This window comes from Chiloscyllium plagiosum, unplaced genomic scaffold (genome assembly GCF_037043375.1).
Source record: "Chiloscyllium plagiosum isolate Xiang-an unplaced genomic scaffold, Cpla_swu_hap1 HiC_scaffold_2, whole genome shotgun sequence".
NCBI lineage: Eukaryota > Metazoa > Chordata > Chondrichthyes > Orectolobiformes > Hemiscylliidae > Chiloscyllium > Chiloscyllium plagiosum.
This window is the reverse complement of record NW_028270140.1, coordinates 10,079,160-10,151,248: the sequence shown is the minus strand read 5'-3', so window position 1 is coordinate 10,151,248 and position 72,089 is coordinate 10,079,160. Positions and strand designations below refer to the sequence as shown.

The 72,089-nt window shown below is 43.8% G+C and overlaps 2 long non-coding RNA genes across 2 annotated transcripts; one reads left to right on the top strand and one right to left on the bottom strand.

Moving 5' to 3' along the window:
* Positions 1-16,475: 16,475 nt before the first annotated feature.
* On the bottom strand, positions 16,476-21,008 carry LOC148151818 (uncharacterized). Its single transcript, XR_015758949.1, has 3 exons — positions 20,801-21,008; positions 20,251-20,363; positions 16,476-17,678 (listed from the first exon to the last, which is right to left on the bottom strand). It is a non-coding gene; the product is annotated as an uncharacterized LOC148151818 (long non-coding RNA).
* A 2,074-nt stretch (positions 21,009-23,082) lies between these two features.
* Positions 23,083-43,322, top strand: LOC148151817 (uncharacterized). The gene is made up of 3 exons (XR_015758950.1): positions 23,083-23,165; positions 42,324-42,401; positions 43,029-43,322. It is a non-coding gene; the product is annotated as an uncharacterized LOC148151817 (long non-coding RNA).
* Positions 43,323-72,089: the final 28,767 nt, after the last annotated feature.

The following is a 72,089-nucleotide window of genomic DNA, read 5'->3' as shown; positions in this document are numbered from 1 at the left end:
TATTGAAAGTCGATTTATAAAGTAGACACAGGCAGCATCCGAGGAGCAGGAGAATCGATGTTTCGGGTATAAGCCCTTCCTGATGAAGGGCCTGTGCTGGAAACGTCGATTCTTCTGCTCGTCAGATGCTGCCTGACATGCTGCGCTTATCCAGCACCACACTCTCAACTCTGATCTCCAGCATCTGCAGTCCTCACTTTCTCCTTATAAAGTAGATACACCATGGCAATGTAATTCATGCTATGACAGCAACAGGAAACTTGTTGTAGGACTTGCATGCCCTTTTCACCTCAAGGCCATTGAATCCTGTGACTTGACAAAAACTGACACACGTTTCCATAACAACAACCACACTGAGTAATACCAGACTTCTCAAAGCCTTTACAGATTTTACAGCATTATCACTTCTAAGTATTAAAATTACACAGCACTGCAGACCAACAATAAAGCAGCTAAATGCTTTTGAACTGTCACCACATGGGGTCTGACTTTGATGAATTATATAAATACAACGGGTTTCACATTAGTATATTGACGGTGTCACAAACCACATGCTATAGTTTAGACTGTTGTTCAATTTTCTCTGTGCTCCCACCTCAAGAGAGTAATGGTACATTCTCTTCCAAATGCCCAGCCCCAAACCAATCCCAAACTCTATTCCATCTGCAGTGTCAGGTGACAGTAAGGCCTAGGAATGCAGGGACTGAGGTCATTTCTCTGGGTACATGGGTTTAAACCTCACCATGGCAACTTGTGAGATTTCAATTTAATTAATAAACCCTGGGCTTGAAAGTTAGTCTTGGTAATGGTGAGAAAGAAATTATCTTGAAAAACCCATCTGATGCCGTTTAGGGAAGGAAATCTGCTGTCCTTACCTGTTCTGGCCTGCGTGTGACTCTAGACCCACAGCAATGTGGTTTACAGGTAGTTCTCCTGTAATGCAATGGTTGCATTCTTGTGCAACCCCATGTTATAGAAAAATCGGGCTTTAGAAACAGTGCTTAAAGTGTTGGCGATGTAATTGTTTTACAGCCAACACACATTTTAAATGTTTATACTGTGTCCCCAATTCATCAATCGCATTATAGCAAACTCATATTAACGAAATGTGTGTAATGGCAGAGCAACCTGTGTACTACCCTTTGAAATGGCCTTACAAACTATCCAGTTGAAGTTTGAATTGGGCTGGGTAATGCGATCTAAGTTTGTAAAGTATTTTTATTATTTGGGAACTTGGGTTTGAAAGTGGAAGAAAAATGGATGTTATTTTTTAGTTCTGGACAGGTGACTTGATCAGAAAGTCATATTTGATCAGTGAGTTCAGCGTTGTTTTCAAGAAAGCATGCAAATTAGATTAAATTACTCAATGGCCTCGGGAGTTGATTGATGAAGTGTTTACAAATTTTTATGACATACAGGAAAATAAAGAGATGACCAGATACTAGTAGGATAAATTCAGAAGAAGAGAAGTTAGCCTAGTGGAAAGTTTTTTTTTATTTTGTAGAAATTTCCAGATTGTGATAGCTGTAGTAATCTCCAAACCTTTGGGATTAGAAAGAAGACTCTAAGCCATTGAAATTGGAAATAAGGGCTTCTGGCTATGGGAATTGGACTGAAGGATCTGTTTCTTTGCTGTAAGACTGTATAAGTATCCAAGCCTGGAAAAAAACCTGGTAGGAGGGACCCAAGCCAAGAAAAAGGAATCTAGATCTGGATAAAAGGATCCAAGCCATTGGAATTGGAAGGAAATCTCCAACCCTTCCAGCCATCAAAATTTGAAAAATGGTCTCAGACAGTTGGAATTGCAAAGAAGATTCCAGGCTTCCTAATTGGAAGGGATGAATACAGATTTCTCCAGCTTCCTCATTTCCCCTCCCCCCACCTTTTCTCAGTCCCAACCCTCAGACTCAGCACCACCTTCTTGACCTGCAATCTTCTTCCCGACCTCTCCGCCCCCACCCCCTCTCCGGCCTATCACCCTCACCTTAACCTCCTTCTACCTATCGCATTTCCAACGCCCCTCCCCCAAGTCCCTCCTCCCTACCTTTTATCTTAGCCTGCTTGGCACACCCTCCTCATGCCTGAAGAAGGGTTTATGCCCGAAACATCGATTTTCCTTCTCCTTTGATACTGTCTGACCTGCTGCGCTTTTCTAGCAACACATTTTTAAGCTCTGATCCCCAGCATCTGCAGTCCTCACTTTCTCCTTCCTAATTGGAAAGAAGTTTCCAGGCCTGGAAAACGGTTGCAGGGTCTGGAAGGAAGGCTTTAGACTGTTGAAAATTGCAAAGTAGATTCCACGTCTTTTGAATTGGAAAGAAGGTTTTAGGCTGAGGAAGATGTTCTCCAGGCCCAAGAGAAAGGGAAAGAGTCAGTTTTGTAAGAAATCCTAGTATAGAAGTGATACGTTCCTGGTGTTGAGTGAATGTAAAGATTATTGTTTGACAAAGGGTTCAACCTTCTTTTTTGTTGCTTGTTTTATGATTTTTCTAGGTTTGCTTTTCTTGATCTATCAAGTCAGGCTTCAGTCTGAGATGTGATTTGTTCCAGGTTAGCATCAGCTGGGATTATAACAGTAACAAAGATTAGCCTTGCCACAACCCATGAAAAAAAAACAAACCAAAGATATTGGCTCGTGGAAGAAAAATTATCTTTGAAAAATACATCTTTCGATTTATTATACATACAACAATTGAGTAATGTGCTAGTAGAATTTTCAAACGAAGGAAATTTGATCAGAAATATAAATTTGGTTATTTGACTTTGTACTTCCACCAAGAAGTGCCAACATTCAAGAACATGTTAGAAAATCCAGTTCATGCCTGAATTTCTCAGTCAATCAGGTTTTGCACCAAGATACTTGGAAATAGGTCCTAGGATATAAAATTGTTCACCATGGTAAGACTCACAGACTTTTCCTCCCAAGAATCCCAATAGATTCCCTGGTTTGGGTCAACTGTATTTTAGAATTAGATTACTTACAGTGTGGAAACAGGCCCTTCGGCCCAACATGTCCACACCGCCCCGCCGAAGCGCAACCCACCCATACCCCTACATGTACCCCTTACCTAACACTATGGGCAATTTAGCATGGCCAATTCACCTGACCTGCACATCTTTGGACTGTGGGAGGAAACCGGAGCACCCGGGGGAAACCCACGCAGACACGGGGAGAATGTGCAAACTCCACACAGTCAGTCGCCTGAGGCGGGAATTGAACCCGGGTCTCTGGCGCTGTGAGGCAGCAGTGCTAACCACTGTAGTTTGAAGTTGGATCATCCAATCTAGTTACTGTGCTGTACAACATACTACTTTGGAATTCTGGTGATTTTTGTTAATGTGTTTCCTGGTGTTATGCACAATGAATGATTACTGTGGACAATAAAAATGCTGGGGTAAAATTTTCACTCGGTTTCACTGGGGCTGTTGCTGTAATTTGCATGAAAGTGAGAGAAGATTGCAGAATTAAGTGCAATTACTCTCAGCTCAATTTGAGATTTGAGAATCTTTTGCCCTAGTTTGAAACAGCTGCCCTATTCACAAAACTGGCCACAACACTCGGAAACATTAAGCACAATTGTGAGTTTTACTTCAGTCCATACATTTATAGGCCTTTGAGGAGACGCATGAATTAAGCTGTGTGCAAGGACACTGGGCAGGCCTTAAAAGATTTTGAATTTTTTTAGACTTGAGTAACCATTGGACCCCAATCATAGCACCACAAAATGATTGCTGAACTGAAGGAGGCTATTTGACCTATTGAGCCAGAGCCAACTCTCTACAAGAGCAACTTATTGAATGTCATTTTCCTCTAACCCTGCATATCTTGCTTTGTCAGGTGATAATCTAACTCTCTTTTCAATGTCTTGATGGAACCTGACCCATCCATACTCACAGACAGTGAATTCCAGATCCTAAACATTTGTTGCATCAAAATATTTTTCCTCATATTAGTATTGTCGTTTTGGAGGAATCTGATTTTTATATTTTGATCTGTCCATCTAAGGGAACCACTTTATTTACTCTGTCGAGTTCTCTCATGATTTTGAATACCTCGTAAATCTCATCTCAATCTTTCCAAAGAGGACAGTTCTAACTTCTCCTACCTATAATTGTAGCTGAAGCTCCTCATACCTGGAATCATTCTTATGCCATTTCCTGTGTCTCCCCTAATGTCTTCATATTCTTCCAAAAACGTTGTGCCAGGGCCTGGACACAATACTCTAGCTCAGGTGAAGCCAGTGTTTTGTGCATATTTAAGATACCTTCCTTGTTTTTGTACCATGTGTACATTTTGAGGCCATTATGTACCTCTTTTGTACCATTTATAAAGCCCAGGATACATTTTGTTTTATTAATCAGGCTCTCAATATGTTCTGTCACCTTCAAAGATTTATGCCCTATATATATATCTAGGTCCCTCTGTTCCTGCAGTGTTTTAGAATTATACCCTTTAACTTATCTTCCTTTCTAAATTCTTCCTACTGAAGTGAATCATTTCACACTTCTATGTATTCAATTTAATCTGCTGCCTGACTGTGAATTCCATCGACTTGTTCTTATACAATTGGAGTTCTACAACTATCCTCTTCACAGTTCACAATAATTCCAAATTTAATGTTGTTCACACGTTTTTAAAATTGTGTACTGTGTGCCCACATCCAGGTCATCAATATATATCAGGAAGACCAGGGTTCCAAACACTGGTTCTGCGGGAACTCCACCTATAAATCCTCCTCCAGTATTTCAGAAACAACCATTCACCACCACCCACTGTTTCCTTTAATCAGGCAAGTTCATTTCCATGTTTCTATTGTTCTTCTTATTCAATGAGATCCAACTTTATTCAGTAGTTTGTTGTGCAGTTGTTTACCAAATACCTAATGGGACTTTGTGTGCACCACATCAACAGCATTAAGCTTTTGCAGCCATTTCTGTTTCTGATTCATGGCATCCACAGTTTTCTCAGTTTTTCATTTATCAATCTTTTCTGTTACTAATTCAAAACAAAACCGAAGCATGTTAGTTACATACTATTTGTCTTGGACACATCTGTGTGTGTTGGTTTCCCTTTACTAACAGAAATTATTGTTTCTGAAAGCAGCCTGGTCTCTACTTGCACCATCTTTTGAACAAAGTTGACACATTTGCAATTCTCCAGTTGGCTGGCACCACCACGAGTTGAAGGAAGAATGTAAAGTTACAACACTTTCCATTTTTGCTTCCTTCCTTGGGTGCGTCTCATTCAGTCATAGAGTCACAGAGATATACAGCACGGAAACAGACCCTTCGGTCCAACTTGTCCATTCTGATCAGATATCCTAAGCTAATTTAGTCCCATTTGCCAACATTTGGCCCATATCCCTCTAAACCCTTCCTATTCATATACCCATCCAGATGCCTTTTAAATGCTGTAATTGTACCAGCCTCCACCACTTCCTCTGGCAGCTCATTCCATACATGCACCACCCTCTGTGTGAAAAAGTTGCCTTTTAGGTCCCTTTTAAATTTTTCCCCTCTCACCCTAAACCTATACCATCTAGTTCTGGACTTCCCCACGCCAAGAAAAGACTTTGTCTATTTACCCTTTCCATGCATCTCATAATTTTATAAACCTCTATAAGTTCACCGGTCAGCCTCCAATGCTCCAGGGAAAACGGCCCCAGCCTCTTCAGCCTCGCTCTCCAACCCTGGCAACATCCTTGTAAGTATTTTCGGAACCCTTTCAGGTTTCACAACATCATTCCGATAGGACAGAGACCAGAACTGCACACAATATTCCACAAGTGGCCGAACCAATGTCCTGTACAGCCACAACATGACCTCCCAACTCTGGTACTTGATGGTCTGACCAATAAAGGAACCCTGGTGTGTGTTATCAATTTTAAGAATAGTCAACCTTTTCCAAGCCCCCTCATCATCAGTTTTTAACCCTCCTATGCTGTGAACTCACTCCTCCTTCACCACGAATGGGCGGCATCTTCTTTGATAAAACAGATGCAAGATATTCATTTAGTTTGTTCACCGTGCTTTCTGCCTCCATGTGCGTATCCCCTCACTGGTCCCTAACAGACCCCACTCCATCTTTGACAACTTTTAAAAAATTATTTCTATACATACAGAAAACATTTGGATTTCCCCTTCATATGGCTGCAAGTCTCTCATACTCTCTCTTTGTTTTCCTTTTATGCTTTCTCGAATTTCATTCTGAGTCCTACAGTTGAGAGGTGGGTCTAACTGGGTAGCTCTTTTGGGATCCTGTTATAGACCTGATGGGTTGAATGGCGTCCTATTGTACTATAAAGTCATAGAGTCACAAAGTGCAGGCCAGGCCCTTTGGGCCTATTCCTAGTGTCTGTAACTTTTATGATTCTGTGGATTATCTGCCGGATGTTATTCATAAAATGAAACCAGAAAATGTGTTCTTAATCTCCAGCTCTTTCATCATTCAGGAAGCGGGATTTGTTTGCCTTCCTGAGAGTACAAACTACTATATCCAAACTCTTTCCTCTTTAAAGGAAACCTATAGGTCAGTTCCAGTTTTATTGCCAGTCATTGATTGTTGTTTATTTGGGTGAGATCCATTCTTACCTCATTGAACTTGGCTTTTCCACTAGTTAATTACTTTTATTCTGGGTTGTTTCTTTTTTTTTAGCATAGCCAGTCTTCATCTTATAATTATTCCGATACTCTCAAAGGGCCCCCACCGATACTTGATCCACTTGGCAGGCCCGATATCTAAGAGTCTGGTCTAGTAGTGCTTCCTTTCTCATTAGCCAGGCATCATGTTGCTGTAGAAAATTATCCCAAACATTGACATAGAACTTCAGCCCACCTTTGCCCAACACTCCACTACTATCCCAGTCTACATTTTTTGCTTCGGTTTTCACTAAGGAAAGGGATCTTGTTGTAAATGAGAACTTTGAGGAGCTGGGAAATAGATCACATTGAACAGATCACATTGATGAAGTTAATGTGCTGGAAGGTTTGGCAAACATTAAGATTGATAAGTCCCCAGGACCAGACCAGATTTATCCTAGGTTGCTCTGGGAAGCGAGAAAGGAGGTTGCTGAGCCCCTGTGGAGGATATTTGCTTCCTTACTCTCCACAGGAGTCATACTGGAGGATTGGAGGGAGGCAAATATTGTTCCTCTTTTCAAGAAGGGTAATAGGGAAATCACTGGCAATTGCAGACCAGTCAGACTTGCGTCTGTGGTCAGCAAAGTTTCGGAAAGAATTCTGAGGGATAGGATTTGTAACTATTTGGAAAAGCATAGTGTGATTAAAGGCAGTCAGCATGGCTTTGTGAGGGGCAGGTCATGCCTCACAAATCTTATTAAGTTCTTTGAGGAGGTGTCAAGACAGGTCAATGAAGGTCGAGCAGTGGATGTGGTGTATATAGACTTCACCAAGACATTTGATAAGATTCCCCATGGTAGGCTACTTCATAAACTCAGGAGGTATGGGATACAAGGAGATTTGGCTATCTGGATTCAGAATTGGCTGGCTGACAGAAGGCAGAGAGTGGCTGTAGATGGAAAGTAATCTGCCTGGAGGTCAGTGGTGAGTGGGGTCCCGCAGGGCTCTGTTCTTGGGCTTCTGCTCTTTGTAGTTTTTATAAATAACTTGGATGTGGAGGTTGAGGGGTGGGTTAATAAATTTGCTGATGACACAAAGGGTGGAGGTGCCATTGATAGTATTGAGGGCTACTGCAGGCTGTAGCACAACATAGACAGGGCTGGGCTGAGAGATGGCAGATGGAGTTCAACCTGGATAGATGCGAAGTGATACATTTTGGAAGGTTGAACTTGAATGCTGAATATAGGATCAAAGACAGGATTCTTGGCAGTGTGGAGGAACAGACGGATCTCGGTGTTCAAGTGCATAGATCCCTCAAAGTTGCCACCCAAGTAGATAGGGTTGTTAAGAAAGCATATGGTGTTTTGGCTTTCATTAACAGGGGATCGAGTTTAAGAGCTGTGAGGTTTTGCTGCAGCTCTACAAAACCCTGGTGAGACCACACTTGGAATATTGTGAACAGTTCTGGTCGTCCCTATTATAGAAAAGATACAGAGGCTTTTGAGAGGGTGCAAAGAACTTTTACCAGGATGCTGCCTGGACTGGAGGGCTTGTCTTACGAAGAGAGGTTGACTAAGCTCGAACTTTCTTCTCTGAATAAAAGGAGGAAGAAAGGTGGCTTGATCGTGGTACACAAGGTAATGAGAGGCATGGATAGAGTCGAAAGCCAGCGACTTTTCCCCAGGGCAGGATTGACTGCCATGAGGGGTCATAGTTTTAAGATGTTAGGAGGAAGGCATAGAAGAGACATCAGAGGTATATTCTTTATGCAGAGAGTTGTGAATGCATGGAATATGTTGCCAGTGGTGATGGTGGATGCAGAGTCATTAGTGACATTTAAGCAACTGCTGGACATGCACTTGGACAGCAGTGAATTGAGGGGTGCGTAGGTTAGGTTATTTTATTTCAGTTCAGGACATCGTAGGCTGAAGAGCCTGTTCTGTGCTGTACTTTTCTATGTTCAATGGTCTATCCCTCTGGGACTACTCTGTCTCCAACAATATACTCCATCAATATATTAATCCCTCATTCTTTCCTTCCTTCCTTATCTTTCCTGAACATCGTCAGTGGAATCATATCTAATTAGTATCTAATTAAGTCATAATCTTGCCCTTCTTTGAGCCAAGTCTCTGTTATAATTGCATCATCATATTTCCAGTGGCTATCCATCTGTAACTGACTAATAGTCACAGAGTCATAGAGATGTACAGCATGGAAACAGACCCTTCGGTCCAACCCGTCCATGCCGACCAAATATCCCAACCCAATCTAGTCCCACCTGCCAGCACCTGGCCCATATCCCTCCAAACCCTTCCTATTCATATACCCATCCAAATGCCTTTTAAATATTGCAATTATACCAGTCTTCACCACATCCTCTGGCAGCTCATTCCACACACGTACCACCCTCTGCATGAAAATGTTGCCCCTTAGATCCCTTTTATATCTTGCCCCTCTCACCCTAAACCTATTCCCTCTAGTTCTGGACTCCCCAATCCCAGGGAAAATACTTTGTCTATTTATCCTATCCATGCCCCTCATAATTTTGTAAACGTCTATAAGGTCACCCCTCAGCCTCTGATGCTCCAGGGAAAACAGTCCCAGCCTGTTCAGCCTCTCCCCGTAGCTCAAATCCTCCAACCCGGGCAACATCCTTGTAAATCTTTTCTGAACCCTTTCAAGTTTCACAACATCTTTCCAATAGGAAGGAGACCAGAATTGTACACAATATTCCAACAGTGGCCCAACCAATGTCCTGTACAGCTGCAACATTACCTCCCAACTCCTGTACTCAATACTCTGACCAATAAAAGAAAGCATACCAAACGCCTTCTTCACTATCCTATCTACCTGCGACTCCACTTTCAAGGAACTATGAACCTGCACTCTAAGGTCTCTTTGTTTAGCAACACTCTCTCGGACCTTACCATTAAGTGTATAAGTCCTGCTAAAATTTGCTTTCCCAAAATGCAGCACTTCGCATTTATCTGAAATAAACTCCATCTGCCACTTCTCGGCCCATAGGCCCATCTGGTCCAGATCCTATTGTAATCTGAGGTAACCTTCTTCGCTGTCCACGACATCTCCAATTTTGGTGTCATCTGCAAACTTACTAACTGTACTCCTTATGCTCGCATCCAAATCATTTATATAAATGTCAAAAAGTTGAGGACCCAGCACCAATCCTTGTGGCACTTCACTAGTCACAGGCCTCCTGTCTGAAAAACAACCCTCCACCATCACCCTCTGTCTTCTACCTTTGAGCCAGTTCTGTATCCAAATGGCTAGTTCTCCCTGTATTCCATGAGATCTAACCTTGCTAATCAGTCTCCCATGGGGAACCTTGTTGAACGCCTTACTGAAGTCTATATAGATCACATCTACTGCTCTGCCCACATCAATCCTATTTGTTACTACAATCCATACATTGACATACATGCTCTGCAATGCCAAATTAGAGTTCATTACTTTTTCTCTTACTCAGAAAACATCTAATATCTCCTAGACCTAGTGTTCCTATATCTCTGCTATTTCCTGCCTCATATTATTTCCAGATATCCACATGCCTTTCAAGGTAGAGAAAACTCCCCACTGTGATGTAAGGTGTACAATTTATATATTCTTTCATGTAATTTAATTCTGAGTTTGTGAGTTGAATGAGTGGCATGTGGAAATTGAAAGATAGCTAGCTATTCTCTCCAACCATTTAACTGTATGAAAGTGGCTAAATGACTGAATAATTAATGTGTCAACCAATCTGTGTCTCCAGCAAGTCCTTGGATATGAACATCAGGCACCAGAAGGGCTTGGAACATGCAAAAAGGGATCTCCCATTCAATCCTGTGGACTGGTGTTAATGAACTACCTTGCCCTAATTTTCATCACAGAATCCCTACAATGTGGATGCAGGCCATTTGGCCTGTTAAGTTCACACCTACCTTCCGAAGACCATCCCACCCAAACCCATCCCTGCTTTTTCCCTGTAACCTTGCATTTTCTCATGGTTAACCCACCTAGCTTGCACATCCCTGGACACGATGGGCAATTTGGCATGGCCAATCCACCTAACCTGCACATCTTTGGACTGTGGGAGTAAACCAGAGCACCCGGAGAAACTCACACAGACACGGGGAGAATGTGCAAACTCCACACAGACAAGGTTGGAATTGAACATGGGTCCCTGACACTGTGTGGTAGCAGTGCGAACCACTGAGCCACTTGTTACAGTGGTAGATTAGTAGAGTTTTATGTTGATAATTCACATTTGTGTCTGGAACTAATATATTTGTAATAAATAATAGTTTATGTTAAGTGCAGCAACCTGTCTAGAGTTTTCTATTAATCTGAGCCCATTCGACAGAGGCTTTAATTAATTTGATTAAATGTTAAACTTTTGAGATGATTTCAGGAGTAGTGGGACTCAGGTATCAGCATTTTCCCAAGCAGGTCATGTAAAAAAAATGTTTTTTTTATAGAAGTCATTGTCAGAGATTTAAACTAGGTTTATTCACAGGTAGTGGTCTAGACACTGCCTGAAATGTTTGGGTGAGGCATTGAGTGACTCACAGATACTGTCTGGGCTGTGCAATATCCCATGGCGTTCTGTGCAGCTCACCTGGTGGGGTCAGTTTGAACAGCTGGCCCCTGATTCCCCCAGACAATGGGAACAATACTGTCCTCACAGGATACCAAATTTAATTAACAGCAACCCTACAACAAATCTTCACATCTGTCAGCAAACAATGATCTCGGAGATGCAAGATTGTCTCTATACTAGGGCTATTTAAAGGCAGGTTCAGCAATAACCTTTGGTTGCATGGTGCCCATGGACTATTGAAGGGTTTTGTTTCCCAATCTGTTGGATATGTTCGGATAGGAGTAGTTGACGCAGGTGTGGAGGCAATTGAAGAGGTGTCTCTCTATCTGCAATATGACCAGGAGTTGAAATAGAGCAGAGGGTGGAAATTCTGTGAAAAGGAACAAAAAGTAGCATCCCCCATTTAAAACCCTGTCCATCAGAGGTTTTCCATCATCAATTCTTGTGCATCCAAATGAGCAAGGGACAATGCCTGAGGAGACTCAGGCACACCAAGGGGCTGCTGACAAAGCTGCGCTATTTCCTTCAATTTGACCTGGAGCCCTGTAGCAGGGTGAGAATGGTTTTTCCCAGTAGTTGTTAAGGCCATTGTCACCGAGGAGAAAGTGAGGACTGCAGATGCTGGAGATCAGAGCTGAAAATGTGTTGCTGGAAAAGCGCAGCAGGTCAGGCAGCATCCAAGGAGCAGGAGAATCGACGTTTCGGGCATGAGCATTGTCACCTCCAAGCCATCCCAAGTGGGAATGGGAGAAATTGAGTACGTATTGCAAAATTGTGGCCATCTAGCATTGCACCATATAGGAGGTTAAAGAGATAGGAACATCTGAACAGGAGTAGGCCTTTCAACCCCTTAAGCCTTTTATTACATTCAATGAGATCATGGCTGATCTGTAAGTCCATGTACCTGCCTTTGGCCCATTTCCCTTAATATTTCTGCTTAACAAAAATGTATCTATCTGATGTAAAGTGAGAAACTGATCCAGCATCCACTTCCATTTGTGGAAGAGAGTTCCAAACATCTACCACCTTGGTGTTTAGAAGTGCTCCCTAACTTCTCTCCTGACCAATATGGCCCTAATTCTCAGACTATGGCCCTTAATCCTAGAATTCCCAGCCAGAGGGATGAGTTCATCTGGTCATTTATTCCAAGAGAGGACAATATGTTTCTCTTCTCACCTCGGAATTGAGACCATGATGACAAAATATATTTTGTCATCATGGTCTCAATAGTGAGATTGATTCCATGCCCCCAGCACATGGATGCCCAGTGGTGTTTGACACTATTGACTGAATTTACATGATTCTGTGGGTTTCGTATGTCAGTAGCCAGCATCACTGAAACTGCAAGGGTTACCATACCATCAATGTGCAGTCGGTGTGTGATCTTCCAGTCAGATGACTCATTATATTGGAGGCAGACAAGTGATCTATCCTGCTCCCTTTGTTACAACTTTTGGTCTTCAGTCCTTGCAGAGAAACCAGAGGTTGGTTGTTCAGGGAAACAAGCTGCTGCATGTGACATTTTACTCTGTATTGTCAATCCACAAAAAGAGTAGGGCTGGCTTACATAATAAAAGGTTCCTGATGAAGGGCATTTGCCTGAAACATCGATTCTCCTGCTCCTCGGATGCTGCTTGACCTGCTGTGATTTTCCAGCACAACACTCTCGACTATTTAATAAAAGTCAGGGAGGCATTTGCAAACTCCTGTGGCATGTATGTGGCCTCCCTCAATAATTCTTGCATGCCCAGATTGCTGCAGGGAATCTTTGCAGCACATGGCCCAAGGTGGGTCTTCAACATTATATGCCCTCAAGTGGCTGCAGCAGGGTGGTGTAAGATTGTTTCCTTTCAGTGAAGGAAACTGCAGGTTGTAGAACATAGAACATAGAACAATACAGCACAGAACAGGCCCTTTGGCCCTCGATGTTGTGTCGAACATTTGTCCTAGCTTAAGCACCTATCCATGTACCTATCCAATTGCTGCTTAAAGGTCACCAATGATGCTGACTCTGCCACTCCCAAAGGCAGCGCATTCCATGCCCCCACCACTCTCTGGGTAACGAACCTACCCCTGACATCCCCCCTATACCTTCTACCCTTCAGCTTAAATTTATGTCCCCTTGTAACACTCTGTTGTACCTGGGGAAAAAGTCTCTGACTGCCTACTCTATCTATTCCCCTGATAATCTTATAAACCTTTATCAAGTCACCCCTCATCCTTCGCCGATCCAATGAGAAAAGGCCTAGCACTCTCAACCTATCCTCGTACGACCTATTCTCCATTCCAGGCAACATCCTGGTAAATATCCTCTGCACCCTCTCCAAAGCTTCCACATCTTTCCTAAAATGAGGCGACCAGAACTGCACACTGTACTCCAAATGTGGCCTTACCAAGGTCCTGTACAGCTGCAACATCACCTCACGATTCTTGAATTCAATCCCTCTGCTAATGAACGCTAATACTCCATAGGCATTCTTACAAGCTCTATCCACCTGAGTGGCAACTTTCAAAGAGCTATGAACATAGACCCCAAGATCCCTCTGCTCCTCCACCTTACACCTTCCAAAATGGACAACCTCACACTTGACAGGGTTGAACTCCATCTGCCACTCCTCAGCCCAGCTCTGCATCATATCTAAGTCCCTTTGCAGCCGACAACAGCCCTCCTCACTATCCACAACTCCACCAATCTTCGTATCGTCTGCAAATTTACTGACCCATCCTTCTACTCCCTCTTCCAAGTCATTAATAAAAATTACAAACAGCAGAGGACCCAGAACTGATCCCCGCGAACTCCACTTGTAACTGGGCTCCAGGCTGAATATTTACCATCTACCACCACTCTCTGACTTCGACCGGTTAGCCAGTTCTCTATCCAAGTGGCCAAATTTCCCACTATCCCATGCCTCCTGACTTTCCGCATAAGCCTACCATAGGGAACCTTATCAAATGCCTTACTAAAATCCATGTACACTACATCCACTGCTCTACCCTCATCCACATGCTTGGTCACCTCCTCAAAGAATTCAATAAGACTTGTAAGGCAAGACCTACCCCTCACAAATCCATGCTGGCTGTCCCTAATCAAGCAGTTTCTTTCCAGATACTCATAAATCCTATCCCTCAGTACCCTTTCCATTACTTTGCCTACCACCGAAGTAAGACTAACTGGCCTGTAATTCCCAGGGTTATCCCTTTTCCCTTTTTTGAACAGGGGCACAACATTCGCCACTCTCCAGTCCCCTGGCACCACCCCTATTGACAGTGAAGACAGTGCCAACGGTTCTGCAATTTCCTCTCTTGCTTCCCACATAATCCTAGGATATATCCCATCAGGCCTGGGGGACTTGTCTATCCTCAAGTTTTTCAAAATGCCCAACACATATTCCTTCCTAATAAGTATCTCCTCTAGCTTACCAGTTTGTTTCATACTCTCCTCTTCAACAATACGGTCCCTCTCATTTGTAAATACTGAAGAAAAGTACTCATTCAAGAGCTCTCCTATCACTTCCGACTTAATACACAGTCTCCCACTACTGTCCTTGATTGGACCTACCCTCGTTCTCGTCATTCTCATGTTTCTCACAAACGCATAAAAGGCCTTGGGGTTATCCTTGATCCTACCCGCTAAAGATTTTTCATGCCCTCTCTTAGCTCTCTTAATCCCTTTCTTCAGCTCCCTCCTGGCTATCCTGTATCCCTCCAATGCTCTGTCTGAACCTTGTTTCCTCAACCTTATGTAAGCCTCCTTCTTCCTCTTTACTAGACATTCAACCTCCCTTGTCAACCAAGGTTCCCTCACACGACCATTTCTTTCCTGCCTGACAGGTACATATATATCAAGGACACATCGTATCTGTTCCTTGAAAAAGTTCCACATTTCAACGACATCCTTCCCTGACAGCCTATGCTCCCAACTTATGCTCCTCAGATCCTGTCTTGCAGCATCGTATTTACCCTTCCCCCAATTGTAAAACCTACCCTGTTGCACGTACCTATCTCTCTCCATAACCAAGGTGAAAGTCACAGAATTGTGGTCACCATCACCAAGATGCTCACCCACTAACAAGTCCATCACTTGTCCCGGTTCATTACCAAGTACCAAATCCAATATGGCCTCCCCTTTGGTCGGACAATCTACATACTGAGTTAGAAAAGCAGGACACCCTTGAACAGCTCTGGATGTTGAGACTTTACCTTCAGTGTGTCTCACCTGAGCATGGCATTTGAGAACGGCTGATTGAGAGGTAACACTGATGTCAGCCTGAGAGAAGCCAGGTTTGTGCATGTCTGAGCCACTATTGTTCCACAGAGCAGTAAGTCAGCAACCGTGATAATCTGCTCAATGAACTGTTGCTGTGAGAGATGCATGGCGCTTGGCACAATGAGATCCCTGGAGACAAGGGCAGTATTCTGAAACTGCATGGCAGTTGCCATATAATACACAACCTTAGCCTGAGTTACCACTGAGTGAATAGCTTCCTCCTGCAGCTAGAACAGTTGAGGATCTGATTTTTGTTAATCCTGAAGCAATGGACCATTCAGACAGAGCTTTCCAGCAGCATTGAGAGGCAATGGCCGAGTGGTATTATCACTGGACTATTAATCCAGAGACCCAGATAATGTTCCGGAGACCTGGGTGTGAATCCTGTCATGGCAGATGGTAGGATTTGAATTTAACAAAGAAAAAAATCTGGAATTTAGAGTTTAATGATGACCATGAAATGATTGTTGGAAAAACCCATCTGGGTCACTAATCCTTACCTGGACTGGCCTACATGTGACTCCAGATCCACAGCAATGTGGTTGTCTCTCAATTGCCTTCTGGGCAATAACTGCTGCCTAGCCAGTGACCCCCTCATCCCATGAATGAATAAATAAAAATAAATTACATGGGCACAGTCCTTGTCTTTGACCATGACAACCATCTTACCAGGAAGAGAAGGCAAGCAAGCACATTTGCATTTTGGAAAGACTTTTCATACATGTCTCATTAGTCTTTGGTTCCCTCATCCCCGATCCCGGTCACACAATACATCCCCACTTGTTACAACCTATCATGGAGTCATCTTGTCCAAACCTGCAATACACGTTATGGAGTTCGGTAAAAATCCAGTTTTTTTTATGTAATATCTTTTGAAGGTTGAAATTCACTGTCTTCCATCAGATTCAATTTGGCAAAGTTTCCAGTTTGGAGATTGTTCCCAATAACACTGCCCCCAAAAGCACGGCAAAAGAAGGCAACATGCATTTTTATGATTGAATTTATTTGAAATTATGTGAAATGTTGAATATCTGATCCAATGCAAAATCGTTTTCTTCAGAAAGCTGGTACATCATCCAGGGCTGTCTTTGAAATGTGCAGTAGAATCATACAGTTGTACAGCACAGAAACAGACCCTTCGGTCCAACTCGTCCATGCCGACCAGATATCCTAAATTAATCTAGTCCCATCTGCCAGCATTTAGCCCATATCCCTCTAAACCCTTCCTCTTCATATATCCATCTAGATGTCTTTTAAACATTGTAATTTTACCTTCCTCCACCACTTCCTCTGCAGCTCATTCCATACACACAGCACCTAATTTTCTTGCTTGTTTCAGGGCAATGATTTGGATGAATCATCTGTGAGAAATGGAGAATTGATTTTTGGAATACAAATTGACATATTTAGCAACTTAATGTGCCTATTTATTCTTAGGCAGTACCTATGGTGCATAGTGAGTTTCCACCAATCTCTAATGTTCCTTTCTGGTATATTGAATTGCCTAGCTGCTGCACAATTATTTATCTGCTCTGAAGTCTCAATTACTTGAATCGTGAACTGAGCTCTGTGCGTCTTTTAGAGGGTGGGATTGATGGGCACATAGTGTGAACCAGTGAGATTATAAATGTAACCTAACATGTGGTTTTCACAGACACAAGGATTTCACATCTACCTTAAATGGTGTGCTGTTCAGTGAATCTATCAATGAGCAAGTTTATAGCAGGGCAAGTTTGACTTTGACAAACAAATGATAAGTTGAAAGAGTTTGGATTTTTTAGTGCATGCACAAGAGTGACTATTGTAAACAGTAAAAGACAATACAACTAATCCATGTTAACTTTGTCCACAAATGCTTCCAAAAATTCATCCCATGTTCAACTGTTGATCCTTGTCCATTTCCTTAGTGTTTCTCTTGTAGGTGACTTTATATGGTCTGGGGCAATTAAATTCAAAAATGGACAAGAGACAATATATCAGGAGTTGCTGGACTTAATGCGATTATAACAATGAGGAAAATTGAATCTAGACAGGGAGTTGAAAACAAAGATGAGATTTTAAAAATTGCTTAAAAGTGAGTCCTAGCAAATCACTGATCTGTGACTACTACTCCCTTGAGGTATAAGGGCAACAGATGCATGTTGTAACCATGTTGAATATTGTAGTTATCTTCGAAATTCTCAATTCTCTGACACCTTCTTTCCAGTCAGTGCTGTTGTAGCAGCTGCTTTCTTCCTAAAGAGAGAGATCCTTCTCAGTTTGTATGCATTGAAAATTCCATCTTTGAAACAGAAACAGAATTTGCAGGAAAAGCTCAGCAGGTCTGGCAGCATACGGGAAGACAAATCAAAGTTAACGTTTCGGGTCCGGTGACCCTTCCTCAGAACTGGGAGATAATTCTACCTCCTCTGGTCTGGCAAAAAAGGGGAGACTTGAAATAGCAATTTGCAATATTCTACCTTCACTGGGGTTATGTTCCAATCCTTGGTTAATATTTAATATCCAATATGTGAAGATTCTCATTGTGGTGCGTATCAACTTGGAGATGATGACCTTCTACCTCAGGCTAAGGAGGCCAGGCAGACTGGTTTTATTGCCCTTGAGGCAAATATTAGTTTCAATTCTGATTGTCATGGATCGAATCCATACTGATTTCACAGAACCTGACTAACCTGTGTGGGCCACATGGTCCCTAAGGCCTTTTTAATTTAGTGCTTTTGTCCCCTTTTAAGACTGTTTCCACCCAAAATAAATCCCAGGTATTAAATTCATCGACGGAATTCAAAGATCTGCATTTTAATATCATTTTTCCCAGAATTGAAATGTCTAATAATAGGCTGCATGGATTTAGAGTGAGGGGGGAACGTTCAAAGGAGATGTGAGGGATAGGGGTTTTTATACACAGAGTTGGGGTAGGACTCTGGAATGTACTGCCAGGGGTGGTGGTGGAGGAAGATATGAGAGGGGCATTTAAGGGACTATTAGATAAGCACATGAATATGCAAGGAATGGGGGAATATGGACAAAGGGCAGGCAGAAGGCATTTAGTTTAATTTGGCATCACGTTCGACAAAGCATCATGGGCCAAAGGACCTGTTCCTCTGCTATACTGTTCTATGTTCTACGACACCACCAGGAACACAATAGGGTGTTATTGTGTACACTGTGATCACAGATGAAACGTTACACGGCACCAATCAAACTGAGGTTATCTTGCAAAGTTGCAAAGCTGGTATCACTTGAGCAGAGTACTCTGTATTTTTATTTAGCATTGAGGAGCAGGCATTTGGACACTTGTCCAAGCTGTGAGGCTGCTGGCTCTCTGCCGCAGCATGAAGCACTGCCATTTGAGCTTTAGGATCACCCTCCAGCCACTTTTGGCACCACCACTACATACTCCACCAGACCAATTATAGAATCATACAATCCCTACAGTGTAGAAACAGGCCCTTCAGCCCAACAAGTCCACACTCCGAAGAGTAATCCACCCAGACCAATTCCCCAAGCTTATTATTCTACATTTACCCCTGACTAATGCACCAAACCTACACATCCCTGGACACTGTGCGGCAATTTAGCATGGCCAATTCACCTAGCTGCACATCTTTGGATTGGGGGAGGAAACCCACGCAGACACAGGGAGAATGTGCAAACTCCACACAGACAGTTGTGGAGTTGAACCTGGGTCCTTGGCACTGTGAGGCAGCAGTGCTAACCACTGGGCCACCATTGTTGAGAGCTGGAATAATCTGGCCATTGGGTTCCTGACCCTGGTTCGAAAATCTAATCCAAGAGTGAGGGAAAGTATTCTTTTAAATTGAAGAAATAAGAAATAAGAACAAAATAGAGTCCTGTCTGTATCAGAACCACACAATCCTGTGATTTTAACAGATGTTAACATTGAAGAATGACAAGTATTCCATTATTACAATATTAATCAATAAGGACATTTTCCATCAAATATTTCTTTGTAGCAACATATTTCTTCAAAAGAGATTTCTAATGTTGGCATTTGTTTTTGTTTGAAAATGTATGTTTCAATCTTTGTTGTTATGTCAGGAAGTTGACTGTTCAAAACAAGATATTTCATCCGGAGCTTAGTATATTTATAATCTCTTTCAGGATGAGTCATCAGAATTCTGTGGTTTCTACTGTCCCAACAGAAGAAAGGTTCTTGTATTCTTATTAGGGAATTTTTTAAAGTGCCCTTGCGATCGGATGTAAACATGTGGAGGGAAGTTACACATTAACTTCAACAGATGCTCTGATGTTGCAATTGTTGAAGAATTTCCATCTTTGCATTCGAATGTCTACGTAGGAAAGAGATCAGTTACATGTTGGTGGTATATCAAGCATGTTTTGTACTCCTTTCCAATCCTCCTTTCCTGCCAAAAAGAAATCCCACACAACTTTTTCCTCTACTTGTCTAAAAAGTACAAACTCCAGCACATAGTTGGGACTTCCTTTCATTTGGATTAGGCTGAGGTTAACAGAACGAATGTTACTATTTATCTATTCACAAGCCTGCAATAAAGTGAGCAAGCTGATGCTAGTGATGTCAAAGGCAGGGAGAGTCGTTGAACCTCCAATATTATCATGTGCATCCTGGAATTAAATACTTATCTCTTAGACACTATAAAGATCAACCGATCAAAAGAGCCATACGATGTTAAAGCAGAATTGTGTGGTTTGCTCATTTTCTTTGAATATTTTAATTTTGCATTTGGAAAGATATTAGAGATGGGGAAAGGCTATTAAACACATCTGGTTCACTAATGTTCTTTAGGGAAGGAAACTGCCATCATACCTGGTCTGGCTGACATGTGACTCCAGACTCACAGCTGAATGGTTGACTCTTAACTGCCCCCTGGGCAATTAGGGATAAGCAATAAATGCTGGTTTGCCAATGACACCCACATCCTGTAAATGAATAAAAATAATTGGCCAATTGGCTGAAAGTAGGCTGAAAATCATAAGAATGCAGTTCAACAAAGTTGTCCTTATACAATTGTGTAGCTACAGTTTAATTAATAATAAAGAGCAAAAGGAAAAAAAAAAATCTGCACTGGGGGAATGTAGAGAAATTCATCATGAAAAGTGTCCAAAGGGAATGATATTGAGTAAAGTCAGGAAGCAAAAGATCTGTGTGGAGGAGATGTGAATAATGAGATTGTGAATTAATGTGTCTGAAAATGAAGGAAATTAGAAAGGAACGAGGGTGAAAGAAAAAGCAACGATTAAACAAACAAATAAGGGCAAAGGCTTGTTGAACCGGTGTATTTCCTGCCAACGCACTTGACAGAAAGTTGGAAGTGGAAGATGGAAGTGAAAGTAATGTGCCAGTTCTTGCAGTTTACCTCTACAGTCTCCTCTGCAGATGCTGTCCACATAGGCCTCTGCCTTCACTGCTCTGGTTGTAGCTCTGTTTTTAACTCCTCTAGCTGATTTGTTCACTGACCTTAGTGTGTCCAGCTACACCCTAACTTTGTCATTCCTGTACTTTAAACCCTACAGGCAAAGCTACACATTTTAAAACGTCGAAAGTAAATGGAATGGTTGCCTCAATGTTTTTAGCAGTGCGGTTCTTGAGAACGAACAGTTGTGGTATTCCCCTAAAAGTCATTATTTCAAAGTCTCTGGTGAAACGGACTTTCTCACGGCCACTGCAATGACATGTGCAGTGAGTGTGCCCTCTACAGTTGCATTGGCAACAAACATTACCTTGTTCAACAATGTAGGCTGCACAGTGCCAGTTCAAATTATGATGGCATTCCTTGAGTTTATGTTAACTTTCATTGGAACATTGTAGGAGGCTGAGGACAGAAAGATCAGAATGGGAACAGTGATGCTCCAGAACGACTGACAGCTGGCATCTCTGACTCACATTGGTGCCCAAAACATATTTTCAGCCAGTCAGACAAAAGCTATACACAACTGATTTCCCTTTATGAATGTTTTTCTTCCTAGAGTGTTAACAGTTTATTAATTTCCCTCATTGCAAATCTGTTCAGTTCAAAATGTTTCAGACTTTGTTTAAATGTATCAAATCGAAAGTAAATATAAACATAATTCACTCTGCACTTTGTGAGATCACTACTCATGGTGTGCCCAGGAAGCCATCCCAATGAATAACTTCAGTCAATTTAACAGGATCTGCAATTGTTTGAATGCAGCGTATTGTAGCCAAGCTGTACCATGTGTAGCTATTTGTGTAGTTTACTAAAGGACACATGGAAGCACAAAATTTACTTGAGAATTGGCCTAAATATTTGTTTAGACCTATTGTTTGGGGGTGAAATGGTCAGTATGCTGGAAATGTACACCAAAGGCCTGAGCCTTCTTGTATATTTAGGCATTGAAACTCAACAGCAATGTTCAGACTCCAGAGACTTTGTGGTGTATACCTGGCCTTCAGACTGAACCTACTGTCTATTGGCAGCATCCTCAGGTATGACCTGGTCTTAAGGCAGAATGAGAACAGCAGAACATTACACAGTAATGTACTGGAGACAGGAAGAGCATTCTCCATTCTCCATATGAAGGTAAGTATGTATTCTTTGGTAACTGACTCAAAAAGATTCTAATGATGATTCTTCAAGTCAGCCACTGTGAAATAGATGAAGGAAGTGCTGGGTCAATCATATCAACCTTTCTTCCGCTCACCCCACCCACATTCCATTAAAAGGTTTTCTGACTTGCATTTACTGTCCTTTGTGGAAGTATGGTTGAGAATATCTGCTCACTACAGTGACGGAAATCTTTTTTCAAGATATGGAAATGGTCTGTTACATCTATGAACAGTCTTTAAACCATTCCAAATCCCAGTCACAAAGCAGGATATTAATCTTAAACTAGATTGAAGCAGAAATTAAAACACTTCCTTCAGCAGGAACAAAACCTGTGTCCTGTCCAGTTGGCAATAAAAAAGGACAAGAAGAGGTCAAAATAACATTACAGTCAACAATGCTTTACATTAAGTACCGTTGTATTGTTCCACAGGTCAGTTAGTAATGATTTTCTTCTGTATTCTTTCATCTGTACAACTGGCTTAAGGTTTGTTTTATAAATGAATTTGCAAACCGAAATAATCGTGCATTTCTTCTTAAACAATGATAAAATAAGAACAAGAGAACAGATTAAATGATTTGAATTTAAATGAACCATTTTCTAATTGAACTTTGATTTTCCAGGGAGAAACTGGCTCACTGGTACATAGTAAGATGGTTTGGCTATGCAGAAAAGTAGGTACTGGTGGAGAAGCTGCTACATGAGACTCCTTCCTTAAGGAAAGGGAAATTGGGAAAGACACAGGACAGCTGACCTTTGGATCACCCTCTGTCTCGAATGAAAATCTACTCCAATAATTGAGAACCTGTTGGATATTTATCCATGCATTCGGAATTATTTGCTTTTTAATTAAACAACACATGCAACCTTACATTAGATAGCTGAGGAGACAGCGACTTGGACCTTTGAGCTGTTTAAATATTAATATTAAAGATTACAATCAGCCATGACATTTAAAATCAATTTGAAATATTTGTTTACATCAAGTCAGCAAAAGCCAGTGGCTCTGCAATTTTAATTAAGTATGATAGATTGGTCTGTCAGAATATGCAGTTTATTTGACAGTAAAGATTTGGGATGACATGATTGTTAATGAAAGGAATGATCAGCTGAAACACTCTTCAGGGAGACAGTGCCAAAGATTTTTGACTGTAGGTAAGTGTTGTAGCCCTGTCATTTCCTCATCGATTCTCTCTCATTGTACTGAATGTCCTCACTAAATGGTGGTGATGTGCATGTTACAGAGCAAAGTTTTGTTAACTGACATGTTTTTCTTTGTAGCAGCCTGAGAAATTGTTTTATGCCCTGCTCCATAGAGAAAATGCACTGCTTCTTAAAGAATCTCCTTCTACCCTCGCCTTGCAGCTATAGTCCTGTAGGTTCCTTTTTCATGATTCTCCTTTTCTTCCCCTCTCAGAGTGGAATTGCTAGAAGGGCCCCTTTGATCAACAAAAATGTTGTCAGGAACCCCTTAAAAACCCAAAATTTTAAACAAATAGGACCATTCTGAAACTGTTTGCGTAGCCAAGAATTGCAACATAATGGAAACAAAATATCTCCAAAATAATGTCCAGTGTTTTCCTTCAGAGATGGGCATCCCTTTCAATACTGCTGAAAATGTACACCTCCCATTGCATTGCCCATGGTTTGTGGACAGGTAAAGTTGAAAATGGTGGGGAAATCCTGACAAGGTTTCTTGAGTCACCTGATGAAGGAGCAGCACTCCGAAAGCTAGTGCTTCCAAATAAACTTGTTGGTTTATAACCTGGTGTTGTGATTTTTAACATTGTACACCCCAGACCAACACGGTCACCCCCAAATCTTGTCTGTATGAGGCGCTGTATGTTTTATGGGAGGTTTAATTGCCTAAAGCAGGTCTAATGATTTCCCGTTCCATGCAGTCAATGCGATTTGGAAGAAAGCAAACTTACTCTCATTACTGCCACATGTGAATCTAAAAACAAAGCAGTAATTGGCCTGAATACTTTTCGAATAAGAAAGGAAACATTTCGATCAGCAATGACCCAAGAAGCACTGCAAACAATAGACTTTGCACAAGGGGACAATCATGAGAGGCCTGAGCAGGACTAAACTATTGGCGTGAAAACTGCATCACAATACTGCCAGCATGATTTCATGCCCTATCTGGTGGATTTTCAGCCTTTAATCAGCTGAATTATCAAATACCCATTGCAACGATTAATGATTTATTGAATTTGATTATTAATGATTAATATTCTGTTTTAACTGCAAGATAAGAGCATCAAAGCAAGAAATAATTTAGTGGCACCAAATTAGCCTTTGGTTTCAAAGCACAGTTCAAAACAAAACAGGCCCTACCAAGACTGCACTGACATGTGATGCCTTTCTAAATTAAAAACATTTCGTCTCTACATCATCTGTATCCCTCTAATTCCTGTCTATTCATATGTCTGTTAAGGTGGCCTCTTATATGTTGCAAACGTATCTGCCTCTACCATCTCCTCTGGCAGTGCATGCCAGTCACTTACCATCCTCTGTGGAAATAAACTTGGCTCTCATATCTCCTTTAAACTGAGAGGAAAGGTCACGCGATCCGAATTGCTAATTCTGATTTCTCTCCACAGATGCTGCCAGACCTGTTGAGCTTTTTCAGCACTTTCTACTTTTTGTCTCTGATTTACAGCATCTGCAGTTCTTTCAGTTTTTATTTCCTTTAAACCTACCCCCTTTTACCTTAAATAAACATCTCTCAGTAATTGACATTTCTACTCTTGGGGGAAAAAAGTCTCTGACTTCTATTTACCCCTCTCATAATTTTGTAAACTTCTGTCAGGTCGTCCCCCCGCGCCACCTGTAAAAATGTTGATATATTTGTGCTCTGGGTCTTCTGGATTGTGACATATTCTGCTATTCGAATTTCATGGGCTGTCCTCAATGTTGCCTGACAACATTTGGGTGTCTGCACAATCTGATGGATCACTTTTTTTCTGCAAGTCTGTTAGGAGGTCTCCACTTTCTCATCAGAATCACATTTTTAACAGCATTCTGGAGCTCCCTTTGCTTTACTTTCATTTAGTGTTACTTTACATGGCTCTGGATCAGGGCCTCTTTCTTGATGAAGGGTCTTTGTCCGATACGTCGATTTTCCTGCTCCTTGGATGCTGCCTGACCTGCTGTGCTTTTCCAGCACCACTCTAATCTTGGCTCTGGATCAATTTGCTGAGTCTCTGTCAGAGAAGAATACCTAAATATTTTTTTCAGATTACCCAAATCCCAAAAGAAAGTTTCAGATAGCCAACTATCAGTCTGTTGTGCCAATTTGATCTCTAGCAATAGAATATTATTCATGAAAGAAAAATTCCGGGAACCTGCTCTGTCCCTTTGACATCATTTAGGTTCTTCATGACCTTTGGAGAAGCTGCTATGTTTGCTGTGGCCAACTCTTTCCCCAGAAGTAGGCCAACTCTGTCTGTAGTTAAACAATAGACAATGCACTCAGCTCCTGTTCCAGACATTAGGTCACAGTCCAGGTGCACCTAATACAATTGTACAGGTGTATACACCCTGCTCGAACTATTCACGAAATCCCTGGCATTCTCTGCACTCTGAGGTGAAAAGGTTATATCTTTAGCAAAATTGTTTGGATGGTTCCTGTATCCTTAAATTATATGATATTTGACATTGCTTCATTAGAGGAGTGTACTATCTCTCTCTCTCTCTCTCTCTCTCTCTCCAGTTACATTATTCCATGAGTCACAACATACATTGGAATTGGGAAGGAGTTAATTTTCCTTTCGACAGGAATTCCCTATAGTTCTCAGGTATCATGTTCACCTCGCCCATATTAACAACGGTGTTTGTACTTGGCCTCACAGCTTCAGAGATGCAATTTGGTCTGTCATACTCATGGTACGTGCCCCTTTCTCTGTATTGATGTGGTGTACCCCAAAAAGTCCCATCGCTTTACGCTGCAATTTCCAAAAATCCATATAAACAAATCATGAGGGGCATAGACATGGTTAATGGTTGGTGTCTTTTCCCTGGGATGGGGGTTTTCAGGACTAGGGGGCACATTTTTAAGGTGAGAAGAGAAAGATTTAAAAAAGACAGGAGCAGAACATTTTTTGCACAGATGGTGGTCCGTGTGTGGAATTTCCAGTTACAATGTTTAAAAGCCATTTGGATATGTACATGAATAGGAAAGGTTTGGAGGAATATGGACCAGAAGCAGGCTAGTGGAGCTAGTTTAGTTTGAGGCCATGTTTAAGATAGAGATTAGATTAGATTCCCTACAGTGTGGAAACAGGCTCTTTGGCCAAGAAGTCCACACCGACCCTCCGAAGAGTAACCCACCCCGACCTGTTTCCCTCTGACTAATGCACTTAACACTATGGACAATTTCCCATGGCTAATTCACCTAACCTGCACATCTTTGGACTGTTGGAGGAAACCAGAGCACCCGAAGGAAACCCACACAGACACATGCAGAATGTACAAACTCCAAGAGACAGTCACCCAAGGCTGCAATCGAACCTGGGATCCTGGTGCTGTGAGGCAGCAGTGCTAACCACTGAGCCATTGTGCCACCCCTTTTGATGTGGACTGGTTGGCTGAAGGTTCTGTTCATGTGCCTAATGAGTCAATGATTCTATGGCCATGACTCTATGTCCCAGACTTTGGCAATGGAAAAGTTTGACTTCCGGACATTACTTGCACCCTCAGTTCCTGCCTTTCTAACACATGGCAGAGATCCTCGGGTGTTCCTAGCCCTTCAATCTCCTCTTGGTGGCTTGCTTTCCTTTAACCTTCCCGCCATTTATTCTTTTTCAGTTTGTGGAGGTGATGGAAAAAGCGTTTGGATTTTTTTGACACGATTATAATCATCAGCTGTCTCAATTGCCTGTGTCTCAAAATCGAACGACACAGTCCTTACACCTGCTGAACTTGCATGTAAGCGTTTTGCGATTCATGCATAACGACTCCCAAATCCCTGCAGATTTCTGCAGTCTTTCCAGATTTAAATAATACACAGCTCTTCTATGCTTCGTACCAAAATGCACAAGCTCAAATTTTCTCACATAATGCTCCAAGAGCCCAGTTTCTTCCCACTCATTTAATCTGCCTGTATCCCTCTGTAGGTTCTTTGGATCACTCTTTCTTTTTACTTTTCCTATCTATTTTTGTACTTCTGCAAACTTGGTGATCATACATTCACTTCCCTTTTCCAAGTCATTAACATCTATTTGAAATAAGTTTAACCCTGGTACTGATCCCTGTGGCACTCCAATAGTTACAGATTGACATCCTGACAATATCCCCTTTATCCTAACTGTCTTCTGTTAGTTAGACAATTATATCTCCATGCTAATATATGACCCCGATACCATGAGCTCCTATCCTATCATGTAGCCTGACTTGGAATACCTTATCCAATACTTTTTGAAAATCCAATACACTATCTCTACTGGCTCCGCTTTATCTATTCTACACATTGCTTCCTCAAAGAGCTGTAACTAACTGGGCAGGCGTGATTTCCCCATTATGGAGTCATACTGACTCTGCTGGATTAAATCACATATTTCTAAATGCTGTGCTATTACATTCTTTACAATACTCGAACACTTTCCCAATGACAGATATTAAGCTAAGTGGCCGATAGTCACCTATTTTTGTTCCTCCTCCCTTTTTAAATAAAGATGCTACATTGGCATTTTCCCAGTCCTCTGGGACTTGTACAGAATCTAATGATTCTTGAAGGATTGTGACTGGTGCATCCAATATCTCTGTAGCAACTTCCCTTAATATCCTGCGATGAATCCTACCAAGTCCTGGGTTATCAGCTTTGCATCCAGTGAAGAGATTTGCTGTAAAGAGGGTTTAAATCTGAGTGGTGAAATCCCCATTGGGTTACAAGCCCAATGCCTTAACCACTTGGCCATCACAATTACAATCTCTACACAATAGCAATTAATGAAAGAAATTCTCTCTGATCCTTTCATCAAACTTTGGGAAGGTTTGCACAAATGTAAACAGTTCGTCACTGGGTCTCGGGCTGCACTCACGGCTTTCCTCAGCACAGTCACTGGAATACCCTTTCTTGCCCCCTTTCGTCCTTTGCCTTTTCCATCGGCAACATCCAGCTTCCAAAATGCTCTTTCTTTTCACTCTCACTGAAATTTGAGCTCAAACCTCTTATCTTTACAACTGACTCTGGGTGAGTGTAACCTTCCAACTCTACTCGTGACTCTGGCTCTCCCACTCTAATCTTCATCTTTCCAGCCACAAGTTCCTCACATTCTCATAGCTTTTTGGTCAGTTTTATAATTGCAAATGTTCCACCAAACTCAGGATTCAGCAGTTCCATTAAAGGATTATAATTTATCCCAGGCTGTAGCACAAATGTACTTGCATCAAAGCAACAAAACCTTTACTGAAATGCACAAGAAACTTGATGCCTCTCCTTTTATGGAGTATGCAATATCGATCGAGAGATTTGAGATGGTAAAAATAGATGCTGTGATCCACTTGTGCAGGTGCAACCACACGACAAATGCAACAACAAGAAATGATTTGAAGATGTTGGTGTTGGATTGAGGTGTACAAAGTTAAAAATCACACAACACCAGGTTATAGTCTAACAGGTTTAATTGGAAGCACTAGCTTTCGGAGTGCTGCTCCTTCATCAGGTGGTTGTGGAGTACACAATTGTAAGGCACAGAATTTATAACAAAAGTTTACAGTGTGATGTAACTGAAATTATGCATTGAAAAATAACCTTGATTGTTTGTTAAATCTCTCATCTGTTAGAATGACCACATGATTGTTTCACTTCTTTCAGATGTAAATCACAAAACTTTTAAAAAAAAAGTTACATTCTCAGGTTAACTGTAACAATTGGTGTCAGCCCTGATAAGATGTTAAGATGTTGAAGGTGTTAGCCCCCGTGTTCCCTGTCTCTGCCAGAATGTTGAGACTGATTCTAATGTAAAAAATGAGTTAACAGAGTCTTACATGGATTCATGTAGTTTTTGAGCAAAGTACAATGTAACTCTGCAAGTACAAATTCACCCCACAAATGTACAAACGTACAAAGTGAAACAATCATGTGGTCATTCTAACAGATGAAAGACTTAACAAACAATCAAGGCATTTTTCAATGTATAATTTCAGATACATCACACTGTAAACTTTTGCTATAAATTGTGTGCCTTACAATTGTCTACTCCACAACCATCTGATGAAGGAGCGGCGCTCCGAAAGCTAGTGCTTCCAATTAAACTTGTTGGACCATAACCTGGTGTTGTGTGATTTTTAACTTTGTACAGCAAGTAAGGAATAGAGAACAAGAAGGCATTGGTAGTAAATTCATTACGCCACTGGGCTGGTATTTCAGAATAGAGAGTGTGATGCTGGAAAAGCAGAGCAGGTCAGGCAGCATCCAAGGAGCAAGGAAATTGACATTTTGGGCCGGAGCCTTTAATCAGGCTGCCCTGATGAAACATCGATTCTCCTGCTCCTCAGATGCTGCCTGACCTGCTGTGCTTACACACTCTTGACTCTGATCTCCAGCATCTGCAGACCTCACTGTCTCCTGATAATTCAGAATACCAGACTAATGAAAACAAAAACAAAAATTGCTGGAGAAGCTCATCAGTTTTAGAAGCATCTGTGGAGAGAAAACAGAGGTAACATTTTGAGTCCAGTGACGCTTCTTCAGAACTAGAAGCAGCTAGGGCTAGGTGGCATTTATGATTATGACAGGAGGATGGGGGTATTGGCATGGTAGGGGGAGGGTGGTTGGTGGGTGCAGAAAAGAGTGCATGGATAGGTGGAGAGGGAGTCTAGAGAGAGAGTGAAAGATGAAAGGACAGGCAGACAAATGTGTTGTAGACAATAAGCCAGGGAAGAAGGAAAGCTGGACAGGTGATAATGGAGACCATGAGTAGTTGAAAATGGCTTGGCTGTGCTGAAGGCACATGTCATGACAGGACTTGGAGTTATGGGATAGATAATAGACGAGGGGTGTAGATTCAATTAGTTTCAATTACTTTTTTACCTACCTTCTTCCTTGGCCTATTATCAACAATTCCTTTCTCTGCCTACCCTTTCTTTTCTCTCTCTCTCACCTTCCCCCCCCCCCCCCCCCCCCCCCCACACACACACACACACACACACACACACACACTCTTCCTCTCCATCTATCTGCTCACTACTTTTTCTCACCGATCACTCCTGTCATCAGCAGAAATACCACCCTTTTCATTTCTGCTTCTAGTTCTGAAGAAGGGTCATTGGATTTGAAATGCTAGCTCTCTTTTCTGTCCACAGATGCTGCCAGACCTGCTGAGTTTCTTCAGCAATTTCTGTATTGTCTGTAATGTCTTGTTTCAGATCGCTAGCATCTGCAGTTTTTTTTTAAACATCAGGCTAATGTTTCGGTCATGTGTTTGAATCCCTTCATGGTAAATGGTGAAGTTTTTTAGATTAGATTAGATTAGATTACTTACAGTGTGGAAACAGGCCCTTCGGCCCAACAAGTCCACACCGCCCCGCCGAAGCGCAACCCACCCATACCCCTACATGTACCCCTTACCTAACACTACGGGCAATTTAGCATGGCCAATTCACCTGGCCTGCACATCTTTGGACTGTGGGAGGAAACCGGAGCACCCGGAGGAAACCCACGCAGACACAGGGAGAATGCGCAAACTCCACACAGACAGTTGCCTGAGGCGGGAATTGAACCCAGGTCTCTGGCGCTGTGAGGCAGCAGTGCTAACCACTGTGCCACCGTGCCGCCCATTGAGAGGATGACTAGCTGGTAGATGGGAAGTTCTGTGCTGGTATGACACAACTCTGCATCAGAGAGAAGGAACAGAGAGATCATGGGAGAAGACTATAACCTGGTGTTGTGTGATTTTTTAACTTTGTACATCCCAGTCCAACACCGGCATCTCCAAATCATGACTATCTTACTCACAGTTTACTATTTTCCTAAGTTTTGCATCATCTGCAAATTTTGACATTTTCCTCTGCATAATGAGATCTAGCTCATTAATATATCAAGAAAAACAGCAAGAAGTCTCAACACTGACTCTTGAGGAACTCCACTACAAACATTCCTCCAGCACCCCCCCAAAAAAGATTTATTGACCATTACTCTCTGTTCCTATCATTCAGCCAATTTTGTATCCATGTTGCTGTGATCCATTTTAATTCCATGACCTATAACTTTTCTCACAAATCTATTGTGTGGCACTGTATCACATGCCTTATTGAAATCCATGTATACCACAGCAAACATTTTACCCTCATTGACCTTTTCTGGCACGTCTTTAAAAAGTCCAGCAAGCTAGTTAAACATGACTTCCTTTTTAGAAATCCATATTCACTCTTCCTAATCAACCCACCTTTTTCGATCTTTCTACCAATTTTATTCCAATTAATTGTTGTTAGGAACTTCTCCCTCTGAAGTTAAGCTGATTTGTCTGTAAAGGCTGGGCTTACGCTTACAAAACCTTACATGATGATTGCAAATCTCCAGTCCTCCAGCACTCCCCTGCATCTAGGGAAGACTGAATGGTTTTGGTCAATGTGCTTTAAATCCACTCTGTCTTCCTTCAGTTTTCTCAGGTGCATCTCATCTGGTTCAAGTGCCTTGTCAACCTCAAGTATCAACATTCTAAACAATAGTTTTGACATCTCAATTTTGTACCCTTCTTATGATAGAGTTTCCTCTGTTATCATAGCCTGGATAGCATCTATAATTTTCTGGTAAAGACAGCTGCAAAGTATTTCATAACTCATCCATGCCCCTGTCTCCATGTGTAAACTTTCTAATCAGATCTATTCCTCTTGTTTTTTTACTATCAATTTTCCTAATGAAGACTTTGAGAGTCCCCTTTCAGATGGCTGCCAAACTTTTCTCACGATTCCTCTTTGCTTCTCTAATACACTTTTTCACTTTGCTTCTGGACAATCTGATTTCCACTTAGTTCTCAATTGTATTTTCTATCTAACGTCTGTTTTAGTTGTATTTTTTTCTTCTTTATCTTAATTTCTACCTTCTATGTCACACTGGAAGTTTGGATTTTTTTTCTCTCCCATTTCCCTTCTGGGAGAATATTCCTTGATCACACTTAACCCTCCTCCTTTATGAAGGAACCCACTACTCAGTTACAGTTTTTCCCACCAGCCTTTCATTCCAGTCTACCCAACCCCAACTCTGTTCTTGCCTCATTGAAGGCACTGTCCACCAATTGACTTTTTGCACTGTGGTTTACCATTATCATCCTCCACCATCTTCCCAAGCCTTACAAAACAATGACCACACTCTCTCGAATGCACCCCCACTGATATCTAATGTACTCAGCAATATATGGAGTCCAATATGACAATCCATCAGAACTAAGCTCCAAACTGAGAATTAATATCTAAAAAATTTGGTCTGGAAATGTTACCTCTGTTTCTCTCATTGCAGAAACTTCCAGATCTGTTGGATTTCACCAGCGCTTCCTGTTTTTCTTTCCTTACAAATATTGAAGCTGAAAACAAGGCTTTTCTACTTCTAAATCAATCAGATTGCTTTGGTTCTGCATGTCGGTTGTAAACTTCAGTTAGGAATTCATGTGGATGATTAGGGGACAGTGTGGAAACATCTTCATAACTACCATTTCTGCAGTCACCTTTCACTGCCAACTACCTGTCACAAGCTGTGGTTGCTGTGTAAAACAATAATGTCAGTATGGTACAGCATGTAAACCTTTGTAATATATAACATGAAGACTGGATTTTTATTGAGACATATGTCTTGAATTTTATCAGCAACATTAGATTACTTACAGTGTGGACACAGGCCCTTCGGCCCAACAAGTCCACACCGACACGCAACCCACCCAGACCCATTCCCCTACATTTATCCCTTCACCTAACACTATGGGCAATTTAGCATGTCCAATTCACCTAACCTGCACATTTTTGGTCTGTGGGAGGAAACCAGAGCACCCGGAGGAAACCCACGCAGACACGGGGAGAATGTGCAAACTCCACACAGTCAGTCGCCTGAGGCGAGAATTGAACCCAGGTCTCTGGTGCTGTGAGGCAGCAATGCTAACCACTGTGCCACACTAACTCTTGGCACTGGTATAAGATCTTATATTTACATATTGTATAGGTTCTGTGCTTAATAACTACAAAAAAGCAAATGTGCGCTAACTGCAAGCAACTGTTGTTACTCCTGTTATTAATACTCAAATTGCGGTAGATATCTTTACACTGGAATGTGACATGCCATAATGCCATTTAACTACCTTAAAGGTACTCTGCTAGTCTAGTCTGGGGTCTATGCAATTAAAAAACAACAAAATCTAGGATGAGCTGTGTGCTTTCCACTTGCATTTTTTGACAATAGTCAATCTACCCAATGCTACCTCATCAGCCATCTCCTGGCTGCGTTACTGCCAACTGGCCATAGAGCAGTACATGTTCCAAATCCTTTGCTGTTCTTCCCCTATCGTGATCCTGGCATGTACGAGATATTTGTGTACACTATTTTACTATTACTTCTCATAGTTATCATCATACCCCAGTAAAATTCCCCAATTTGTTACAGCTTCAGCTGGGATACCCTAAACGTTTAAGCTCCTGGTCGGGAAGGATTTACTGCCTCCCCTTCTTTATTCACCCACCTGTTGGTAAGTTGCAACAAGGTTAGTTTAAAAAGATTTCTTCACTTCTGGATACCTTTCTCCCAGTAGAAACAAACTTATGTTTTAAAGGAGCCAATTTAACAAGGGCTTCTTGAATTAACAAAAAGAGACAGCTTATTAATTACGAAACACAAGAAGAAATAGATGCACATCACACTGAGAATAGAAATAAGAATCTAGTCCATAAAGTTAATGTTATAGAAAAAAGGTTAATTGGATATCCCTGAATTGTTTGTGATGAGCAGATAAGACAGGCTTGTACACATGTGAATGTCTAGTTCAACCAGTCCATTCCAGTACAGTTACAATTCGCTCAGATGACACAGCCAGTGATAACAACTGCTGACTTGAGGGGACAACCATGTTGAGGATCCTTGCATGAATGTGTACTTTCATATTCTGCCCTCTCCGTTCTGGGAGATCCCAGTGTTTGTCTGCAGCAGTGGAAATGGAAACTGTTTAGTTGTTTTTCCTGACTTGTACAAATTGTTCATGCTTCACTGTCTGAAGGAAGTGCTGAGAACACAAGTCTTGTACTCGCTGAATCAATTTCTCAACTTTGACATGACAGCTACAACCCTTGACAATCCTAGCGTTTCAAGAGACAGTTTGCTGGTGGCTGATGATCCGAGGTATGTGAATGTGAACATCCTCCAGGGTGAAGTTGTCAGGCTTGATGGAAGGTGGAGTCTTTATGACCAAGTCTGTAACTTTTGTCCACTTGACACTAGTTGTCAATTCAAATTGACTCCAAACCTGGGAGAAAGCAGAAATTGCTGGAGAAGGGTCGCTAGGCTCGAGACATTAACTCTACTTTCAGTCTCCAGATCTGCTGAGTTTCTCCAGCAATTTATGTTTTTGTTTTGGACCTTCACCAGCCACAGTTCTTTGGTTTACTTCAGGCCTGGGAGAATTGATATGGCAAGCTATTGCAAGTAAACTTCAGAATGGGATCACATTAAAAGGTTATCAGCAAACAGCAATTCATGGACGAGGACATTATGCACTTTATTAGTGGTGTGCAGTTTTGCCAAGTTGAACAGTTTCCTGTCAGTTTTAGCATACCAAAGCTAAGTGCTGATAAGTTTTAATTCACCTTTACAATATAGCATGTTTTATGTAATATTGTTTTCTGTCCTGAAAACAATGAACTGTTTGAAGTGAGTGATAGCAATGCATCAACTGATCATTGGTGCATGTTTCTTGGCTTATTGGCAGCATTTAGATTGCACGACTGATCTGAGGCTAATCGTGGCAAGATTCAAGTCAGTGCTGGCTGAAGTCTTTTTATATAGACAGGCTGCAAAATGTAGATCGCCAGATAACTATTGAAGTTAAAGTTAAATTGCACTGGCATTACAAAAATAGTTGAATTCCAAAAGTACTTTGCTGTAAAGTGCTGAATACATTCTGACATTATATCAGGCTCTTAATAAATTTTAGTTCGTTCTTTTACGCAGTATCTATCTCTGATAGATAAGTGAATAAGATTAAATATCAAATAATACTTCATTACAGTCAGAACAGTTCCTGGCACCAGAGTTATGTTGATATTGAATGTAACAGTGAATAGTTGTAAATGTGTGTAAAAGCACCATTTTTGAAAATATTATTTGGTTGCAGGGTAATTTGGTTAGTTACGTTTTCGAATTAAACATGAATAAACAATTAGCGTCAATCAAAATCACTGAACCTCATTGACTTATTAAACAATTGATTATTTTTTCACTGTTGCATAGTATTTGAATATTTCACTTTTGAGAAAAGATGTTTAATTTTTGACTAGTATATTTTCCAGCAAGACTGGTACATTTTTATGTTTCTGATTGAAAGTTTGGGTGATCATTGCCAAAATACCCATTCCCCTTGGGTGTTCTTGCAGTTTCCCAATGACTATCAACCACTCGTGCTCTTATTTGCCCTCTAACATTGCATAAAGGAATTGCAGCGGTAAAGGGTGAGGGAGTTCCCCAATACCCTAAAAATGCTTGGACGGCAAGATATCTCGTTCAATGTTAGACAGCATTCTTAAATATGAGCATGCAGGAGAAGCCTTACTGCATGAGTGAATGTAGAGGTTTGGCAGACTAATATTTGATCAGTCATTTTATATAGTTACAGGTTTATTTGACAAGCCTGTTTAATTAATTCCATTATTTCCCCACCTCACTCTTGATTTGAGTATTTATGTGACATTTTGTGTCTGACAGACAAACCTTCAGTCACTTCAGTCAAATCTCCCATAATTTCTATATGTTACCCTCCCCTGCCAGAAGATAGTCATTACCATAGAATTCTCCATTCCAAGAATAATCTTTTGGATCTTATCACTTTCAACAAGCTTCAGCTCCTTACCTAACATCCTCTTACAACCTCACCTTTGTTCCAATAATCCGGCTTAGTTGGGACTGAGATTTTGTATTATGCTGAGCATGTGCCAAAATAAATTATTACGGACTTAAATCTTTGACCGAAGCTAAACTGTCCATGCTCCTTGCTGCATTACAGTTGGCCAGATTGGAGGTTACACTTTTGTATTTTGATCATAGCTAGTGGAGGTTAAGAACAAAGTGAACATTTATTGTCCATCCCTTATGGCTGATGAGAAGCAGCTGCTGAGCTATCTTCTTAAACTGCTGCAGTCCTTGGGGTGTAGAAACAACCGTAGTGCTGTTAGGAAAGGAGTTCGAGGATTTTCACACAGCAGCAGTGGAGGAATGGAAATATAGTTTCAAGTCAGGATGGTGTGTGACTTGAAGCAGACCATGCTTACATTTTTAATTACGATTACATTTTCTAAGTTATGTCTAACATGTCCTGGGTCTACATATGGTTCCTATGGTTACTAGGAGAAAGTGAGGACTGCAGATGCTGGAGATCAGAGCTGAAAATTGTGTTGCTGGAAAAGCGCTTTTCCAGCAACACATTTTCAGCTCCTATGGTTACTAGTCTAGCAAAGTCACAGAATCATACTCAATAATAAGGAATTTAGAAGAATGAGGGGGACATCTCATAGGAACATATAAAATCCTGATGGGACTGGACAGGTTAGACGCAGGAAGAATTTTCCCGATGTTGGGAAAGTCCAGAACTAGAGGGTTACAGACTAAGATAAGGAGTAAGTCATTCAGGACTGAGATGAGCAAGAATTTCTTCACTCAGAGAGTTGTGAACCTGTGGAATTCTCTCCCAAAGGAAGCTGTTGAGGCCAGTTCATTAGATATATTCAAGAGGGAGCTGGACATGCCCCTTGCAGTTAAAGGGACCAAGGGGGATGGAGAGAAAGGGGAAGTAGGATACTGAGATTGCATGATCAGCCATGCTCATGTTGAATGGTGGGGCAGGCATGAAGGGCAGAATGGTCTACTCCTGCACCTATTTTCTATGTTTCTAATATTAGATTAGATTAGATTCCCTTCAGTGTGGAAACAGGCCCTTCGGCCCAACCAGTCCACACCGACCCTCCGAAGAGTAACCCACCCAGACCCATTTCCCTCTGACTAATGGGCAATTTAGCATGACCAATTCACCTGACCTGCACATCTTTGGACTGTGGGAGGAAACCGGAGTACCCGGAGGAAACCCACGCAGATACGGGAAGAATGTGCAAACTCCACACAGAAAGATACCCGAGGCTGGAATCGAACCTGGGATCCTGGTGGTGTGAGGCTGCAGTGCTAACCACTGAGCCACCATGCCACCCCTAATAGTGATTTACAACTGACCAACACAGCTACATGGAAAACAATTCTAATCTGGAGTGCATGTCCACTCTAATACTCCAGTCTTAAACTGCCTACCAGTATAATGCAACTTTTAGTTTGGATCCCACATCCTCTCCCAGCTGTCTGATATCATGTTGAGTTCACTGATATTGCTTCATTGCTGCCTGGTCCTGTCTCTTCACCTTCCATATTTTGGCAGTTTGGTATTTGCTTCCATTTGAAAGCAGGTATCTCAGCAAGTCCTCTGTTAGATCATTGATCATCTTTATCTGTCCCCTGCAGGGGAGGCTGGATGTTTGTTATCACTGAATGCCTGAAGCAGAAACTTGAGTTGCTTACTCAACAGTGAATATTGTGTAGTGCTGTTGAATCTCGCTGGTGGTCACACAATATTCCCATCCGCCATAGCATGCCATAGCTGCTGGTTCACGGGTGGCAGCTGGAAATTTTACTGTTCTAGTTCAGGGCAATACTAAACCAAATGCGTTATTCTACACCCAACCAGCAAGATCCCAAAAAGGAGGGAATTCCTCTGCGTTCTCCGTTTAGGTACAGGTTGACCAATTTGACCCTTGATCAATTGTTATCTCCCATGATCTCTGGATTCTTGAGTGGTTTATCATGTTTGCTGAGTGAAACTTAAAAATTTCATTTGAACATTGCTTTATTCAATACCATCTAGAAGTTAGCAAGCTTTTTTATACTGACTGGTTCTCCACAATAAAACTAATTTACCTTCTAAATTATTGGTTACAAATGTTATAGGAAGAATAGAAAGGGGGGCAAGAGAGGAGGGAGAGTTATGTTTTTGATAAGGGATAGCATTACTACTGTACTTAAGGAGGATATTCCTGGGAATACATCCAGGGAAGTTATTTGGGTGGAACTGAGAAATAAAAAAGGGGTGATCACCTTATTGGGGTTGTATTATAGATCCCCTAATAGTCAGCAGAAAATTGAGAAACAAATTTGTCAGGAGATTTCAGCTATCTGTAAGAATAATAGGGTGGTTATGGTGAGGGATTTTAGCTTTCCAAGCATAGACTGGGACTGACATAATGTTAAGAGTTTAGATAGACAGGGATTTGTTAAGTGAGTATGAGAAAACTTTCTGATTCAGTAGAGAAGGTGCAAAACTTGACCTACTCTTGGGAAATAAGGCAGGGCAGGTGACTGAGGCGTCAGTGGGGAAGCACTCTGGAGCCAGCAATCATAATTCTATTAGTTTTAAAATAGTGATGGAAGAGGATAGACCAGATCTAAAAGTTGAAGTTCTAAATTGGAGGAAGGCTAATTTTGATAGTATTAGGCAAGAACTTTCAAAACTGATTGGGGGCAGATGTTTGCAGGTGAAGGGATGGCTGGAAAATAGGAAGCCTTCAAAAATAAGATAACGTGAGTCCAGAGACAGTATATTCCTTTTAGAGTGAAAGGAAAGTCTGGTAGGTATAGGGAATGCTGGATGACTAAAGAAATTGAGGTTTTGGTTAAGAAAAAGAAGGAAGCAAATGTCAAGTATAGACAGAAGAGATCAAGTGAATCCTTAGAAGAGTATAAAGGCAGTAGTAGTATACTTAAGAAGGAAATCAGGAGGGCAAAATGGGGATATGAGATAGCTTTAGCAAATAGGGTTAAGGACAATTCAAAGAGCTTTTATAAATACATTAAGGACAAAAGGGTAACTAATATACAAACAATGATCAAATTATCCCAAACTGTGGGTCTGCAGTTAACATTCACACTAGTTAGGCCATAATAGAAAATTTGACAACAAACAACTCGAATGGTACTTAATCTGACACAAGTAAGTGCATATAGAGATTACCGTTTTACCCCACAATGAATAATGTTCACACCAAATTTATATGTGACAGCGTTCCAGCACAAACAAAACTTTTCTTGCAACACTTTGCGACTTCAAGCACTGCTATTCCCCATTCCCAGCTGCCTTGACCATGTTATAATAAAACAAAGAACTGCAGATGCTGGAGATCTGAAACAAACAAAAATAGAAATTGCTTGGAGAAACTTAACTGGTGTGGCAGCAGGAGAGAAAACAGAGTTTCAAGTCCAGTGCCACTTCTTCAGAACTCAAGAAGAGTTCTGAGAGAATGAAGGGAAGAATATGCCTTCAGCACATCAACTCATTAACCAAGACCTTTAAAGTTCATTACTCCTGATCACAGGTGGCATTGGTCAAGTTCTTATAAAACTGCTTTGTACTGCCCTTTGATGTGAAGGGCAGTGTTTGTCACTGGCCACCCGGGTGTTTTCCTATCTTCCTGGTGGTGGAAATTGAATAAAGATTGGTGCACTTTGTGTCTTTCACTGTGTCTCACACCTGCACACACACACCATGGGTGCTGGGGATAAAATAAGCACTACCGCATTTAGGTGGTAGTGTGGGGGTTAAAAAAATAAATAAAAATAAACAGGAGATTCCGCAGGAGTGGAATAGTAAAAAAAAAATAAATAAAAAAAATAAAACTGCTTTGTTGGATCGTCCAGCCAATGACTTAGATCCCTCCCCAATCACAATGGGAAGATAAAGCAACATGGCTTCCATGGTCCTGTAAGGGGAAAACGTAGCAAATGCCGTTCAATACTGATGAGCTATTGTTTTCTTTATCCCTCTACACTTTTGACCTGTGTCCAATGCTTCCGTCACCAAACCCCTTCTATATCCACATGTGCATGTGTCACTGGCCAACCAGGCCTCTGAAGGACCCATGAAGGACTGGTTATGCAACTAGGACTGAATTGTTCCTTCATTCCCTTCAATCCAAGTTATCCAAATCAAAATTCAAGCTTACACAAACATTATGCAAACAAAAGTGAACCCATTTTCTCCACGCACAGATAAATAAGAGTAACACATGCTTTTAAAAGAAGGAAAACAGAAATAAATCAATTATGACTGCTAAACAACAAACTGCTTTAAAACCACACAAAGAAAACCACAAGAAGTGACTGACCTGCCAACACATTGAAGAGCTGTCTGACCAGGCGGCCTCTACCCCACCATGTCTCTCCTCTCTGTCACACCCTCTAGAGGAGAACAAAGAAATTGCTTTGATGCAGTGCTGCAGCAGCCATTCAGTCAGTTTTTGGGTAGAGTTTGAACTAGTTGATTGATGTTCCCTTTTCTGAGGCCCACAATCCATGATAGTCAGGCCTTAATTTCATCCCAGGCACCTGAATCTATTCTCTTCTCTGGTAAGGCTGAGGGAATTCCTGAACTTGGGATGGCCAGCAACAAATTCTTTTGTTATATCTGAACAAAACCATGCATTCAGCCTTTTGGTCCCTCTGGGTGTGGGCAGCATGGTGGCTCAGTGGTTAGCTCTGCTGCCTCACAGTGCCAGGGACCTGGGTTTGATCCCTGCCTCAGGCGACCATCTGTGTGGAGTTTGCACATTCTGCTCGTGTCTGCATGGGTTTCCTCCCACAGTCCAAAGGTGCGCTAGCCAGGTGAATTGGCCTTGCTAAATTGCCCATAGTATTAGGTGTGTTAGCTAGGGGTAAATATAAGGTGGTGGGGTGGGTTTCTCTTCAGAGGCTTGGTGTGGACTTGTTGGGCTGAAGGGCCTATACAGTAGGATATCTAATCATATGCTTTGCCCTTGTTCCCATTTCCCCATCTCTGAGATGAGCTTCCTTGTAAGTGACTGGAACTAGGAATTCCTTTTTTAAAATATATCCAAATTCTGTCGTCTGTCCTGGTATTGCGCCCTTCCCTGCAGTTGGTCGCTGAGCAAAATTATTCCTCCTTCGCTGTTGCTTCCCTTTGAAAATTCCAATAATTCTGTCACATTTCTTCTCTGCCTCCCCCTTTCCCACAACATCTGCACCATATGCTTCAGACACTGCACTTTCCAAGGGCAGTGGTACTCTTATTAATCTGGCATCTTTCCTGGACTCAGTTTCTTCCTTCCAGGATACATCCTTTACTTTCCCTTTCCTGGGCATCCAGTCAGGTCTCTTGTTTCGTTTTCGGGTCCTTGGGAATTCCAACCCTTTTTCTTCACGTTGCCTGTCAATTTCCCAATTTTCTTCGCAACCAGGAATTGAGTTATCAACACCTTCGATCCCCAACTAAAGATAGCATTCTTCTGATATGTCTCTATATTTCCACTCATTGTTACTGTGATTTTATTTTGCTCTGATTTGTATTATTATTTTGCTCTGATTTGTATTATTATTTCACCAGTGCTTCCTGCTGTAGAATAATTGTGACTTATGTCACACATCAGCTGGGATCCACGTTTGATGTTTCTGGTTTACTTGTGATGCAATGGTTCTGATTTATGCTGGCAGCTCCCAGCTAGCCTGCACTACGATAAGCTGCTTTTCTCCCCCTTATCCACTTTGATCTGTCAGCTCACATGTATCCAGGTGCTGCTTCTTTGAAACCCACTTCAATTACTGGTCGAGAGTGTGGTGCTGGAAAAGCACAGCAGGTCAGGCAGAGTCCGAGGAGCAGAAGAATCAATGTTTCGGGCAAGAGCCCTTCATCAAGAGGTGGTGAATCTCCTGCTCCTCGGATGCTGCCTGACCTGCTGTGCTTTTCCAGCACCACTCTAATCTCGAATCTGATATCCAGCATCCGCAGTCCTCACTTTCTCCCACATGTAAAGGAACAGACCTGCTCCAATGTCCTTAAGATGTCTCAAGAGTCAGAAACTTTATGGCAAATGTGTGATCTTTTTTAAATACAAGCACAAAAGGAGGAGCCTTGTATGAATGGTCAAGGGGTTTTACGGTGTAATGCTTGAACTGTCAACTTATACAGATGTAGGGGTTTATTTGACTAGCTGTTTCTTTAATTACTTCAAACTTTATTTTCCTGATCTGCTGCCTTCTAATTGGATCTTTCGTGTAATTTTTGTCTCTCACAGATGCAGTTTTAGTTACCTCAGTCTCATATGGAGTATACTGATGAGGCCCACACTTCAGTCTCCTCTTCAAAGTCATTGGTGAGAATTCTGAGATAAGTCTACCTTTGTCACAAAAACAGAAATTGCTGGAGAAACTCAGCAGGTCTGGCAGTATCTATGGAGAGAGAGAGAGACAGAGTTAACGCTTGAAGTCCAGTGACACTTCTATGTGTTGGCTTCAAGGCAGTCTTATGTTCTTTCATTTGTTGCATGATGTTCCAGCCACAACTCAGCAGTAGCACCCTCACATCTGGTCAGAATGTCATGAGCCCTATTCCATTCTAAAGACTACAACACAACATCTAAGTTGACAATACAATACTGAAGGCATGTTGCTTTTGAGGGGCTACCTCTCAAATTAAGTTTCAAACAGAGACCTCTCCCTCCATATGTTCTATGACAGAGATTTTGCCTTCTCCAAAACCTCTTCTCTGTCTCCACTTCATGCTGCTAATCCAGAGGTTCACCGCTACAGCTCAGACATTGTGTGGAGAGCTCAATTGCTCCTTTGCCTTCCCTATGAAAATACACGAACATTCCTGCCAAATCGGAAAACACATCACACCTCCCCCAAAAAGACTCCACAGTGTTACCACAGGCTTTGCAATACCGTGATCTCTTAATAATGACCTTGGGTACAAGTTGAATGTCTATTTCTTTCAGCAGGGCGATAGTAGGTCTTTCGTCCAGCTAAAAGCCTGAACCTTGGGATTTATTACGATGATCCAGTTTGCTCCAAGTTTCAACAATGGGCTATGTGATGTTGTACTAATAACTACTCAGAGTGATTGCCATCACAGAGCATCTCGGCATTCAAGCACTTTTGTAGCGTTACCTCAAAACGGGTTACGGAGATGAAATTCTCGCAGTCTGTGTCCATTATCTGTTTCTCCTAACATCACAGAGGAAAAGGGGAGCACCTGCTTTCAGACTTCATCTGTAGCTCTATACAACATAGCACAATTCAAAACACCACCGCAAACAAAGCTGTACTGTAGTCTAAAGCCGTTGAAAAGGCTGTAACATCAATAAATAGCTTAAAATGCTAAACATGAGCCAGAAATGAAAGGACACAACTCTTTTATCAATGAACATGTCAAAAAACCTTGTAAACACTGTTGATAAATGACAACAAGCTTATTATCTTTGTTCTAATCAAACTGGGAAACAATTTGTTCTTTCCAAAAATTTGCTCTCCAAAATGAAAAGGATATCTCACTCATACAACTTTGAACCTCAGAGCAGGGGAGATTGAGGGGGGAACATGATTGAGATGTATAAAATTAATAGGGAGATAGTTAGGAGAGAGAGGAAGAAACTTTTCTCTTTGATGGAGGGATCAAAGGCCAGGGGCATAGAATTAAGGGGCAGAGTGGTTAGAAGAGATATGAGGATAAAATATGTCAGGCCATGAGCTTGCAGATTATGTTGGAGTACAATTAGAATAATTAAGTAGCTGTTTTTGACTGGTGTGGATATGGTGGGCCAAAGGGCTTTTTTCTGTGCTGTAGACCTCTGTGATTCTATGGGTCTATGACTATACATGAAAGTAAATGAAGTGTTAGGTTTGCATATCCCAAAATCAAGTAAAAGAAGCAATATCATAGGATAGAAATGATAATTAATGTTGTTCTCTGAGGAATAATTAATATTTGCATTAAAATAGCAGGTAGAAACAGTTACATGTATTCAGTATTCTGAAACATTTACTGCTGATCATAACGTTTATCCTTAGATATTTGCATCTAATGCAGATTTTCACAAGTCAGAAAAGTGCTTGATTTTGTCTCCAGTTAGAAGTAGACATTCTTTATTCGCAACATTGCTCTAGGCTGAAACATCCTCTTGCATCAAAAATCAGACTGAAATAAGAGGCATATGGACTGCTGACTATTTCGGCCACAGAAAGCACTTGAGGCTAAAATGCATTGAATATTGTCAAGAAGGTGTTAAATAACGCTATGATTTGGAGGAGCTGGTGTTGGACTAGGGTGGACAAAGTTAAAAATCGCAAAGCACCAGGTTTATTTGGAAGCACTAGCTTTCGGAACGCTGCTCCTTCATCAGGTGGTTATGGCCCTGCTTCACAGCTACCTGATGAAGGAGCAGGTGCTCCGAAAGATAGTACTTCCAAATAAACTTGATGGATTATAACCTGACGTTGGGTGGTTTTTAACTTAAATAAAGTTCTTCGGGCTAAAAGGATCAAAGGATATGGGGAGAAAATGTGAACAGGGTTCTGAACTGGATGTCAAGATTAGAGTGATGCTGGAAAAACATAGCAGGTCAGGCAGCATCCAAGGAGCAAGAAAATCGACGTTTTGGGCAAAAACCCTTCTGAACTGAATGGTCAGCCACGATCATATTGAAACAAGCTGGAAGGGCCGAATTGCCTATTCCTGCTCCTATTTTCCTTCTCAATGACTAGTATTAATGCCTTAGGCCTTGACAAGGTGTCCTCAGCAACCAGTCCCTGACTTCCCTCCTTCAGTTGATGATATCTATAAAACCATTAGATGGAAGAATAGAGGCAAGGCTTCACAAAAAAAGATGGAATCCCATCAGAAATTTTAAAAGTGTTCTGACATAATAGAGGCCTTCCATGATATCCTCTTGTGCATTTGAAATGGAAAGACATCAAATGATTTTCACAATGCCCTGATTGCAAACACAAAGGCAGCAATGTGGAACCTGGCAAGGACAGGCAGCCTTTGGGTGGCATGGTGATTCAGTGGTTAGCACCGCTGCCTCACTGCACCAGAGACCTGGGTTCAATTCCAGCCTCTGATGACTGTCTGTGTGGAGTTTGCACATTCTCTTGTGTAAGTGTGGGTTTCCTCCCACAGTCCAAAGATATGCATGGTAGGTGGATTGCACATAGTGTCCAGGGATAGCTAGGTTAGGTGGATTAGCCATGTGAAACGCAGGGATAGGTTGGGTCTGAGTGGGATGCTCTTCAGAGTGTTGTTGTGGACTTGATAGGCTGAATGGCCTGCTTCCGCACTGTAGGGATTCTATGATCCTCAATTTGTCCATAGCTGGAAAGATCCGAGCTCCCATCATCTGCAATACATCTATGTGAGTGGCAGAAACAAATCTACCTGAGGCTTAGTATGGCTTTTGCTCTGGTCAGAGCACAGTGAACATGATATTCACAGTGAGATAAATCCACAAGAAATGACTCAAGCAGAACATGGCCCATTTATCTCATCCTCATTGACTAGCTAATGGCCTTGGAAACAGTTGATAGTGGATGATTCTTGAATAGAATGATTGTCTAAAGAAATGGTCAAAATTATATAGATGTTTTACGACGAAATGAGGGGGCAAATTCAGTTAAATGGTGAATCATCAGCTCCCTTTGAGAACCCGAACAAGGTGAAGCAGGACTGTGTTCTCACACTCAGCTTCTTTAACCTGTTCTTCACCCATGTCTATGGTCATGCTCTCAAGGGCTTTGAAGAGGGAATGCATCTCCTACATTATCTTGATGGCTCACACTTTGACATATGATAACCAAACTTCTGCCAAATTCTGAAAATCTATACTTTGATATTTTTAACAGCATTCAGATTTTCTTGAGATCCAAAGAAGCACGCTAACATATTTGGGGAGGCAATGGCCTAGTGGTATAATCGCTGGTTTTGTTGACCCAGATAATATTATCGGGACCTGTGTTCGAATCCCACAGCAGATGGTGGAATTTGAATTTAATATAATCTGGAGTTGAGAGTCTAATGACAACCATGAATCCATTGTTGATTATTGGAGAAACCCATCTGGTTCACTATTGCTCTTTAGGGAAGGAAACTGCCATCCTTTCCCAGCCTGGCCTACATGTGATTCCAGATCCACAGCAATATGGGAGTGTGATGGTGGGGAAGTGAGGGTGACCTTTAACTGACCTCTGGGCAATTAGTGATGGGGAATGAATGCTGCCTGGCCAACAACACCCTCATCCTGAATTTAAAAAAGTTCCCTGAAATAAGAACAACTGTTGCTTCGAAGCAGTTCTTCAAATTTTCACAAGCTTCTATGAAAATGTGTGAACAGCTGCAATTCTAAATGCAGTGCTCAAGTGGAAGCACTCCCATTTACATTTTACTTACAGCAGTTTTTTTCTGGCGGAAATAAAGGGCAGGGCAGTCTTCCCTGTTACAGTGACTCAGCATTTGAGCTATGTAGATGTTGAATTGTAGTTTGTGCATGTGCAAAGTTAACAGTCAAGCCTCACATAGGTTATTCCTGCAGAATATTGATAACATATGAAAAATAAGTCTGCTAGCGTCTGAAAAAAAGTAAGTTAACATCTCAACTGATAACGAAAACAGAAATTGCTGGAAAAGCTCAGCAGGTCTGGCAGCATCTGTGGACAGAATTCAGAGTTAACATTTCAACTCCAGTGACCTTTCCTCAGAGCTGATGGGAGCTCGGAAAAAGTTGGATTTTCTGTAGAAGATAGGGTGGAAGGAGTAAATAATAGGTGGAGATAGAGACCAAAGGGAGAGAAGAACAAATTTTGGAGAAGATTTGTAGCTCAGGTCTGTGATGAGGTTGTAAGTTTACTCAGTGAGCGGGTAGGTTTGTTCTCAGGTGTTCGTCGCCATGGTAGGTAACATCATCAGTAAGCCTCTGGTGAAGCTTTGGTGTTCTGACCCACTTCCTATTTATCTGTCTCAGTTTGTTGTGGTCGGTGATATATTTTTGGGTTCTGCTCCTGAGAGGTTGGTAAATGGGGTCCAAATCTATATGTTTGTTAATGGAGTTCCAGTTTGAATGCCAGACCTCTAGGAATTCCTGTATTTGTCTTTGAATTCCTAGAGGGAGGAAGTGAATAGGCATGTGATATACCTTCTGTGGTCGTGGGAAAGGTGCTGTGAGGGGTGTGTTGGGGAGTGAAGGAGGAATGGAACAGGGTGTTCTGGAGGGAGCAGTCCTTGCAGAAGGATGGCAAGGGAGGGGAGGGAAATATGTTTCTGCTGGTGGTATCCTGCTCGTGGAAGTGATGACTAATGATCCTGTGGATGTGGATGCTGGTGGGATGAGAGGTAAAGACAAAGGGGGACCCTATCACTGTTGTGGAACGGATGAGAGGAGGTGAGGGCTAAAGTGCAGGACATGAGTTGTACCCAGTTGAGGGCTTTCTCAATTACGGCTGAGGAAGAAGGTGGACATTTTAGAAGCCCCCTTGTCAAATTTGGCATCATCAGAACAAATACACAGACATAAAGGAACTCGGAGATTGGAATAGAGTCTTTGCAGGAAGCAAGCTGTGAGGATGTGTAGTCAAAGTATCCGTAAGAGTCATTTGGCTTGGATATTGGTGGCCAGTCTATCCCCAGATATGGAAACAGAGATGTCGAGGAAGAGAAGAGAGGAGTCAGAGATGGACCAGATGAAAGTGAGGGAGGAATAGAAATTGGAAGTGAAATTGATAAAGCTTTCCAATTCTGGATGGGAGAGGGAAGCTGCACCAATGATATCATCGGCACATTGGAGAAAGAGTTGTGGGTGGGGGCTGGAATAGGACTGGAACAAAAATTGTTTCATGTACTCCACAAAGAGATGGGCATAACTAGGGCCCATGTGGGCACTTATGGCCACCCCTTTTACCTGAAGAAAGTGAGAGGAGTTAAAAGAGAAGTTGTTCAGGGTCAGGTCAACATCATGTTAATTGCTAATGTTTGCTTAGAGCTAAGCAAAAGAAAATGTTACGATAATCGCTTCCATTTTCTCAGTGCATTCTTTGTTTTTATTTCCTCAACTTTCAACATATGTTGTTTTTGAAGGGAGCCATCGTAATTGGGAGAAATTGTCCTATCCCATACAATTGCTTACAAAAATAGCAAGCCATTGAATCTCATGACAGCTGATCTTTTGGCAGTAGTGCATGGTGGCACAGTGGTTAGCACTGCTGCCTCGCAGCACCAGAGACCCACGTTCAACTCCAGCCTCGGGCGACTGTCTGTGTGGAGTTTGCACATTCTCCCCGTGTCTGTGTGTGTTTGCTCCGGTTTCCTCCTACAGTTCAACGATTAACAGGTTAGGTGGTTTGGTTATACTAAGTTGCCTGTAGTGTTCAGGGATGTGTAGGCTAGTTGCATTAGTCAGGGGTAAATGTAGTGTAATATGGTAGGGGAATGAGTCTGGGTGGGATACACTTTGGAGCGTCAGTGTTGGGCCAAATGGCCCGTTTTCACACTTGTAGGGATTCTATGATATTAAGTAGCTATGAGCAGTAATAAAACAGTGAAAGTCTACTTATAATGTGGAGGTGCCGGTGTTGGGCTGTGGTGGACAGAGTTAAAAATCAGACAACACCAGGTTATAGTCCAATAGGCTTATTCGGAAGCACTAGCTTTTGGAGAGGAGCTCCATCATCAGGAAGGTGCAGTGTTTTGAAAGCTGCTACTTCCAAATAATGTTGGATTATAGGCTGGTGTTGTGTGTGTTTTTTTTACAATGTCTACTTAGTCATCAGGAGAGAGAACATTTGGGCTTGCCATCCTTTTGTAGATATGGAGGTTGGGGTTGGGGAGGGGAGGGTTCCTGGTGCTGTGGTCTCAATAGAGCATTGGTAGTTTACAAGCCCAGGCAGCCCTACCCAGTGAGATGGGTGCTGCTGAGAAAGGTCAGAGACCACAAAGACATTTCAACATAGAATCTCTACAGTGTAGGTACCGGCCATTCAGCCCATCAAATATGCACCAACTGCCCAAAGAACATCCCACCCAAACACACCCACCACCTTACCCTCATAATCCCACATTTATCATGGCTGATCCACCGAGCCTGCACATTCCTCAACACTACAAGGCAAGTTAGCATGGCCAATCCACAAACCTACACATCTTTAGACTGCAGGTTGGAACAGAGTGTGGCACTGGAAAAGCACAGCAGGTCAGGCAGCATCTGAGGAGCAGGAGAATCAACGCTTTGGGAATAAGCCCTTAATCAGGAATCAAGAAGGGCTTATGCCCAAAATGTCGATTCTCCTGCTCCTCAGAAGCTGCCTGACCAGCTGTGCTTTCCCAGCACCACACTCTCAACTCTGATCTCCAGCTTCTGCGGTCCTCACTTTTTTCCTGTGGGAGGAACCCAGAGAACCCAGAGGAAGCCCACACAAAGATGGAGAGAATTTGCAAACTCCACAGACAGTCATTGAAAAGCATCAGTACTGGTTAAAACCGTCATCAAACAAGAAGCATCTTCATAAGTTATAAAAGTGAATTTTAATTGCTTATATATCGGTCTACAAGGCAGTTGCTGCCCAGGTCATGGTTATCCTGGAGGAAATTCTTTCACTAGGAGGGTTTAAAATTGATACAGTGGAGGTATTGGAATAGAAATTAATGCTGGTACTTAACATTCATAAGGCACTGGGGCTGGATGAGATGCTAACAAGGATATTGAAGACAGTGAGAGTGCAAATTGAACAAACACGGGTTCCGGAGAACTGAAGAATTGCAAACATTACATCTTGTTTGAAAAATCTTGTGGGAACTTGGAATTACCCAACAGTCAGTTGAACCTTGGTGGTAGGGAAACTTCCTGAAACAATTATTCAGGATAGAATGAGAAGTGAAATGGAAAAATGTGGATCGATTCGAGCAAAGGAACATTCATTGCTCCTGGGACTTTCCAGGATTTGCAACACTTGCATCATATTTGTAGCCAGATGTGCACATGCCAAACACTACCAGGTACGAATAGTCCTTCACAGTAGATGTAGTGGGAGAGAAATGAAAAAGAAAAGCTCTTCAGGACACATGTTTGGCATTGGTAACAATTCATTGGAAACAAAGGATCAAGAAGAACAGAATCACAGAATTGTTATTTGCAGACAGAGGCCATTTGGCCCATCATAGCTGCACTAGCTCACTGAGCTTTTCGATCTATCTTTATTGATGAGGTCATGGTAATAGAGGGGAAAACTCAATCCCCCTCCATCATAATTTCACTGCCTCTGGAGCCAATGCAATCGTATCCTGACTGACATCACTGGGTAATGAGTATTATATTAACCCCTGCATATCAATTCCTTTTGATGTAATACACATTCCCATATGAGAGCAATATATTTTATTTAATGTAAGCAGCCGATCATTTCAAACAAGTCTTTGCCAATGCGAATACTCCATATGAGCCTCTTCCTACATTATTTTGTTTCACCATGCTCACATATCTGTATATTCCTGTCCCCATCATTGTCTTACTTCCCCTTAAACAAGGTAGTCAAGCAGGAGGCTGGAAGAACACAGCAAGGCAGGCAGCATCAGGAGGTGTGTTTCGGGTGTTAACGTTTTTTCAGGACTGCACTCAATAAATTGACTTCTCCACCTCCTGATGCTACCCAGCTCGCTGTGTTCCCCCAGCCTCCTGATGCTACCCAGCTCGCTGTGTTCCCCCAGCCTCCTGATGCTACCCAACTCGCTGTGATCCCCCAGCCTCCTGATGCTACCTGACTCACTGTGTCCCCCGAGCCTCCTGATGCTACCTGACTCACTGTGTTCCCCCAGCCTCCTGATGCTACCTGACTCACTGTGTTCCCTAGCCTCCTGATGCTGCCTGACTCACTGTGCTCCCCCTGCCTCCTGATGCTACCTGACTCACTGTGCTCCCCCTGCCTCCTGATGCTACCTGACTCACTGTGTTCCCCAGCCTCCTGATGCTACCCGGCTCACTGTGTACCCCCCAGCCTCCTGATGCTACCTGACTCACTGTATTCCCCCAGCCTCCTGATGCTGCCTGACTCACTGTGTACCCCAGCCTCCTGATGCTGCCTGACTCACTGTGTTCCCCAGCCTCCTGATGCTGCCTGACTCACTGTATTCCCCCAGCCTCCTGATGCTGCCTGACTCACTGTGTACCCCAGCCTCCTGATGCTGCCTGACTCACTGTATTCCCCCAGCCTCCTGATGCTGCCTGACTCACTGTGTTCCCCAGCCTCCTGATGCTGCCTGACTCACTGTATTCCCCCAGCCTCCTGATGCTGCCTGACTCACTGTGTACCCCAGGCTCCTGATGCTACCTGACTCACTGTGTTCCCCAGCCTCCTGATGCTACCCGGCTCACTGTGTACCCCCCAGCCTCCCGATGCTACCTGACTCACTGTATTCCCCCAGCCTCCTGATGCTGCCTGACTCACTGTGTACCCCAGCCTCCTGATGCTACCCGGCTCACTGAGTTCCCCCAGCCTCCCGATGCTACCTGACTCACTGTGTTCCCCAGCCTCCTGATGCTGCCTGACTCACTGTGTTCCCCCAGCCTCCTGATGCTGCCTGACTCACTGTGTACCCCAGCCTCCTGATGCTACCTGACTCACTGTGTTCCCCCAGCCTCCTGATGCTACCCAGCTCGCTGTGTTCCCCCAGCCTCCTGATGCTACCTGACTCACTGTGTTCCCCCAGCCTCCTGATGCCACCTGACTCACTGTGTTCCCCAGCCTCCTGATGCTACCTGACTCACTGTGTTCCCCCAGCCTCCCGATGCTACCTGACTCACTGTGTTCCCCAGCCTCCTCATGCTACCTGACTCGCTGTGTTCCCCGAGCCTCCCGAGGCTGCCTGACTCACTGTGTACCCCCAGCCTCCTGATGCTGCCAGACTCACTGTGTTCCCGCACCCTCCTGATGCTGCCTGACTCGCTGTGTTACCCCAGCCTCCTGATGCTGCCTGACTCGCTGTGTACCCCCAGCCTCCTGATGCTACCTGACTCACTGTGTTCCCCCAGCCTCCTGATGCTGCCTGACTCACTGTGTTCCCCCAGCCTCCTGATGCTGCCTGACTCGTTGTGTTCCCCTAGCCTCCTGATGCTGCCTGACGCGCTGTGTTCCCCCAGAATCCTGATGCTGCCTGACTCACTGTGTTCCCCCAGCCTCCTGATGCTGCCTGACTCACTGTGTTCCCGCACCCTCCTGATGCTGCCTGGCTCACTGTGTTCCCCAGGCCTCCCGATGCTGCCTGACTCACTGTGTTCCCGCACCCTCCTGATGCTACCTGACTCGCTGTGCTCCCCCTGCCTCCTGATGCTACCTGACTCACTGTGCTCCCCCTGCCTCCTGATGCTACCTGACTCGCTGTGCTCCCCCTGCCTCCTGATGCTACCTGACTCACTGTGTTCCGTCAGCCTCCTGATGCTACCTGACTCACTGTGTTCCCCCTGCCTCCTGATGCTACCTGACTCACTGCGTTCCCCCTGCCTCCTGATGCTACCCGGCTCACTGTGTACCCCCCCCAGCCTCCTGATGCTACCCGGCTCACTGTGTTCCCCCAGCCTCCTGATGCTACCCGGCTCACTGTGTACCCCCCCAGCCTCCTGATGCTACCTGACTCACTGTGTTCCGTCAGCCTCCTGATGCTACCTGACTCACTGTGTTCCCCCAGCCTCCCGATGCTGCCTGACTCACTGTGTTCCCCCAGCTTCCCGATGCTGCCTGACTCACTGTGTTCCCCCAGCCTCCCGATGCTGCCTGACTCGCTGTGTTCCCCCAGCCTCCCGATGCTGTCTCACTCACTGTGTTCCCCCAGCCTCCTGATGCTGCCTGACTCACTGTGCTCCCCGCCTCCTGATGCCACCTGACTCACTGTGTTCCCCCAGCCTCCTGATGCTGCCTGACTCACTGTGTACCCCCAGCCTCCTGATGCTGCCTGACTCGTTGTGTTCCCCCAGCCTCCTGATGCTACCTGACTCACTGTGTTCCCCCAGCCTCCTGATGCTGCCTGACTCACTGTGTTCCCCCAGCCTCCTGATGCAACCCGGCTCACTGTGTTCCGTCAGCCTCCTGATGCTGCCTGACTCGCTGTGTTCCCCGAGCCTCCTGATGCTGCCTGACTCGCTGTGTTCCCCCAGAATCCTGATGCTGCCTGACTCACTGTGTTCCCCCAGCCTCCTGATGCTGCCTGACTCACTGTGTTCCCCCAGCCTCCTGATGCTGCCTGACTCGCTGTGTTCCCCGAGCCTCCTGATGCTGCCTGACTCGCTGTGTTCCCCGAGCCTCCTGATGCTGCCTGACTCGCTGTGTTCCCCGAGCCTCCTGACGCTGCCTGACCTGCTGTGTTCTTACCGCCTCCTGCTTGTCTACCTTGGTTTCGATCATCTGCAGTTTGTTTTTGTCTCTTCCCCTTAAACAATCCTAGTTATTTGCCTCACTCGTTTCCTGTGGTCGTGAACTCCACATTTTAACCATTCTCTGGGATGATCACTGTCTCCTGGACTCCTCAGTGATTTCTGCATGCTATTCTTATATTTATACCTCCTAGCATGGAAACAAAATGCCTATGTCCATTCCATCAAACCTTTTAGTAAATTTAAACCCCGACGAAGTCATCACTATTCCTTCTCTTTGTAGTTCAATCTTCCCTGTTGGTTATAACCTTTCAGTTTGATGATCAACTTGGTGATTTTCTTTGTGTCTTTTCAAGTGCTTTGATACTCTGTGGCTTACTGGAAAGGAAACCAACATGAATCCTGAATGAACTTACTCTTTAAGCCTGTGGTTTGCACGGCACACTATTTGTGGTCTCTGTATTAGTACACCACTGCTTGTTGTCCTTCATCTTAAATATATGTTTGATAATTGATAGTTTTGCTTTATTTTAACAATATCCAATATTTTAGCAAGTTACTTATGAATTCGGATGTTACATGTAACATCTCTCAATACCTCAATTTACACGTACTTTTAAATAATGATTTTATTATTACAGGACTATACTATGAAATAGTGCTTTAATGATAGTAGTGAAAATTGACACAAAGCACTGGAATGATTGCATGGAGGTATACTTCAAAAATAACCCACTTTAATCTGAGCGCTGATTGTTACTTTTCCGCTGTGATGGAGTTCTCAGGTTTTCTTGAATTATATCGCAGGCAGCCTCAGTTAAATCTCAGTTTCAATCATACCGAGTATGGAACAGAATGAATGCACCTTTCAGCTGCTGAATGTGGTAAAGCAGATCAGAAAACTAATACTGGGAATTTGAAATTAAAATAGAAATACTGGAAATGTAGAGTGCACAGAATGAGAAGGGATAATTATTGTTTTGAGTGCAAGTCTAATCATTGGGATATTTCATGTGGAACCCTATAGCTTCTGGCTGGAGCCGCGGCCAAAGCTGTACTGTGCACTTACTGCATTTCGGTCTTTATCTCATACTTAGATGTACAAAGGTATCTGCACATGCTTGTGCACCACTCGATGAAAGTACACAGGCAACTGCAGTAAGCAATTAGAAAGGCAAATGTATATTGGCCTTCATTGCAAGAGAATTTGAATTCAGAAGCAGGGATGTGTATGAGACACCTTGCCAAATGCTTTCACAAAATCTATGTAGACTACATTAACTACACAACCCTCATCAATCATCTTTGTCACTTCCTCAAAAAGCTCAATCAAATCGGTGAGACAAGGCCTCCCCAAACAAGCCATGCTGGCTATCGCTAATAATTCCATTCTTTTCTGAATGATGATAAATCCTGTCCCAAAGAATCTTCTCTAGTAATTACCCTACTATTAATATAAGGCTCACCGTTCATGAATTATCCCTGTTGCCCTTCTTAAACAAAGGAACAACATTGACTGTTCTTCAATCTTCTGGGACCTTATCTGTGGCTAAAGAAGATACAAAGATCTCTATCAAGGCCCTAACAATCTCCTCCTTTGTCTCCCTCAGTATCCTGGGACAGATCCCATCAGGGTCTGGGGACTGATAAGGCTATAAGATATAGGGACAGAATTAGGCTTTTCAGCCCAAAGAGTCTTAGTCACCATTTGATCATGGCTGATATATTTCTCAACCCCATTTTCCTATCTTCTCCATTTCACCTTTTATCCTCTAAATAATCAACAGTCTATCTATCTCTGTCTTAAATGCATCCAATGACTTGGCCTACACAGCCTTTCGTGGCAATGAATTCCACAGATTCATCTTCCTCTGGCTGAAGATATTGATGATTTTCAAGACACCTAGCAACTCCTCTTCCTTAATATTGACATGCCCTAGAGCATGGGATCAGGCGATCGAACCCTGAGTGGGAGAGAGAGAAAGGATGGTGGTTGGCTGCGACATGACAGCAGGGAGGTGTAGGGCTGAGGGGTTGAGAGATCAAGCCCAGTGTGGGAGAGAGATTGATCCCAGTGTGGGGGTAAAGATCGGGCCCAGTGTGGGAGAGAGATTGATCCCAATGTGGGGGTAAAGATCGAGCCTAGTGTAGGGGAGAGATTGATCCCAGTGTGTGGGCAAAGATCGAGCCCAATGTGGGAGAGAGATATATCCCAGTGTGAGGGTAAAGATCGAGCCCAGTGTGGGGGAGAGATTGAACTCAGTGTGGGGGTAAAGGTCGAGCCCAGTATGGGGGAGAGATTGATCCCAGTGTGGGGGTAATGATCGAGTCCAGTGTGGGGGAGAGATTGATCCCAGTGGAGGGGTAAAGGTCGAGCCCTGTGTGGGGGAAAGATTGATCCCAGTGCGGGGCTAAAGATCGAGCCCAGTGTGGGGGAGAGATTGATCCCAGTGTGGGGATAAAGGACGAGCCCAGTGTGGGGGAGAGATAGATCCCAGTGAGGGGGTAAAGGTCAAGCCCAGTGTGGGAGAGAGGTTGATCCCAGCGTGGGGGAGAGATTGAACTCAGTGTGGGGGTAAAGGTCGAGCCCAGTATGGGGGAGAGATTGATCCCAGTGTGGGGGTAATGATCGAGTCCAGTGTGGGGGAGAGATTGATCCCAGTGGAGGGATAAAGGTCGAGCCCAGTGTGGGGGAAAGATTGATCCCAGTGCGGGGCTAAAGATCGAGCCCAGTGTGGGGGAGAGATTGATCCCAGTGTGGGGATAAAGGACGAGCCCAGTGTGGGGGAGAGATAGATCCCAGTGAGGGGGTAAAGGTCGAGCCCAGTGTGGGAGAGAGATTGAACCCAGTGTGGGGGTAAAGGTCGACCCAGTGTGGAGGAGAGATTGATCCCAATGTGGGGGTAAAGATCGAGCCCAGTGTGGGGGAGAGATTGATCCCAGCGTGGGGGTAAAGATCGAGCCCAGTGTTGGAGAGAGATTGATCCCAGTGTGTGGGCAAAGATCGAGCCCAATGTGGGAGAGAGATATATCCCCGAGCCCAGTGTGGGAGTAAAGGTTGAGTCCAGTGTGGGAGAGAGATTGAGCCCAGTGTGGGGGTAAAGGTCGAGCCCAGTGTGGAGGAGCGATTGATCCCAGCGTGGGGGTAAAGCTCGAGCCCAGTGTGGGAGAGGAATTGATCCCAATATGGGAGTAAAGATCGAGCCAAGTGTGGGGGAGAGATTGCTCCCAGTGTGGGGGTAAAGATCAAGCCCAGTGTGGGGGAGCGATTGATCCCAGTGTGGGGGTTAAGATCGAGCCCAGTGTGGGGGAGAGATTAATCCCAGTGTGGGGGTAAAGGTCGAGCCCAGTGTGTGGGAGAGATTGAACTCAGTGTCGGGCTAAAGATCGAGCCCAGTGTGGGGGAGAGATTGAACTCAGTGTGGGGGTAAAGGTCGATCCCAGTGTGGGGGAGAGATTGATCCCAGTGCGGGGGTAAAGATCAAGTCCAGAGTGGGGGAGAGATTGATCCCAGTGTGGGGGTAAAGATCTAGCCCAGTGTGGGGGGGAGATAGATGGCAGTGTGGGGGTCAAGGTCGAGCCCAGTGCAGGAGTAAAGATCGAGCTCAGTGTGGGGGAGTGATTGATCTCAGTGTGGTGGTAAAGATCGAGCCCAGTGTGGGGGAGAGATTGATCCCAGTGTGGAGGTAAAGGTCGAGCCCAGTGTGGGGGAGAGATTGATCCCAGTGTGGAGGTAAAGGTCGAGCCCAGTGTGGGGGAGAGATTGATCCCAGTGTAGGGGTAAAGGTCATGCCCAGTGTGGGCGACAGATTGATCCCAATGTGGGGGTAAAGATCGAGCCCAGAGTGAGGGAGAAATTGATCCCAGTGTTGGGGTAACAGTCAGGCCTAGTGTTGGGGAGAGATTGATCCCAGTGTGGGGGTAAAGGCCGAGCCCCTTGTGAGGAGAGATTGATCCCAGTATGGGGGTAAAGGTCGAGCCCCTTGGGGAGAGATTGATCCCAGTGCGGGGGTAAAGATCAAGCCCAATGTGGGGCAGAGATTGACCCTAGTGTGGGGGTAAAGATCCAGCCCAGTGTGGGAGTAAAGATCCAGTCCAGTGTGGGGGTAAAGATCCAGCCCAGTGTGGGGGGGGGCGATTGATCTCAGTGTGGGAGTAAAGATCGAGCTCAGTGTGGGGAGCGATTGATCCCAGTGTTGGGGTCAAGATCGAGCCCAGTGTGGGGGAGAGATTGATCCCAGTGTGGAGGTAAAGGTCGAGCCCAGTGTGGGGGAGAGATTGATCCCAGTGTAGGGGTAAAGGTCATGCCCAGTGTGGGCAACAGATTGATCCCAATGTGGGGGTAAAGATCGAGCCCAGAGTGAGGGAGAAATTGATCCCAGTGTTGGGGTAACAGTCAGGCCTAGTGTTGGGGAGAGATTGATCCCAGTGTGGGGGTAAAGGTCGAGCCCCTTGTGAGTAGAGATTGATCCCAGTGTGGGGGTAAAGGTCGAGCCCCTTGGGGAGAGATTGATCCCAGTGCGGGGGTAAAGATCAAGCCCAGTATGGGGCAGAGATTGACCCTAGTGTGGGGGTAAAGATCCAGCCCAGTGTGTGAGTAAAGATCCAGCCCAGTGTGGGGGTAAAGATCCAGCCCAGTGTGGGGGGGGCGATTGATCTCAGTGTGGGAGTAAAGATCGAGCTCAGTGTGGGGAGCGATTGATCCCAGTGTTGGGGTCGAGATCGAGCCCACTGTGGGGGAGAGATTGATCCCAGTGCGGAGGTAAAGGTCAAGCCCAGTGTGGGGAGAGATTGGTCCCAGTGTGGGGGTAAAGATCGAGCCCAGTGTGGGAGAGATTATTCCCAGTGTGGGGGTAAAGATCGAGCCCAGTGTGGGGGAGAGATAGATCTCAGTGTAGGGGTAACGATTGAACCCAGTGTGGGGGAGCGATTGATCCCAGTGTTGGGGTAAAGGTCAGGCCCAGTGAGGGGGAGAGATTGATCCCAGTGTGAGGGTAAAGGTTGAGCCTCTTGTGAGGAGAGATTGATCCCAGTGCAGGGGTAAAGGTCGAGCCCAGTGTGTGGTAGAAATTGATCCCAGTGTGGGGGTAAAGATCGAGCCCAGTGTGGGAAGAGATTGATCCCAGTGTGGGGGTAAAGATCGAGCCCAGTGTGGGGGAGAGATTGATCCCAGTGTGGGGGTAAAGATCGAGCCCAGTGTGGGGCAGAGATTGACCCCAGTGTGGGGGTAAAGATCCAGCCCAGTGTGGGAGTAAAGATCCAGCCCAGTGTGGGGGTACAGATCGAGCCCAGTGTGGGGGGGGCAATTGATCTCAGTGTGGGAGTAAAGATCGAACTCAGTGTGGGGAGCGATTGAACCCAGTGTTGGGGTCGAGATCGAGCCCACTGTGGGGGAGAGATTGATCCCAGTGCGGAGGTAAAGGTCAAGCCCAGTGTGGGGAGAGATTGGTCCCAGTGTGGGGGTAAAGATCGAGCCCAGTGTGGGAGAGATTATTCCCAGTGTGGGGGTAAAGATCGAGCCCAGTGTGGGGGAGAGATAGATCTCAGTGTAGGGGTAACGATTGAACCCAGTGTGGGGGAGCGATTGATCCCAGTGTTGGGGTAAAGGTCAGGCGCAGTGAGGGGGAGAGATTGATCCCAGTGTGATGGTAAAGGTTGAGCCTCTTGTGAGGAGAGATTGATCCCAGTGTGGGGGTAAAGGTCGAGCCCCTTGTGAGGAGAGATTGATCCCAGTGTGGGGGTAAAGATCGAGCCCAGTGTGGGGCAGAGATTGACCCCAGTGTGGGGGTAAAGATCCAGCCCAGTGTGTGAGTAAAGATCCAGCCCAGTGTGGGGGTAAAGATCCAGCCCAGTGTGGGGGGGGCGATTGATCTCAGTGTGGGAGTAAAGATCGAGCTCAGTGTGGGGAGCGATTGATCCCAGTGTTGGGGTCAAGATCGAGCCCACTGTGGGGGAGAGATTGATCCCAGTGCGGAGGTAAAGGTCAAGCCCAGTGTGGGGAGAGATTGGTCCCAGTGTGGGGGTAAAGATCGAGCCCAGTGTGGGAGAGATTATTCCCAGTGCGGGGGTAAAGATCGAGCCCAGTGTGTGGTAGAGATTGATCCCAGTGTGGGGGTAAAGATCGAGCCCAGAGTTGGGGAGAGATTGATCCCAGTGTTGGGGTAAAGGTCAGGCCCAGTGAGGGGGTGAGATTGATCCCAGTGTGAGGGTAAAGGTTGAGCCTCTTGTGAGGAGAGATTGATCCCAATGCGGGGGTAAAGGTCGAGCCCAGTGTGTGGTAGAGATTGATCCCAGTGTGGGGGTAAAGATCGAGCCCAGTGTGTGGTAGAGGTTGATCCCAGTGTGGGGGTAAAGATCGAGCCCAGTGTGGGGGAGAGATTGATCCCAGTGTGGGGGTAAAGATCGAGCCCAGTGTGGGGGAGAGTTTGATCCCAGTGCGGAGGTAAAGATCGAGCCCAGTGTGTGGTAGAGATTGATCCCAGTGTGGGGGTAAAGGTCGAGCCCCTTGGGGAGAGAATGATCCCAGTGTGGGGGTAAAGATCGAGCCCAATGTGGTGGAGAGATTGATCCCAGTGTGGTGGTAAAGATCGAGCCCAGTGTGGGGGAGAGATTGATCCCAGTGTGGGGGTAAAGATCCAGCCCAGTGTGGGAGAAAGATCAAGCTCTCATGGGAAAGCACAATACAGATCCATGGTTAAAGAAGGTGTGTAACTTGGAACTTTTAGCTTAATTTCTTATTTAATACTTTTATGCTGAGAGCAACGTAATATTTAACTTTTTAACTTATTTCTTTTTATTTCTACTCTTTGCCTAAGATTTTGTACCTTGGTCTCTTGTATCTAAGATGGCATTAGGTAAAAACAAGTACTGCAGATGCTGGAAACCAGATTCTAGATGAGAGTGGTGCTGGAAAAGCGTAGCAGGTCAGGCAGCATCCGAGGAGCAGGAAAATCGATGTTTTGGGCAAAGGTCTTTCATCCTTCTTTTTTGTAGAGAGAGGAGGAAAAGGGCTTTCGCCCGAAACATCGATTTTCCTGCTCCTCGGATGCTGCCTGACATGCTGTGCTTTTCCAGCACCACACTAATCTCGACCCTAAGATGACACTGTAAACTTTTCATTGTATTCCTATATTGCTGTATTTGAGTAGAATCATAGAGATGTACAGCATGGAAACAGACCCTTTGATCCAACCCGTCCATGCCAACCAGTTATCCCAACCCAATCTAGTCCCACCTGCCAGCACCCTGCCCATATCCCTCCAAACCCTTCCTATTCATACACCCATCCAAATGTCTCTTAAATGTTGCAATTATACCAGCCTCCACCACATCCTCTGGCAGCTCATTCCATACACGTACCACCCTCTGCGTGAAAAAGTTGCCCCTTAGGTCTCTTTTATATCTTTCCCCTCTCACCCTAAACCTATGCCCTCTAGTTCTGGACTCCCCTACCCCAGGGAAAAGACTTTGCCTATTTATCCTATCCATGCCCCTCATAATTTTGTAAACCCCTATAAGGTCACCTCTCAGCCTCTGACGCTCCAGGGAAAAGAGCCCCAGCCTGTTCAGCCTCTCCCTGTAGCTCAGATCCTCCAACCCTGGCAACATCCTTGTAAATCTTTTCTGAACCCTTTCAAGTTTCACAACATCTTTCCGATGGAAGGAGACCAGAATTGCACGCAATATTCCAACAGTGGCCTAACCAATGCCCTGTACAGCCGCAACATGACCTCCCAACTCCTGTACTCAATACTCTGACCAATAAAGGAAAGCATACCAAATGCCTTCTTCACTATCCTATCTACCTGCGACTCCACTTTCAAGGAGCTATGAACCTGCACTCCAAGGTCTCTTTTTCAGCAACATTCCCTAGGACCTTACATTAAGAGTACAAGTCCTGCTAGGTGTGACAATAAAACCTAATTCTAATTCTAATTCTATCCCTCCCTAATCTTTCCATCATCCACGACCTTCCCATAGTGAATAAACAATGCAAAGTATCATTAAGGACCTCATCCACTTTCTCTGGTTCCACACGTAAAATTCATCCTTTGTCTTTGAGTGGACATTACCTTTCCTTTGCTGCCTTCTTGCTCTGGATTCTCCTTAATCCTATTTGCCAAGGACATTTCGTAGCCTCTCCCAGCTCTCCTAATTCCCTTTTTAAGCTCTTTGCCGCTTTCTTTATAGCCCACAAGAGCCTTGTTTGATTACAGTTTCCAAAACCGTACATATCATTCCTTCCACTTTTTGACCAAACTTACAATATCACTTGTCAATCAGGGGTCGCAAGCTTTGCCAGCTGAGCTTTGAAAGCAGGAGCTGCTAAGAGGGTCAATGGTGTAGTGAGTTTTATCACCACAGGCACAGTACTTCCTCTCAAGTGCAGCTGCAGGTCTTTCTGCAGGAAGTGGCAGATGGAGCTGATGGCATCCGCAGTCATGTGAAGAAACCTATGAATTTGGTATTCACTCATCTGCCATGTATTTGGTAGAATCTCTCATATGACACCACTCAAAGGTGCTGAAGGCCTCACTTCCTCTCTTCAGGTGCTGCTTGTTCCTCCATAGCTGGAGCTCCCAAGTTTTAGATCTCTGGTGTTTTTGTGCAGGACAGCTCTTCACCATTTCTTCCTCCTTAGATGTAACAAAGGCTAGTGCAGCCATTGGGTTGAGCTGGCTAAACATGTTGCATCAAAGCAAATTCATCTGTGAACAAATAGAAGGAAAGGTATGTTTAGTTTCCTTTTTGGAAGTTGCCCTCTTCACGCTCACTTTGGACTCTATTAGACTGTTCACATAATCATAAAGTCATACAGCACAGAAATGGATCCTTTGGTCCAACTCATCCATGCTGACTAAGTTTTCCAAACCAAACTGGTCTCATTTGCCAACATTAAGGCCCACATCCCCTTTAACCCTTCCTATTCATGTACCCATCCAAATGTCTTTTAAATGTTGTAATGACCTGCATCTACCACTTGGTCTGGCAATTCATTCCACATGTTAAATCGAGTCAGAAAGGTCCTGCATGCTGAGAAAAAAAACCTGCCCTGCATGCACTCTGAAGTAGTGAGGTCCATCTCCATGACTGATGACTGCTTGTCCTCTTCCCCAGTCAGTCAGGTGCAAGGAATTTGTAGCCTTGAACATTGTAGGCATTCCATTCAAATGGCACACATTTCACTCGATTTGTGTCCTTTATTATCCCCTTGCTACAAAACCCTGCTGACTTGGCATCAACAGTATGTATAACAGCGTCATCCCCATTTCTGCACGGCTCATCTAGCCAGGCTAGTGCAGGTTCCTGTCCAGCTTCACATGAAACCACCCCAGCTCCCAACACTCAAGGGCATTGAATATGAGTTGCCTTTGAGCTCAGATTTCAATGCGTTACACAACCTGATTGAAATGTCAGCGCAATGAGATGTCAGTCCATGGTAACCTCTAAACCTATGGGGAGATGATGACCAAGTGGTAATATTACAGGACTGTTAATCCAGAGACCCTAGTAATGATATGGGGACCTGGGTTTGAATCTCACTGCAAGAGATGGTGGAATTTGAATTCAACAAAAATCTGGATTAAGAGTCTAATGATGACTATGAAACCATTGTTGGAAAGCCCCACTTGAATTGCTTCCTGAAAAAACTGCCATCCTTACCTGGTCTTCCTCCTGTTTATTTTCACGTGTGCTAACTCACTATGATTTGTTCTCCCCTTCAAAAAAAAAGTTACATTAAATGTTCTTGTCAGCTGAAAGATATTGAACTACTTTTTGGAAAAAAGGAGCCATCAGGCAGGGAAAAGTAATGGAAATGAAAAGTGCAAGCGCATCTTTTGACTTAACTCTCCAGAGAATGAGTTTAGATCAGGGGCTTCTCCGGAGGATGAGCTGAGAAAAAAATTGTTGGGTTTGCAAAATGGAATGAGTCAATGTTGAGAGGGAATCTTGCTGTGAGAGCGCACAGCTGGTGCTTGCACATATGTTGTTGTGTATTCACAGTCACAAACCTTTGTCCTCATGTAAGTATCGGAGAGCCTTTTTATAAAAAAGTGTAAGACTTAACTCGGATGTCACTACTTGAGTGCATATTTGAAGTTAATTATTTATTAACACATTTATATTCCTGTTCAAATTTACAAAATGATGCATTAAATGGATGAGGAATAACAATTTTCTACTTCAATTGAAATGCCAGTATAGGGACCTTGACATCTTGTTTGGATAATCCGAAATTTGGGTAATTGATATTCGGATAACCGAGGTTGTTCTTCATTATCCTATTCACCTGTGACTCTACTTTCAAGGAACTATGAATCTACACTCCAAGGTCTCTTTGTTCAGCAAAGAAAATAACATTTGTACTAATTTTGGTTTTGTTTCCTTCACTCTCAAACCTCTTCCTCAAACTTACATGCTTCCCCCCAAACTATAGATACTCTTCTCTGATCTCCCCCAGTTTTCCCCATGCTTCAAGCTCCACCAGTCACTTTGGGGATTTGACCATCTGTTTAGCTCCTTTACTCTTCAGCCCTTTTTGCGTTTCATCCTTTCTGCTTGCACTGGTCAGGCTTGCTGCGATGAGCCAGTGAGGGTAGGCCTCACTTGGGCAAGCTCCCTTATATGGTAACAACTCTTTGACAATAGCATGCTCTTGTGAGACCCATGACTAATGAGGCTTCTCCACAGCCAATGTACTAGCAGACTGCAACGCTTACATGCTAACTATCTGCTTTATTTTGCATTATGAAGGAAACTGAAGAAGTGTGTACCCTATCAGAATTTCCAGGAAGAAGTCTGCCAGATTTGGTGATTTGGAGGAGCCGGTGTTGGACTGGGGTGTACATAGATAAAAATCACACAGGTTACAGTCCAACAGCTTTATTTGGATGCACTAGCTTTCGGAGCATTGCTCCTTCATCAGGTGGTTGTGGAGTATAAGATCATAAGACACCGAATTTTTAACAAAAGTTTACAGTGTGATATTTGATATGTGTCATCGGGTTGTGAAGAGACATTGTTTTTGCATTTCACTAAGGAGATTGTGATGGTGAAAGTAATTCCACTGGATTGGGCTGTTAATGAGCAGTTATGCAATGCAAATGATTGCAAAAGAATTTCCTGACTGTCACCATCAGGAAGGCCACCTTGCCAGAGAGTATAATAAAACCTTAACCCATCAGCAGGAATCTGAACTTTGCTCTCCCACTCTTCCTTCCCCCTTTCCCTGGGAGTTTCTGCCTCATCTACTAGGACGATGGCATTGATAAAGTCATAGTCATAGAGATGCACGGAAAAAGACCCTTTGGTCTAACTTGTCCATGCCGATCAGATATCCTAAATTAATCTTGTTCCATTTGCCAGTATTTAGCCCATATCCAATGAACCCTTCCTATTCATATACCCATCGCATTGCCCTTTAAATGCTGTAATTGTAACAGCCTCCACCACTTCCTCTGGCAGCTCATTCCATACACGCACCACCCTCTGCGTGAAAACGTTGCCCCTTAGCTCTCTTTTATATCTTTCCCTTCTCACCTTAAACCCACGCCCTCTAGTTTTGGACTCCCCTACCCCGGGGAAAAGACCTTGGCTATTCACTCTATTCATGCCCCTCATAATTTTATAAACTTCCATCAGGTCACCCCTCAGCCTCTGACACTCCAGGGAAAACAGCCCCAGACTATTCAGCCTCTCCCTATAGCTCAAACCTTACAACCCGAGCAACATGCTCCTCAATCTTTTATGAACCTTTCGAGTTTCACTATTAAAACAGGAGGTTATTTATAGATATTAAAGGTTTTATGAAAGTACAACAGTAGGGAAAAGGGGTTAAAAACAGGTGGTAAAGAGAAAAGGGAGGATTTGTGATTATAAGGCAGGAGTGATTAAATGGGAAAATGATAAAGTGCAAGGTGAAAGAGTTTGTAATAGGTAAACAAATAAACAAACAAAATCTGTAAATGCCAACTCAGATGCTGGGAATGAATCTGTTGCTGCCATTTACAACTGCTCTAAACTTTGCATCGATACTTGTCAATCAGGTTGGCTGTGTAGCAGGGATCCTGGTAAAAGAAAACTTGGTGGATATTGCACAGTTATAAGTCTCCAGAGCAGCATGAACGAAACTCATCTGTCACACTCACTGGACCCACTACAGGTAAATCTTGGAACAATTGCAACTGCTTATCTCTTACCAACTTAAACATAAAGGTATTGGTTTTGAACAAGTTACATCCATTGAAAGTTTGAAATGAGAAAGTTGTCAGTGTTTTTGGTGTAAAGATGAGAGAACTTGTTGATCAGGTGTCATTCTGTTGCTATGGATCAGTCAATGTATTATGGAAGACACCTTTTTAATCATTCCCAGTGAAAATAAAATCAGGATCTCCTTACAGTATTCAGTTTTCATTCTTGTGATATCTCAAAATGCATTTCAATGGCTCATTCAGTGTATTGTATAGAAAATGGAAGACATTTATTGCAGCAAAGTATTTGTGAAATGCATTCTTTTTTTGAAAATCGGTGAGCTGTTAAAAATCTTACTGTGCTGAAAATGTGTTGCTGGAAAAGCGCAGCAGGTCAGGTAGCATCCAGGGAACAGGAGAATCGACGTTTCGGGCATAAGCCCTTCTTCAGGAATGAGGAAAGTTTGTCCAGCAGGCTAAGATAAAAGGTAGGGAGGAGGGACTTGGGGGAGGGGTGGAAAGAGGTCAAGGTGAGGGTGATAGATCAGACTGGGGTGGAGGCGGAGAGGTCGGGAAGAAGCTTGCAGGTTAGGAAGGCGGTGCTGAATTCGATGGATTTGACTGAGACAGGGTGGGGGGAGGAGAAATGAGGAAACTGGTGAAATCCGAGTTCATCCCTTGTGGTTGGAGGGTTCCTAGGCGGAAGATGAGGCGTTCTTCCTCCAACCGTCGTTTTGTTGTGGTCTGACGATGGAGGAGTCCAAAGACCTGCATATCCTTGGTGGAGTGGGAGGGGGAATTGAAATGTTGAGCCACCGGGTGGTTGGGTTGGTTGGTCCGGGTGTCCCAGAGGTGTTCTCTGAAACGCTCTGCAAGTAGGCGGCCTGTCTCCCCAATATAGAGGAGGCCACATCGGGTGCAGCGGATGCAATAGATAATGTGTGTGGAGGTGCAGGTGAATCTGTGGTGGATATGGAAGTTTCCTTTGAGGCCTTGGAGGGAGGTGAGGGGGGAGGTGTGGGCGCAAGTCTTGCACCGCCTGCGGTTGCAGGGGAAGGTGCCGGGAGTGGAGGTTGGGTTGGTGGGGGGTGTGGATCTGACGAGGGAGTCACGGAGGGAGTGGTCTTTACGGAATGCTGATAGGGAGGGGAGGGAAATATATCCTTGGTGGTGGGGTCCGTTTGGAGGTGGCGGAAATGACGGCGGATGATGCACTGTACATGGAGATTGGTGGGGTGGTAGGTGAGGACCAGTGGGGTTCTGTCCTGGTGGCGGTTGGAGGGGCGGGGTTCAAGGGCAGAGGAGCGGGAAGTGGAAGAGATGCGGTGGAGGGCATCGTCGACCACGTCGGGGGGGAAATTGGGGTCCTTGAAGAAGGAGGCCATCTGGGTTGTACGTTTTTGGAACTGGTCCTCCTGGGAGCAGATGCGGTGGAGTCGAAGGAATTGGGAGAATGGGATGGCGTTTTTACAGGGGGCAGGATGGGAGGAGGTGTAGTCCAGGTAGCTGTGGGAGTCGGTCGGTTTGTAGTAGATGTCCGTGTTGAGTCGGTCGCCTGAGATAGAAATAGAAAGGTTGAGGAAGGGGAGGGAGGAATCTGAGACTGTCCAGGTGAATTTGAGGTCAGGGTGGAAGGTGTTGGTGAAGTGGATGAACTGTTCAACCTCCTCGTGGGAGCACGAGGTGGCGCCGATACAGTCATCGATGTAACGGAGGAAAAGGTGGGGGGTGGGGCCAGCGTAGTTGCGAAAGATGGATTGTTCCACATATCCTTCCACATAGCTGGGGCCCATGCGGGTGCCCATGGCTGCTCCTTTCGTTTGGAGGAAGTGGGAGGATTGGAAAGAGAAGTTTTTCAGGGTGCACCTCCACACACATTATCTATTGCATCCTCTGCACCCGATGTGGCCTCCTCTATATTGGGGAGACGCCCCATTTCTGATGCCCCTCCCCCAAGTCCCTCCTCCCTACCTTTTACCTTAGCCTGCTGGACAAACTTTCCTCATTCCTGAAGAAGGGCTTATGCCCGAAACGTCGATTCTCCTGTTCCCTGGATGCTGCCTGACCTGCTGCGCTTTTCCAGCAATACATTTTCAGCTCTGATCTCCAGCATCTGCAGACCTCACTTTCTCCTCAAAAATCTTACTGTGTTGAATAAAGAAGGAAGATAAATATCTCAATGTTGCAAAGTGCTTACAGAACTGAAAACAAAATTCAAAATGTGCAGATGTGTTTAGAATGGGTTAATGTCACAAACTTTCCCATTGCAGTTTAACATAGCCGTCCTCTTAGAACGCAGCTGCCCAGGGTTGGAAAACATAACCATTTACTGTTCGCAGCAATGTGTTAAAAAAACCCAACTAGAAAGTCCAGAGCATGAAAGGAAACAGTCCAAGAAAATAAGAAATCTTTATGCAATTTATAAATCTAAATTAAATGAACAATAGATAAAAGATGAGAACTCTTCTTCAGGATATTTGATGAGAACACTACCTTATAAATCAGATATTCTGATCATGAAATATTCATTCAAGACCACAGTTTCTTTGGAAATACTTAATTAGGAACTGAGAATGAATATCAGGGATGTTTTGCATAACTGACCTTCTCCCTGTGTCATGAGATATCTCCAAACCAATCTTGAGGCAACTTAAAAATCTTCACACTTCTGAAAAGGTTTCTCCTTAAATATCACAGAATGACTATCTTATTATTGTATTGTCAGGTGGAAAACAGATGGTCGAGGAATAACCACACCCTTTTCCGGAGGTCACTGCAAAACTAGAATCTGCATGATATAATCCTGCCAAATATCTGCCGACTAGTCAACCTGAAAAATCTCACTAATGTTTGCAACTTTTGAAACTGTGGCATTGGGTTGTCAATCTGTACTACATTGTGACAGAGATTAACAATAACTTATTGAAGAAATCTGCACTTTAGTGAAATCTATTGAAGCTGATGGAAATGCAAATGAAAATCTGAAGAGATGTTTAACGAGTCAGTATTACTGGTTTTACATTGTCATCCAAAGTCACAATTCACCCGCATATTTCAGGAAGAGAAATAAGAAATAAAGATGTTACTTCCATTGATGAGCACAGTTTAGATTCTGAGAAGTGAAAAAGGAAGAGAATGCATGATTGACGTCACTATGGTTACCATCTCATAGGCCTGGGCATGATCTGGTTGAGTGGATTGTCAGCCTGTTATGAAAACCAGTCTGCTTTCATAAATATATTGCCCATGTTCAAATGTTGCCGCAACATTTTTTAGGCATGAAAACAATGATTCATTTGCAGCTTGGGTTTTTGGCATTGTTCATAGAGTCTTAGAAATGTACAGCACGGAAACAGACCCTTCGGTCCTACTAATCTATGCCAACCAGATATCGGAACTCGATCTAGTCCCATTTGCCAGCACTTGGCCTATATCCCTCTAAACCCTTCCTGTTCATATCCAAATGCCTTTTACAACATAGAACATAGAACATAGAACAGTACAGCACAGAACCGGCCCTTCAGCCCACGATGTTGTGCCGACCACTGATCCTCATGTATGCACCCTCAAACTTGTGTGACCATATGTATGTCGAGGAGTCTCTTAAATGTCCCCAATGACCCTGCCTCCACAACTGCTGCTGGCAACGCATTCCATGCTCTCACAACTCTCTGTGTAAAGAACCCTCCTCTGATATCCCCTCTATACTTTCCTCCAACCAGCTTAAAACTATGACCCCTCGTGTTAGTCATTTCTTCCCTGGGAAATAATCTCTGACTATCGACTCTATCTATGCCTCTTATTACCTTGTATACCTCAATTAGGTCCCCTCTTCTCCTCCTTTTCTCCATTGAAAAAAGTCCGAGCTCAGTCAACCTCTCCTTATAAGATAAGCCTTCCAGTCCAGGCAGAATCCTGTAAACCTCCTCTGAACCTGCTCCAAAGCATCCACATCTTTCTTATAATAGGGCGACCAGAACTGGACGCAGTATTCCAAGTGTGGTCTAACCAAAGTTTTATAGAGCTGCAACAAGATCTCATCACTCTTAAACTCAATACCCCTGTTAATGAAAGCCAAAACACCATATGCTTTCTTAACAACCCTGTCCACTTGGGTGGCCATTTTAAGGGATCTATGTACCTGCACACCAAGATCCCTCTGTTCCTCCACACTACCAAGAATCCTATCCTTAATCCTGTACTCAGCTTTCAAATTCGACCTTCCAAAATGCATCACCTCGCATTTATCCAGGTTGAACTCCATCTGCCACCTCTCAGCCCATCTCTGCATCCTGTCAATGTCCCGCTGCAACCTACAACAGCCCTCTATACTGTCAACGACACCTCCAACCTTTGTGTTATCTGCAAACTTGCTGACCCATCCTTCAATCCCCTCATCCAAGTCATTAATAAAAATTACAAACAATAGAGGCCCAAGGGCAGAGCCCTGTCGAACACCACTCACCACAGACTTCCAGGCAGAATATTTTCCTTCTACTACCACTCGCTGTCTTCTGTTGGCCAACCAATTCTGCATCCAGACAGAATGTTGATCAGGCTTACTTGACATCTTGAAGAATTATTTTTGAAATTTTCACAGACTCGTTGGAACTTTAAGATGTCCAGCTAAAACTCTTAAACTACAAGCCTTAGTCGTGAGGCTTTTAGCTAGATTTTACAGGATCTTGCATTCCTTTTTTCACTATCTGAAAAGTCAGTTATTAGCCTGGTCACCCCGATCACCTCTGCCTCACAGTGATATTACACTAGCAGCATCGTCGGGGTGGGCACACCATACCATCTAGAAGGAAGTCCCTTCTGCTGGACAATCTGACAATGTCTGCGAAGGTACATTGGAGGCTGGACTTTAAGTGAATTTCTTTTTAAGATTCCCTACAGTGTGGAAACAGGTCCTTTGGCCCAACAAGTCCACACCGACCCTCTGAAGAGGAACCCACCCAGACCCAATTCCCTCTGACTAATGCTCCTAAAACTATGGGCAATTTAGCGTGGCCAATTCACCTGCCCTGCACATCTTTGGACTGTGGGAGGAAACCAAAGCACCCGGAGGAAACCCACGCAGACACGGGGAGAATGTGCAAACTCCACACAGACAGTCTCCCGAGGCTGGAATCGAACCTGAGACTCTGGTGCTGTGAAGCAGCAGTGCTAACCACTGAATTTTTATTGAGGCTGGCTTGCAGACACTGAGTGGGGCTGGGGAATTTGGGTTAAGAGGTCTGGGAGTTATGTTTAAGAGAGGGTGTATGGGCTATGATCGTGCCTGGAAATGTTTCTCATGGACACAGTAATTCTCCAGTTGTGGTACAACCCTCACCTACCTCACCACTCCCCTCCTCATCCCACCCTGCAACACCCCCTCTCCTTGTCTGAGGGCAGTCTGAGAGCAAACACTGCCACCAGGCTACATACTGTGCCTCTGCCTTCCCTCACTGTACATTAAATAGCGGCTGAGGGAGAGTGAGGCTGTGAATTAGCCACTGAAAAGACACATTAGGCCTTGGGCAGACAGGCTGTCCAATGCGGCATGGAAAAGAGGTCAGGAACTGACGTGAAGGTAATGGGAACTTTATTTCATGAGCCTCCACTTTGCCTTTGAATGTACTAATAGGGCCATAAAATCCAGCTCCTTGCTTTAATGCAAAGATGTCCTTAGTATGTGGGGCTGTTTGATTTTTGGCCTGTTGTTCTCAGGGCTGTATTGTAAGGCTGCTGCTGGTTGGGGGTCTTAAAGGTCTAGTGGTCCACAGGAAGTCCTGAAGGCAGTGCAACACAGCTTTATGGCACTGAGTTTTAAATGATCTTATTGAATTATCGCACCAGTTCCAGGCTTTCTAACCAATGAGCATCTTCAGCCAGAGATGACAACTGATGAATCATCTTGACCTCCTTCTGAGGTCCCCAGCATCACAGATCCTCATCCAATTCACTCTGTGAGATATCATGAAATAATTCAAGGTACTGAATACAGTAAAGGCTATGGGTGCTGATAACAAAATCATGAAGGGTATAGTCAGGGTAGATAGAGATAAGCTTTTTCCCAGGGTGAGGGATTCAATAATGAGAGATCATGTGTTCAAGGTGAGAGGTGAAAAGTTTAAGTGGCATACATGTGGAAAGTACTTTCCACAGAGGGTGGTATGTGCCTGGAATGCGTTGCCAGCAGGGGGAGTAGAGGTAGGTACGGTAGAGTCATTTAAGGTGTGTCTGGACAGATGCATGAGTAGGTGGGGAGCAGAGGGACATAGATGCTTAGGAATTGGGCGATAGGTTTAGAAAATGAATTTGGATTGGCTCAGGCTTGGAGGGCCAAAGGGCCTGCTCCTGGGCTGTAAATTTTCTTTGTTCTTTGTTCTTAATACAAAATATTTTTGCTCAAGCACAAACCAATCCCTAGCCAAGATGTTCCAGTACAGCTGCAGCATGGGTATTTACCAGCATATGGAGA